At 35.6% G+C, this 72,089-nt stretch overlaps 3 protein-coding genes and 1 pseudogene across 3 annotated transcripts in view; 2 read left to right on the top strand and 2 right to left on the bottom strand.

Moving 5' to 3' along the window:
- Positions 1–14,090: 14,090 nt before the first annotated feature.
- Positions 14,091–17,071, bottom strand: LOC127102700 (uncharacterized). Its single transcript, XM_051040047.1, has 3 exons — positions 16,952–17,071; positions 14,683–15,331; positions 14,091–14,149 (listed from the first exon to the last, which is right to left on the bottom strand). The coding sequence occupies exons 2-3, from the start codon at positions 15,326–15,328 to the stop codon at positions 14,091–14,093; spliced, it is 705 nt and encodes a 234-aa protein (XP_050896004.1). The 5' UTR covers positions 15,329–15,331; positions 16,952–17,071.
- Positions 17,072–31,714: 14,643 nt separating this feature from the next.
- On the top strand, positions 31,715–44,749 carry LOC127102701 (uncharacterized; annotated as a pseudogene).
- Positions 44,750–59,104: 14,355 nt separating this feature from the next.
- LOC127102702 (uncharacterized) lies at positions 59,105–69,505 on the top strand. The gene is made up of 8 exons (XM_051040048.1): positions 59,105–59,180; positions 59,368–59,488; positions 59,563–59,665; positions 59,747–60,406; positions 60,862–61,117; positions 68,704–68,831; positions 68,914–69,117; positions 69,491–69,505. The coding sequence occupies exons 1-8, from the start codon at positions 59,105–59,107 to the stop codon at positions 69,503–69,505; spliced, it is 1,563 nt and encodes a 520-aa protein (XP_050896005.1).
- Positions 69,506–71,783: 2,278 nt separating this feature from the next.
- The window catches only part of LOC127101771 (uncharacterized), a 647-nt gene continuing 341 nt past the window's right edge, over positions 71,784–72,089 (bottom strand). Inside the window, exon 1 of the mRNA XM_051039216.1 lies at positions 71,784–72,089. This exon is cut by the window's right edge and continues 341 nt beyond it. Within this exon, the coding sequence (XP_050895173.1) occupies positions 72,014–72,089 (76 nt within the window). The 3' untranslated portion in view covers positions 71,784–72,013.

Below are 72,089 nucleotides of genomic sequence, written 5' to 3' on the forward strand. Positions count from 1 at the left end.
ATCATGATAACTCTTCTGACGACTCTGAGAAATCTTCATTTTCTCCTGAATCATCTTAACCCTTTCAGTCGTCTGCTGCACAATCTCAGGTCCGAGTACAACACTCTCACCTGATTCATACCAACACAATGGAGTTCTACACCTCCTACCATACAATGCTTCATATGGAGCTATACCGATACTAGCATGAAAACTATTATTATAAGTAAACTCCACCAACGGCAAATAACTATCCCAAGAACCACTCTGCTCCAACACACAAGCTCTCAACAAATCCTCCAAGGATTGGATAGTTCTTTCAGTCTGACCATCAGTCTGAGGATGATAAGCTGAACTCAACCTCAACTTAGTCCCCAACGCTTTCTGCAAACTTTCCCAAAATCTAGAAGTAAATCTGGGATCTCTATCAGACACAATACTGGATGGAATACCATGCAGCCTCACTATCTCCTCAATATACAACTCTGCCAACTTCTCTAAAGAGTGATTAATCTTCATCGGCAAGAAATGCGCCGACTTAGTCAATCGATCCACAATCACCCAAATAGAATCATTACCTTTCACCGTCCTCGGCAATCCCGTCACAAAATCCATGGAAATGCTATCCCACTTCCATTCAGGAATCTTCAAAGGTTGCATCATACCTGCCGGTTTCTAATGTTCAATCTTTGACTTCTGACAAGTCAAACAGGCATACACAAACTTAGCAACATCTCTTTTCATACCAGCCCACCAAAACAACTTCTTCAAATCTTGATACATTTTAGTTGCACCTGGATGGATACTCAATCCACTCCTATGGCCCTCTTCAAGAATACTCTTTTTCAATTCAGACACCTCAGGAACACAAACTCTACCTTTAAATCGCAGGATGCCATTCTCATCAATCTCAAAATTACCACCATTACCCTGGTTAACCATAGTAATATGATCAACTAGAGCGACATCAACTTGCTGACCATTCCGAATATCTTCCAGAATTCCACTAGTCAACTTCAGCATACCCAACTTTACACTATCAGCGGAAACTTCACAACCCAAACTCATATCACGGAACTGTTCAATTAACTCAAGCTCCCGAACCATCATCATAGACATATGTAGAGACTTTCTACTCAGCGCATCTGCAACTACATTAGCCTTACCGGGATGATAACTCAATTCAAAGTCAAAATCCTTCAGTAATTCTAACCACCTTCTCTGCCTCATATTTAACTCTTTCTGATCAAACAGATACTTCAGACTCTTATGATCACTGAACACTTCGAATCTGGAACCATACAGATAATGCCTCCACATTTTCAACACAAATACAACAGCTGCAAGTTCTAGATCATGCGTAGGATAATTCCTCTCATGAACTTTCAACTGTCTAGAAGCATAAGCTACAACTTTACCATTCTGCATCAAAACACCACCAAGACCCATCAAAGAAGCATCACAATAAACAACGAAGGACTCACCAGGATTAGGCAAGATCAACACTGGAGCACTGGTCAACCGCCTCTTCAACTCAACAAAACTCGCTTCACAAGCTGCATCCCACACATACACTTGACCCTTCTTAGTCAACTGCGTCAACGGCAATGCCAACTTAGAGAAGCCCTCAATAAATCTGTGATAATAACCAGCTAACCCCAGAAAACTGCGTATCTCAGTAGCAGACTTCGGAGTCTCCCACTGTAATACAGCATCAACTTTAGCAGGATCAACAGAAATCCCACCACTCGAAATCACATGGCCAAGGAAACTCACTTCCTTCAACCAGAACTCACATTTAGATAACTTTGCATATAATTTCTTTTCTCTTAACACCTGCAAAACAATTCTCAGATGTCCTGCATGCTCTTCTTCCGTCTTAGAATATATCAATATATCATCTATGAACACCACAACAAAATTATCAAGGTACGGATGAAATATACGATTCATATATTCCATAAACACACCTGGAGCATTAGACACACCGAACGGCATCACAGTGTATTCATAATGACCATACCTCGTACGGAAAGCAGTCTTCGCAATATCATCTGACTTCACTCGGATCTGATGATAACCCGACCGCAAATCAATCTTACTGAAAACATGAGCTCCAACCAACTGGTCCATCAAATCATCAATCCTCGGCAATGGATACCGATTCTTGATAGTCACCTTATTCAACTGCCGATAATCGACACACAACCTCATCGTACCTTCTTTCTTCTTCACTAACAATACTGGTGCACCTCAAGGAGAAACACTTGGACGCACAAACTTCTTCTCAAGCAATTCTTCAAGTTGCTTCTTCAATTCAACTAATTCAGTTGCCGACATTCTATAAGGAGACATCGACACTGGACTCGTACCTGGTACTAAGTCAATGGCAAATTCGACTTCACATTCTGGAGGTAAATCACTTACATCCTCCGGAAACACATCCTGAAATTCACAGACAACAGGCAAATCTACACTCACCACTTTCTTATCCGCTTGCAGAGACGCAAATAAAGCGAATATCTGAGCTTCATCTTTCACAAAATCCCCCACCTGCCTAGCAGATAGAAATCTTGCCTCATCATTCTCACCAACTTCAGAAAACCGCACCGTCTTCCTATAGCAGTTGATAAACACGCCATAGAATTCTAGCCAATTCATTCCCAGAATAATATCAATTTGGTGCAAGGGTAAGCACACCAAATCAACCACGAACTCTCTCTCAAAGATCGTCAAATGACAACCTCGACAGACAACAGAAGTCTTCACAGAACCATTAGCAGGAGTATCTATCATCATACTTCCGCCTAGGGACGACATAATCACACCAATCCTGGTCGCACACTCATACGAAATAAACGAATGAGTAGCACCAGTGTCAACAATAGCAAGCAATTCAACATTATTAATCAAGCAAGTACCTTTAATCAGATTATCTTCTTTAGGAGCTTCAGCCCCACTCAGAGCAAACACCCTACCAGTAGTATGAGCTGCAGTAGCCGCCTTCTTCGGAGATGCATAAGGACTACCATGATCCTTATTCTTCTTCTCACTAAGACTCTTGTAATGAGCAGTCCTAGCCTTGCTATCTTCATCAAATATCCTGCACTTATTAACCAGTGTAGGAAACCTACGAATCTCCTGGTAACCAATGCCTTGTTTGATCTCGGGACGCAACCCGTTCTCAAACTTGACACACTTGGATTCCTCAGCATCAGCATCATTATAATGAGGACAATACTGCACCAGCTCCTCAAACTTCGAAGCGTAATCAGCAACAGACATGTTACCCTGCTTCAGTTCTAGAAATTCCATCTCCTTCTTACATCGCACATCAGCAGGAAAATATTTCTCCAGAAAGACCGTCTTGAACCTTTCCCAAGTCATCTCAGCACTTGGTACTTCAATTCTCTGGCGAGTGTTATCCCACCAGTTTTCAGCCTCTTCAGATAACATATGCGTACCAAACTGCACCTTCTGTGCTTCAGTACACGTCATCACCCGGAAAATCTTCTCAATTTCCCTCAGCCAAATCTGAGCACCATCTGGATCATAGCGCCCTTTGAATGTAGGAGGGTTATTCTTCAGAAACCTTCCCAAATTCTTAAACTCGTCGACCGGCGGATTCTGCTGCGCCTGCATAGCCTGCGCCATAGCAGCCAAAGCCTCAGCAATCGCACGGTCATTTTCTCCAGCCATACTCTGCACAACACAACCACAACCGTTAAATATCGACAGTGTCATTTACACTAATCGACCAACAGGGAAAACATCACATTATGACTCGACTGGACTGACTATGCTCTGATACCACTAATGTAACACCCTTCTACCCAAACGACATATTTAAATAGATTATCAGAGTACAACATGTAGAAGAGTTTACATTTCTTACAACATAACACTTATCGCATCACAACATAAAACATATTATTTATTTTATTAAAACTTCGCAGCGGACAACAACACAAATATTATCATTCATCATATAACAATTCATAATAATGTTTCAACATTATCTCAACAAAGCATCTCAACATATTAGTCATCATAAACAACGTAAATAATAACCAATTATCTATCGAATCCCATATCCCCGGTGTCACATGACCAGAGCATTTGACTCGACTCTGTAGAATAACTCTACACTTATTCTTCAAACCTCAACAATAGCTACTCCTCTTTATCTGCACATTGCTCATCATAGATGAACATAAACACATGCAGAAGGGGTGAGAATTACATTATTAAATAATAATATAACGACAGAAATATAAACATAAATATATTTCACATATGCCAACACAGCTCATCATAATCATCATAATCAACATACTCATGAACATCAACAAAACAACATATCAAATGCAATGCACACACCCATGCATGACTCAACACGACTCGGTATACCCATTTTGTGACCAACTGCAGGATCACCACTCCCAGATTCATCACCATAGAATCCGAGTTCCCCGCAAGGAACCAAGCCTCTCAACAAGCCCGGAGTCAACAACATCATTGGAACTCAGTCCGTTCATCACTAGGCATCGGCCTTTCATGAATGCATGCACACCAAACATGCATCATAATCAACATAGCAACCACAGCATCATATAGTCATGTTATCATCATCATTAATAGCATGACATACAACTCAACAAAACAACAACAACATTACAACGATATCACATCGTTACATAACACATTTATAACTAAACACGTAAATTCAACATCTCATCATCATAAACACCTCATACACAATCATATAATCACTGTTAATTGTTTATAATACAATTACAGCGACTTACTAAGAGTCTCGCAACTCAACGTACTCAAAAACTCACCAACATTAGCTTCACAGCACAGTTCGCGCCGCCAACATAGGGACGCGCCGCGAACTCCTCCATTACTCCAGGACGCGCCGCGAACGAAGGATCGCGTCGCGAATAATTAATTCGCTTCAGTACGCGCCGCGCAGCAGGGTTCGCGCCGCGAACGATGCGTTACAAAACTCCTCTGAATCCTGCCCAGTTCGCGCCGCGAACTGGGCTTCGCGCCGCGAATCGCGCGCGAACAGAAGCCATCTGCTACGGAAACCAGCGCAGCTTTGCTTCTCTACTCGCCATAACTCATACCCCACAGCTAACAACCCAATATCAACATTTAATAGTCATATATACACAACATACTTCGATTATAATGCATATAACTCAACAAAACTCACAGATCGGAGAATTTCCATCAAAACCCCAACTTTCCCAATCTCCCTAAAATCCCCAAAATCCATCAACAATTCAACATATATCATGAATTTGCTCGCATATTATCGTTTAATAAGGTTCAGACCCCTTACCTCTTTGGATTGAAGGAAGTTCTGAGCAATCTTTGGCCTTTTCCTCTTCCTTCTCTTTCTCTTCAGCGTTTCTCCCTTTCTCTGACTCTGAGGCAAAAATACGTGAAAAACACTCTGAGTTCTCACTTTGGCCTCTTTTATCAAATTCCACTTTTACCCTTCCACTCTTCAGATTCCATTTATTTTATTTATTTAATTATTATTAAAATAAATAACATCTATAATAATAATAATATTCCCAATATTATTTAATAATTCATTTTACCTTCAAATAATCATATTAAAATAATATTTAAATTAATCTAACAATATTCGGGGTGTTACAGGCACTATGACATTCATATCGTCATCTACATGACAGGATTGAATAATTTGAATCATACCTTCATCCATCAACCGCTGGATGTCCCTTTTCACAATCTCACAACCCCTCGGGTTGACACTACAGATAGCACAACCATCATGGTCATGCTTACAATCACTCACCATACAAATGTCCTTATGCATCGTCACCAAGGACCTCCGGATGAAACGAGCATCAAACACTTTAAACTCTCTGGGACAATTATCCACCATATTACAGAAGAATTCTCATGAGTGGGCAGTGGATTTTCTTTCACGTTTGCCGCACGGTCCTCAAAGGATACCATTCCACTCTTCATCAGCTTTTGAACCTCATACTTGAGCGGATAACAATTCTCTATGTCATGCCCGGGTGCTCCTTGGTCAACAGCACAACGGAGTTCAGGCTTATACTGTCGCATTACGCGAAAAACCGGCGGGAAACAAGAACAACAGAGCCGCCACCGTGCGTTATTTATCCCAAAAGAGGGAAAGGAAACGCTCAGAGTAAACCTGGAAAAGACATGGTCTCGCGACCAAAGAGAATGGGATCGGGAGTCGGTTATGCGAATGGAAGGTATTAGCACCCCTACTCATCCGTCGTACTCGACGGGATCCACGCACAAAAGGAAGGAAAATGGTTGTTAAACACTGCTCACAAACAAACAAATACTGGCTGAAAGAGACACAAGAAAACAAAAGAAGACTGACTCGGCAGGATATCGCATCCTGGGCCTACTTAGTCTATCAAGCATAGACATCAGAGTCAAAGTAGTTCGGACTGGGGGAAAAAACATGCTCGCTAGGATGTCGCATCCTATGCATACGTATCTTCTTGGACTAAGAAGAATCAGAGCATCCGTAGCTCGGCTCACGCACACCAAACACAACAGACACAGGCAAACGTGGAATCCGAATGCCAATCGCTGGACTTACATCAGATTCCGAACCAAAACGCACCCACACTGGAAACCAGATGCCACTTGATGGACTTATACCGGACTCCAAGCATACAACAAGAGGATACGGAATGCCAATCGCTGGGCTTACATCCATCTCCTGACACACACAAAGACAAAACAAAACGGGCGCCCGAAGAGATCTGCTCATCTCCTGCCTACGTACCTCATCTGGTATGAGGATCAGGGCGACGTAGTTCCCCTACGCAGGGACAAAGGACTAGCCTAACCAGATAACAGAGGGAGACACAACTAGGGAGACTAACTCGAGCCTAGATGTTATCATGCAAAATCATCCCTAAGTCAAGGTTTCTAGCTAACTTGCACAGGGAGCAAGCCTATCCTAATCACAAACAGCAAAGCAAACAATCACAAGTAGCACACACTATATGCACACAAGTGGGGCTCAAACAAGGGTGAGGCTGCAAGAGCAAACCAACTGTATCAGGGTGATGTTAGCTCTTAACCCTAACATTGAGAGTTAGGGTGAAGTCGATGAAAGGTGAGTGAAGATGAGACTTCACAGCTCTTATCCCTGGCCTGGGAGAGCTTTAGACAAAGAAGTGTGGGTCCAAAAAGTGGGAACCCTTCTACACTTATGACACTGACTCAACTGTACAACTGTACAAGGATCTTGGGTTAATGTCCACAATGCATCAACACTAGTTGTATGAGCAAAGGGACGACTCAACAGAATAGCAGGAGTTGGATTGCACATCTCTTGTGTCTGCCAATTGCCTTATCAAAAGGTCTTTTCCTGCTTGGGGACAAAAATAAACAAGCACAAGCATTGCCTCTTAAGCAGGACTTCAGACAGGTGCCTGGCCAAGTAACAGGCCAGGTCTTCCAGACTACATGGAGAAGAGATCATTATACCTCAATGCTCAAGCTAACAAGAAAAGCAAAAGCAAGTTCTCAAGAGAACTATAGCAACTAATGTACCTGAAATCAATCAAATATAATCAGTACTCAGCTCAAACAAAAAAGCAAAAAGACAATTACAAGTCCACAACACAAACAGATAACAAGCATCAGTGCACAAAGGTGCAAGCCACAAGGCATAAACTCAAGTTTCAAAACCTACAAAACAAACTCCAAGTTATTCATAATCAATCAACAAGCCAACTCCAATTGGATAAGCATCATCAAGCATAAGCAATTGTGCTTTTAACCTGAAACAAAGCTCAAATGTGAGAGGACAAACCACTAGTACAAGACTAGGGTCAAAATGAGATCAAAAATCCAAAACAGAACATGAAACTTATCCAAAATCAAGATCAAACAATTGAGAATCCAATCCAAGTGGTTTCACATTCATATCATTCATCAATATCATTTCATGAAGCAAAGAGTACAAAACATGCAATTTAGAACCTCAAAGGACCAAACAGAATGGCTCAACTCAAATCAACTCACAAACATTTCAATAACTCACCAAAAAATTCATGATCAAACAGCATTCATAACATGACCTACACACCAAATTTCAACTCATTTGGACCAAGGGAAGCAAGTCAATGAAATTCATCAAGTCAACACAAGTTCAAACAAGCTCATACAAGGCATCAAAACATGCATCCACTTCAAGCAATCATAAAACAGAAACCAAACATGATAAATGAATGAGACCAAAGCTATGGTAAACATCAAGATGTCTACAATACACATGCCAAATTTCAAGTCCATCCAATTAATAACAAGAATTTCCCAAATCAAATAAAATCATGTCTCATAAGAAGTCAACAATTGGTCAAGCAGGGGAGAAAATCTCAATCAAATTGGAAATACCTTCAAAAATTCCAGAAAGATTCACATTCAAAGTTAACATCCAGAAGATTCAACATGCAAAAATTCAAGTCATTTAGAGTTCATATGGCATGGTATCGAAAATCATGAAGTTGCACATGAAATGGTGTGACACAAATTGTCACACCTCTAAAGATCATAGCATATCTCACAATCCAGAAACTCAAAAATCAAAAACCACATATCAAAATTCTCCTAAAGGTGTCTAGAATAAGCATACAAAATTTCAGCTTCATCCAATTAAGCATCATCATTTCATGATCAAAATGGTAAGCATGATGCAACAAAGGACATGTTCACATAAACCCTAGGCATTTACTTTTTTCAGCCGTGAACAAATTTATTAAAAATCATCAAAAAATTGTAGACATCCCAAGGATCATGGTGGAAAAAATCTCATATTATTTGGACAAAAATTGAATGAGTTATGATTTATTGAATGTGGAAAGAAAATAAAAAAACAAGAACTAGGCATGGTGAAACATGATGAACATAAGTGAAATAAATGCCAAGACAAAGGTGAAAAGTGCACTCAAGCGGAATCGATCCGTGCTTCAATTTAAAACCAGCGCGCGCTTCATGAAGCGCTGCGTTTAACTAAATGAGGTGGCGTATGGTGATTGGATTCATGGCTTACAAACTGTAACACCCTTCTACCCAAACGACATATTTAAAGAATTTATCAGAGTACAACATGTAGAAGAGTTTACATTTCATTCAACTTAACACTCATCACTTTACAACATAAAAATATTTCATTTATTTTAATAAAACTTCGCAGCGGACAACAACACAATTAACGATTTATAAAAATGTTTCAACAAAACATATCAATAATTTAGTCTTCATACACAACTTAAATAATAATATAATCTCTATTGAATCCCATAACCCCGGTGTCACATGACCAGAGCATTGACTCGACTCTGTAGAATAACTCTACACTTATTCTTCACCTCAACAAAAGCTACTCCTCATTATCTGCACATTGCTCATCATAGATGAACATAAACACATGCAGAAGGGGTGAGAATTACATTATTAAACAATAATATAACGACAGAATATAATATGAATAATTTGCACATATGTCAACACGGATCATCACAATCATCATTATAATCAACAAACTCATGAATATCAACAAAACAACACATCAATTGCAATGCACACACCCATGCATGACTCAACACGACTCGGTATACCCATTTTGTGACCACTACAGGATCACTACTCCCAGATTCACCACCATAGAATCCGAGTTCCCCATAAGGAACCAAGCCTCTCAACAAGCCCGGAGTCAACAACATCATTGGAACTCAGTCCGTTCATCACTAGGCATCGGCCTTTCATGAATGCATGCACATCAAACATGCATCATAATCAACATAGCAACAACAACATCATATAGTCATGTTATCATCATCATTAATAGCATGACATACAACTCAACAAAACAACAACAACATTACAACGATATCACATCTGGGAGTTTAAAACGCGAAAGCTGTCCGTCAAACTGATATGGCGAACGCCGTTAGGCTAATGGTGAACGCCATTAGCGTTAAACGCTCCTATTCTGGAAAAACTGTCTGTCAAACTGATATGGCGAACGCCGTTAGGCTAATGGTGAACGCCATTTAGCGTTAAACGCTCTTATTCTGAAAACTGTCTGTCAAACTGATATGGCGAACGCCGTTAGGCTAATGGTGAACGCCATTTAGCGTTAAACGCTCTTATTCTGAAAACTGTCTGTCAAACTGATATGGCGAACGCCGTTAGGCTAATGGTGAACGCCATTTAGCGTTAAACGCTCTTATTCTGGAAAAAGGCCCAAATGGCGAGCGCCAAAGGCATAATGGCGAACGTCATTTGGCTGTTATGTGCATAAACAAGATTTTAAGCGCAGAAACAGTGGACGCGCGGCTTCTAAGCCTACAACCCAATATCAACATTTAACAATCATACATACACAACATACTTCGATTACAATGTATATAACGCCACCATACTCACAGATCGGACAATTTCCCTCAAAAACCACAACTTTCCCAATCTCCCTAAATTCCCCAAATTTATCAACGACCCAATCCTATATCATGTAATTGCTCGCATATTATCGTTTAATAAGGTTCAGACCCCTTACCTCTTTGGATTGAAGGAAGCTCTGAGCAATCTTTGGTCTTTTCCTCTTCCTTCTCTTTCTCTTCAGCGCTTCTCCCTTTTCTGACTCTGAGGCAAAATACGTGAAAATGAAAACCTTCAGTTATCTCCTTTGGCCTCTTTTACCCAATTCCACTTTTACCCTTCCACTCTTCATATTCCAATTATATTATTTATTTAATTATTATTAAAATAAATAATATCTATAATAATAATAATAATAATAATAATCCAATAATTCAACTTTATTTAATTAAATTAATAAAATACTATTAACTCAATTAAATAATTCTCTTATTTTAATCGGGGTGTTACAACTCTCCCCCACTTTAGACGTTTTCGTCCTCGAAAACATACCTCAAGCAAATAGAGCCGGATACGACTCCTTCATCTGATCTTCACGCTCCCAAGTCAAGCTCTCACCAGCTGGACCTCCCCAAACAACTTTCACTAGAGCAATTTTCTTACCTCTCAGGGTCTTCTCTTCTCGGTCATCTATCCGAATTGGCAACACCTCAACGGTCAAATTATCCCTCACCTGGATATCATCCAACTGAACAACATGCGACGGATCCGCAATATACTTTCTTAACTGAGATACATGAAACACGTCATGCAGATTAGAAAGCGGCGGCGGTAAAGCTATCCGATACGCCACTTCCCCAACCCTCTTCAAAATCTGATACGGACCCACAAACCTCGGAGTAAGCTTTTTAGACTTTAAAGCTCTACCCACACCTGTCGTCGGAGTAACTCTCAAGAACACATGATCTCCCTCTTGGAACTCAAGTGCTTTTCTCCTCTTATCATGATAACTCTTCTGACGACTCTGAGAAATCTTCATCTTCTCCTGAATCATCTTAACCTTTTCAGTCGTCTGCTGCACAATCTCAGGTCCGAGTACAACACTCTCACCTGACTCATACCAACACAATGGAGTTCTACACCTCCTACCATACAATGCTTCATATGGAGCCATACCGATACTAGCATGAAAACTATTATTATAAGTAAACTCCACCAACGGCAAATAACTATCCCAAGAACCACTCTGCTCCAACACACAAGCTCTCAACAAATCCTCCAAGGATTGGATAGTTCTTTCAGTCTGACCGTCAGTCTGAGGATGATAAGCTGAACTCAACCTCAACTTAGTCCCCAACGCTTTCTGCAAACTTTCCCAAAATCTAGAAGTAAATCTGGGATCTCTATCAGACACAATACTGGATGGAATACCATGCAGCCTCACTATCTCCTCAATATACAACTCTGCCAACTTCTCTAAAGAGTGATTAATCTTCATCGGCAAGAAATGCGCCGACTTAGTCAATCGATCCACAATCACCCAAATAGAATCATTACCTTTCACCGTCCTCGGCAGTCCCGTCACAAAATCCATGGAAATGCTATCCCACTTCCATTCAGGAATCTTCAAAGGTTGCATCATACCTGTCGGTTTCTGATGTTCAATCTTTGACTTCTGACAAGTCAAACAGGCATACACAAACTTAGCAACATCTCTTTTCATACCCGCCCACCAAAACAACTTCTTCAAATCTTGATACATTTTAGTTGCACCTGGATGGATACTCAATCCACTCCTATGGCCCTCTTCAAGAATACTCTTTTTCAATTCAGACACCTCAGGAACACAAACTCTACCTTTAAATCGCAGGATGCCATTCCCATCAATCTCAAAATTACCACCATTACCCTGGTTAACCATAGTAACATGATCAACTAGAGCGACATCAACTTGCTGACCATTCCGAATATCTTCCAGAATTCCACTAGTCAACTTCAGCATACCCAACTTTACACTATCAGCGGAAACTTCACAACCCAAACTCATATCACGGAACTGTTCAATTAACTCAAGCTCCCGAACCATCATCATAGACATATGTAGAGACTTTCTACTCAGCGCATCTGCAACTACATTAGCCTTACCGGGATGATAACTCAATTCGAAGTCAAAATCCTTCAGTAATTCTAACCACCTTCTCTGCCTCATATTTAACTCTTTCTGATCAAACAGATACTTCAGACTCTTGTGATCACTGAACACTTCGAATCTGGAACCATACAGATAATGCCTCCACATTTTCAACACAAATACAACAGCTGCAAGCTCTAGATCATGCGTAGGATAATTCCTCTCATGAACTCTCAACTGTCTAGAAGCATAAGCTACAACTTTACCATTCTGCATCAAAACACCACCAAGACCCATCAAAGAAGCATCACAATAAACAACGAAGGACTCACCAGGATTAGGCAAGATCAACACTGGAGCACTGGTCAACCGCTTCTTCAACTCAACAAAACTCGCTTCACAAGCTGCATCCCACACATACACTTGACCCTTCTTAGTCAACTGCGTCAACGGCAATGCCAACTTAGAGAAGCCCTCAATAAATCTGCGATAATAACCAGCTAACCCCAGAAAACTGCGTATCTCAGTAGCAGACTTCGGAGTCTCCCACTGTAATACAGCATCAACTTTAGCAGGATCAACAGAGATCCCACCACTCGAAATCACATGGCCAAGGAAACTCACTTCCTTCAACCAGAACTCACATTTAGATAACTTTGCATATAATTTCTTTTCTCTTAACACCTGCAAAACAATTCTCAGATGTCCTGCATGCTCTTCTTCCGTCTTAGAATATATCAATATATCATCTATGAACACCACAACAAAATCATCAAGGTACGGATGGAATATACGATTCATATATTCCATAAACACACCTGGAGCATTAGATACACCGAACGGCATCACAGTGTATTCATAATGACCATACCTCGTACGGAAAGCAGTCTTCGCAATATCATCTGACTTCACTCGGATCTGATGATAACCCGATCGCAAATCAATCTTACTGAAAACATGAGCTCCAACCAACTGGTCCATCAAATCATCAATCCTCGGCAATGGATACCGATTCTTGATAGTCACCTTATTCAACTGCCGATAATCGACACACAACCTCATCGTACCTTCTTTCTTCTTCACTAACAATACTGGTGCACCCCAAGGAGAAACACTTGGACGCACAAACTTCTTCTCAAGCAATTCTTCAAGTTGCTTCTTCAGTTCAACTAATTCAGTTGCCGACATTCTATAAGGAGACATCGACACTGGACTCGTACCTGGTACTAAGTCAATGGCAAATTCGACTTCACGTTCTGGAGGTAAATCACTTACATCCTCCGGAAACACATCCTGAAATTCACAGACAACAGGCAAATCTACACTCACTACTTTCTTATCCGCTTGTAGAGACGCAAATAAAGCGAATACCTGAGCTTCATCTTTCACAAAATCCCCTATCTGCCTAGCAGATAGAAATCTTGCCTCATCATTCTCACCAACTTCAGAGAACCGCACCGTCTTCCTATAGCAGTCGATGAACACGCCATAGAATCCTAGCCAATTCATTCCCAGAATAATATCAATTTGGTGCAAGGGTAAGCACACCAAATCAACCACGAACTCTCTCTCGAAGATCGTCAGATGACAACCTCGACAAACAACAGAAGTCTTCACAGAACCATTAGCAGGAGTATCTATCACCATACTTCCGCCTAGGGACGACATAATCACACCAATCCTGGTCGCACACTCATACGAAATGAACGAATGAGTAGCACCAGTGTCAACAATAGCAAGCAATTCAACATTATTAATCAAGCAAGTACCTTTAATCAGATTATCTTCTTTAGGAGCTTCAGCCCCACTCAGAGCAAACACCCTACCAGTAGTATGAGCTGCAGTAGCCGCCTTCTTCGGTTTCGAGCACTGCGAACTGATATGGCCTTTCTCGCCACAATTAAAACACGTCGGACCAGCATCCTTACATTCAGTAACTCTATGACCAGTCTGACCGCATCGGAAACATCTCAGCACTCTCTTGGTACAGCTATCAGCACGGTGGCCTGGCTCGCCACACTTGAAACATTTACTAGCTATGGAAGATCCTCCCCCACTTGGCTTCTTCTCATCTACCACTTTCTGCTTACCCTTACCATTCGGAGATGCATAAGGACTACCACGATCCTTATTCTTCTTCTCACTAAGACTCCTGTAATGAGCAGTTCTAGCCTTGCTATCTTCATCAAATATCCGGCACTTATTAACCAGTGTAGGAAACCTACGAATCTCCTGGTAACCAATACCTTGTTTGATCTCGGGACGCAACCCGTTCTCAAACTTGACACACTTGGATTCCTCAGCATCAGCAGCATTATAATGAGGACAATACTGCACCAGCTCCTCAAACTTCGAAGCGTAATCAGCAACAGACATGTTACCCTGCTTCAGTTCTAGAAATTCCATCTCCTTCTTACATCGCACATCAGCAGGAAAATATTTCTCCAGAAAGGCCGTCTTGAACCTTACCCAAGTCATCTCAGCACCTGGTACTTCAATTCTCTGGCGAGTATTATCCCACCAGTTTTCAGCCTCTTCAGATAACATATGCGTACCAAACTGCACCTTCTGTGCTTCAGTACACGTCATCACCCGGAAAATCTTCTCAATTTCCCTCAGCCAAATCTGAGCACCATCTGGATCATAGCGCCCTTTGAATGTAGGAGGGTTATTCTTCAGAAACCTTCCCAAATTCTTAAACTCGTCGACCGGCGGATTCTGTTGCGCCTGCATAGCCTGCGCCATAGCAGCCAAAGCCTCAGCAATCGCACGGTCATTTTCTCCAGCCATACTCTGCACAACACAACCACCACCGTTAAATATCGACAGTGTCATTTACACTAATCGACCAACAGGGAAAACATCACATTATGACTCGACTGGACTGACTATGCTCTGATACCACTAATGTAACACCCTTCTACCCAAACGACATATTTAAAGAATTTATCAGAGTACAACATGTAGAAGAGTTTACATTTCATTCAACTTAACACTCATCACTTTACAACATAAAAATATTTCATTTATTTTAATAAAACTTCGCAGCGGACAACAACACAATTAACGATTTATAAAAATGTTTCAACAAAACATATCAATAATTTAGTCTTCATACACAACTTAAATAATAATATAATCTCTATTGAATCCCATAACCCCGGTGTCACATGACCAGAGCATTGACTCGACTCTGTAGAATAACTCTACACTTATTCTTCACCTCAACAAAAGCTACTCCTCATTATCTGCACATTGCTCATCATAGATGAACATAAACACATGCAGAAGGGGTGAGAATTACATTATTAAACAATAATATAACGACAGAATATAATATGAATAATTTGCACATATGTCAACACGGATCATCACAATCATCATTATAATCAACAAACTCATGAATATCAACAAAACAACACATCAATTGCAATGCACACACCCATGCATGACTCAACACGACTCGGTATACCCATTTTGTGACCACTACAGGATCACTACTCCCAGATTCACCACCATAGAATCCGAGTTCCCCATAAGGAACCAAGCCTCTCAACAAGCCCGGAGTCAACAACATCATTGGAACTCAGTCCGTTCATCACTAGGCATCGGCCTTTCATGAATGCATGCACATCAAACATGCATCATAATCAACATAGCAACAACAACATCATATAGTCATGTTATCATCATCATTAATAGCATGACATACAACTCAACAAAACAACAACAACATTACAACGATATCACATCTGGGAGTTTAAAACGCGAAAGCTGTCCGTCAAACTGATATGGCGAACGCCGTTAGGCTAATGGTGAACGCCATTAGCGTTAAACGCTCCTATTCTGGAAAAACTGTCTGTCAAACTGATATGGCGAACGCCGTTAGGCTAATGGTGAACGCCATTTAGCGTTAAACGCTCTTATTCTGAAAACTGTCTGTCAAACTGATATGGCGAACGCCGTTAGGCTAATGGTGAACGCCATTTAGCGTTAAACGCTCTTATTCTGAAAACTGTCTGTCAAACTGATATGGCGAACGCCGTTAGGCTAATGGTGAACGCCATTTAGCGTTAAACGCTCTTATTCTGGAAAAAGGCCCAAATGGCGAGCGCCAAAGGCATAATGGCGAACGTCATTTGGCTGTTATGTGCATAAACAAGATTTTAAGCGCAGAAACAGTGGACGCGCGGCTTCTAAGCCTACAACCCAATATCAACATTTAACAATCATACATACACAACATACTTCGATTACAATGTATATAACGCCACCATACTCACAGATCGGACAATTTCCCTCAAAAACCACAACTTTCCCAATCTCCCTAAATTCCCCAAATTTATCAACGACCCAATCCTATATCATGTAATTGCTCGCATATTATCGTTTAATAAGGTTCAGACCCCTTACCTCTTTGGATTGAAGGAAGCTCTGAGCAATCTTTGGTCTTTTCCTCTTCCTTCTCTTTCTCTTCAGCGCTTCTCCCTTTTCTGACTCTGAGGCAAAATACGTGAAAATGAAAACCTTCAGTTATCTCCTTTGGCCTCTTTTACCCAATTCCACTTTTACCCTTCCACTCTTCATATTCCAATTATATTATTTATTTAATTATTATTAAAATAAATAATATCTATAATAATAATAATAATAATAATAATCCAATAATTCAACTTTATTTAATTAAATTAATAAAATACTATTAACTCAATTAAATAATTCTCTTATTTTAATCGGGGTGTTACACAAACAGCCAAAACGCATGCAAGCACGGGCAACAGGATCTAACACTATCTGGAAAGTGTTCTTGAGCGCCTTCATCATGTTCTTCACCAGAAATCACTCAAGAACAAATGTTCATGAAAATTTACAAACTATATATCATCAGACTCGTCTTCTCAAGCACAACAATAATCTCAACATGATTTCCTCTAATTCTCACTAACAAATCCAAATCGATCAAAAGAAAATTTGAGCGTCAAACTTCAATTCACAATATCTCGATCAATACTTGATGAAATTCAAATCTACAAAGTGCAGCATGCTCTACAATAGAGGATCTACCTAAGCCATAGCCTAATTTCATGAATTGAAAGTTTCGAATTCCAACCTTTGAAGAATCGCAGAACTGGAATCTTGAGTTTCAAGGCTTGTAAGCACGAAACAGAAGCTCTATGTTGATTATGTTGATGAATGGAAGAAACCTCGAAGCTCAATTATGCTCGATCTTGCTCTAAATTCAAGCTGCCATTGATGATGCTCAATTGTGCAGTTCTTGATTCTGCATGAAATGGATGAGTTCTTGCTTACAGAAGCTCCAACAATGCTTGTGAATGATGGATCCTTGAAGAACAGCACAAGTTTCTTTGGAAAATTTGCAGAAAAAGTGAAATGAAAAGTTGAGAGAATTTGGGATTTTTTTCTAGATCTGAGATGAATGAATGCTAATGATGAATTCAGTTAGGATTAGTTATTTATATGAGCTGTTAATCATTTTTGTTAATCCCAATTAGCTGAAATGGAAGTGAATTAGTGAAATGCATGTTTATGTACAAATTAGCCAAGCCACCCTCATATGCATGAATGATTGCTACAGTGCACGAAAACCTTGCCAAACACACTCCAAATGTTGATTTAAGACCAAATGTGAAGCTTGAAAGTGTGGCAAATGCATATTTTGAAAGTCACTTTTTTAACTCTTCCTTTTCTAAATTCAAGTCACTTGAAAAATGGACTTTCTGTGTGATGATTTTTGATGAAATGTGATGATGGATTATGATAGTGCATGCCAAATGGAGATTTCTCAAAAACGAATCACTCAAATTGGCCAAATGGTTCAAGAGTTATGCCTCCTTGAAGTTCAACTTTTCTTGAAAATGATTTGATCACAACTTGCTAACCATAAATGAGAAATGAGTGTTCTTTGACTTTTTGGAAAGGTGAGAGCAAGATCTTCAACTTTCATGTTGGATAAAATTCCATTTGAAGCTTGTATGATGATGTAAATTTGAGGAGAAGACCTTTCCATTTTTGGCAGTTTGAAATTACAAGTCACTTACTATTTTTGGAAACTTTTCATCTGACCTCAAATTCTTCAATCTTGATCTTTGAAATGTCAAATGAGACTTGTATGGACATGAATGAAGCCTTTCAAACCATCTCCCACCTTCAAATCCATGAATTTAGGCACAGTTGACCACAATTGACTTTCTAGGGTTTCAGATGAACTTCAGCTTGACCGATGACTTCTGAACATCCAATCTTTGGCCGAACCACTTCAAAATGATCCCTAGGTCATGTGAACATGTTGAACCAATCATAGGGCTTTGCTTCCTTGAGAAATTCACTTGCTTGCTTGCTTGACTGATCTCCTGATCAGCTTGACCTAATTTTGTCTGATGAATTGCACTTGGGCAAAGGACAATGCAATGTTATGCAGTGGACAATGTTAATGTTATGGCCTAATATGAAAATGAGTGTAAAAAATGGTAGGTGCAAATTTGAGGTGCTACATATACCACCATGGAAGTGGTTCTGGAATTTGTGGAGGGTTTCTTGGTTGGAGTAGGTTCTTGAGAACCAAAGATGGGTATAGTTCGGCATAAGTCATAGGAATCGGGTCGAAAGAGACCTTCTTCCTCTCGAAACTTTGTTTGTGATGATTGTTGGTATTGTTGTAGTTGTTGTAAGTGTTTGTTTGTCGTTGCGGTTGTTGTTGTTGACGTTGTTGTTGAATTGGTGTTGATTGATTATTTGAGAATACTGAAATAATTGAGGATACTTGATGATGGTGTTGAAGGGGTGGTTGATTCCTTTTGATCTAAGGCCTCCTCCGCCTCCCATTATAAATTGCATTAGCTTAATTGTCCTTCTTCTTCCCAAAGCTACTGCCATACCTTTTACTTGACAATGCTTCATCTTTTGACAAACGTCCTTCTCGGACACCTTCCTCAAGCCTCATCCCCATGTTTACCATTTCGATAAAGTCACTGGGGGCACTAGCAATCATACATTCATATTAAAATGAACTCACTGTCATCAAAAAGATCTTTGTCATCTCTTTCTCCTCTAGAGGAGGAGTGATCTGAGCAGCCAATTCTCTCCATCTTTGCGCGTACTCTTTGAATGTCTCTTTATACTTCTGAGACATAGACCTCAGTTGGTCTCTATCAGGCGACATATCCATATTATATTTATATTTCTTGACAAAAGCCTCACCCAAGTCGTTGAAAGTGCGAATGCATGCACTGTCCCACCCCATATACCAACGGAGTGCAACACCGGTCAACCTGTCTTGGAAGTAGTGGATTAACAGTTGATCGTTGTCAGTTTGGGTAGACATCTTGCGGGCATACATTACTAGATGACTGAGCAGACATGTGTTCCCTTTGTACTTTTCAAAGTTAGGCACTTCGAATTTCACCGGAATCTTCACATTTGGCACCAGACATAACTCAACAACACTTTTCCCAAACAAGTCCTTACCTCTCAAAGTCTTCAATTCCTTGCACAACTCAAGAAACTGATCCTTCATTTCATCCATTTTCTCATAAAAATTTGGGACCTCAGATGGCTCGGAATGATAAATGGTGTCCTCTACACGAGGTAAGGTATGCACAACGGGAGGTGGCACAGACATGACCGGGCTAGATGTCGGCATGGAAGCAAAGGTAGGAGCAAAGCCTACAGGCATGAAGTTTGGCGGTATTCCCCACGGGAATCCGACGGACATAGCAGGCGCGAAGTGAGCAGCAGCACATGCATGGTAGAGGTAGCCACCTCTGAAATAACAGTCCTCTGAGGAGGAGGAGTTGCAGGCGTTGGAGAAGATTGGCTATGAGCAGCCAAAACTGACTCCATCATGGCAGTTAGTCGAGCGATCTCGTCCTTCAACTATTTGTTCTCTTGTTCCAAATGTTCCATGATTCTCGGATGATTGGCGCTAGTGTTGTACCAATGAGTCAGCTTGGCTGAAGCATAGAAGAAACACCAATCAGACATCTGGAGAAAGAGAAACCTACTTATGCAAATGATACATGAAATGCAATGCTTGTTTCTTTATTTTTATTTTCAATGAACTTACTATATCATTTGCAAATATATATATATATATATATATATATATATATATATATATATATATATATATATATATATATATATATATATATATATATATATATATATATATATATAACAACAATTGCAACAATTTGATATGACCAAAAATTTATTTTTATTTATATAATTGGAAGGATTACACTGAGTACAATTTCACAAACCAAATGAAAAATACAAGAGAAAAGGAGACTAGTCATCCTAAGGATCCATAACAACGATGTCAGAAGATCTGGCTGTAGGCGCCTACTTCCTCTGAATGCGTCGAATCTCGGTCTCAAAAGAAGCCTTCATCTGAGTCTTCTCGAGGACAAGCTGATCAACAATATTCTTCGAAGCAACGAAAGGCTGAGGCATGCTAGAAGACGAAACCTTCGGCTCTCTCTATCTCTTTGTCACTCGGTCTTCAAGTAGCTCAATAAGTGCATCTTTGTCCTTAGACTCCAACTGTAACTCTTCATGCTTCTTGCTCAAAGCACGGAAACGCTCTTCCCACATATCCTTCTCTTGCTTCATCTTGGTGAGCGCGTCTTCCAACTTCTCTACATCTTGGTTAGGGAGAGTTAATGGCTCAACCACAACCATAGACATAGGTCTTTCGCAAGGATAAGGCATCTTCAACTCCAAAGCTCTCTTCTTCACCCAATTAGTGTAAGCTTCCAAAGCTACACAATTGCGCGGACCAAGCTCGGATCTTCCTTCCCTATGCACATTATGCCAAGCATGCACAATCTTTTGCTTCAAATGTTGGGGATCTTTACCCTCTTGATAGAAAAGATCTTCTAACCAAGTGTTATTAGGTTTGTCTCTCAAGGGGAACCTAAGTTGATGACGAGCCAAAGCAGGGTTGTATTTAATTCCTCCTTGTGTACTAATGAGAGTCACATTTAGAGAATTCACCACAATTATCAATAATATCCAAACTGCTCAAAGAAGGATCATACCAAACTATATCATCATTAGTGAGAGACATAAGTCTCTAAGACCACCGTAGACATTGTTTGTTTTCCACAAAAGCAGGTGTCTGAGGCAAGTGCGAAATAAACCACTTGTACAGAAGAGGAATGCAACAGACAATAGTTCCTCCACCTTTAGAATTCCTTAAATGCAAAGAGAAATACATATCACCCAACAAAGTAGGCACAGGTGTTGGTGTAAGCCCTAGAGGCCAATACTTTTGGTACTTGTATCGAATTATTTAAAGGCATTTTCTTTATTATGGTTGATTAATAAAGTCCCTGGAATAGATAGTCCGTTTAATGTATTAAGTGTGACTTAATCATGAGAACACATTGAACATAAGGACACTATTCTTAAAGTATCCGTAGTCGAGCTTTAGTGTGAAGTGGGATAACATTAAAGCATTAAGACTATTATGTTTGTAGACTGATGATCACATCTCATGGATCATGGATAAAGAGTTATCAAGTCTTAAACATAGGTATGAATATTAGGAGTAATATTTATACCGGATTGACCCGCTATAAGAATACTATATAGAAAGTTATGCAAAGTGTCATAAGTTATTCTCATGGTGATAATAGTGTATACCACTCTTCGACCTGAAACCACTATGGATCCTAGATGTAGAGTCGAGTGCTTTATTGCTGATCCAACATTGTCCATAACTGGATAACCATAAAGACAATTGATGGGTACTCCACGAAGCATGCTGAGGGACATGAGTGTCCTAGATGGAATTTGCCAATCCTGCGTAACAGGATAAATGTCTATGGGCCCAATATTGAACTGGACAAGGGTGACACGGTCTATACCTTGTGTTCAATATAGACATAAGGGCAAAGGGGTAATTATACACATAATTATTATCACAGGAGGTTTTGTCAGATCACATGACATTTTCGTGACTTGGGTAGCAGTGATGTGTTGCTAGATACCGCTCACTCTTTATTATGTTAAATGCGTGATTTAATATAATTGCCAACGTCGGGAAAACCTATAGGGTCACACACAAAGGACGGATTGATGAGAGATAGAATAATTAAGGAACATCGTAAGGTACGGTGTACTTAAGTAGAATACGAAATATGGTAAGGTACCAAATACTTAAGTGATTTTGGCATTTTATGAGATATGGGCCAAAATGCACTTAAGTGGGCTTTTTGGCTTGAAGCCCACACAAGTGGTTCTATAAATAGAACCCCTTGGGTAGAAGCATTTTAACTCACTGAGACAGAAAACACAACTGAAGAGTTGGAATTTCGTATCTCTCTCTCACTCAAAGCCTTCATTCATAACAGCTAGCACTGCGATTGAAGGAATCTGTTCGTGTGGACTGAGTAGAGACGTTGTCATCGTTCAACGTTCGTGATCGCCCCGTGGATCTGTATCAAAGGTTTTGATCATTATCAGAGATCTGCACCAAAGGTTTGAATCGCCACAAGAGGTAACGATTCTATTACTGATCATGCCCATTCGTAAGGATCACTAAATGGAGAAATTTTTAAATTCCGCTGCGCCTTGGATGGTAATTCTCCTACAACAGGATTCCCAATCAAGAAAAGTCTAATGGCGTTAACATCAACAAAACCGTCAATGTTAGGGAACAAAGTTAACCCATAGATGAGCAACACAAAGATAACTTCAAAAGAGTCCATACCACTGGCTTGAGCAAAAGCAGTAGCTTCCTTGATGAGGAAATCATAAGGCAATCCAAATAAACCTCCTTTCTTCATCCAATGGGCCTCTATCTCAAACTTCTTCAAGTGGAGAGCTTCAGCAATGAGATTAGATCGGGGAATCTCCTCCAATCCACTAAAAGGTACTCTACTAGAAAAAGGTATTCCCAAGAGATGAGAATACTCCTCCAATGTAGGCACAAGCTGATAATCTGGGAAAGTGAAGCAACGGTAGAGAGGATCATAGAACTGCACTAACACACTCAAGAGTCCTTCAACCATATCAATAGACAAGATAGACAGAAGCTTCCCATGACGTTGTTTGAAGTCCAAGGGATCTAACACAAAAGATGCTAGCTTCCTTAACTCTTTCAAGTATGGTGATCTGAAAATATTTGCAAATAATACCTCAGTTCCTTGAAATTTTCATGTGATGAATGTTACGATGCACATGAATACATGAATGCAACAATCATAAATAAGGGATCACACACAAGGCAAACAAACAAAGGTCAAGGGATGAATAAAGTCATTGTCAAGATCAATCATCCATTTTGGTGGATTATGGTTTACACCTTATCAACACCCAAGTTCCATTGATATTGACAAGACTTGATTGGATCAACCAAGAATCAAGGGTTTGTTGTAAGTCACGAGCATGGAGTCTGGGTGAGAACCATCCCAAAGGAGTGAACTAAGGATAGAAACCTATAGATCATGTTCTAAAAAGTTCCCAGAGTCTTAATTCCATCTATCGAATATTGCAGGTTAAGATGATTGACTCATCGATCCATAATATTCTCAAGAGAAACTCGTCTGAGTGTAGTATCGCGTAACAACTGTTATCAAGTCTACACTTGAACAGTTTCCGCAATAAGTCCTAAATAGGCCAAGAGGGGGTAAATATTCTACAGTCCTCAACTTCTCGGACCCAAATTAGAGATAGTAATGCCTAACCAAAAATACTTGTGTGACATTTCCAAATCTAAAAGAGCCTCCACTGAGCAGATGGATCTCAAGCCAACTTGTTAATGATTACTCCACATAAGTCGAACATGACTATACCATCCTCCTATCTTAATTGCACTCAAATTCGGGTTAGAACTTATCTCACCACTCAGAGATCACCAAGCACAACAAGCATTTATATCATTCAAACAATTATACATACATCACATATATACAATTATATACACACAAAAAAGTAGGCTAAACCCACTGGAGACTACTCCACAGCAGAGTCGCCACTTAATTTCTGTAACGGTAAATTCATGATCATCAAGCTATGGATGAGCTAGATATCAATAAAACCAGAGTCGCCACCGCGCTTTTATTATTTCCAAGGGAAAATGGAAAAGTACGAACAAAACCCAAAAGTAAGAAGTTTTCAAATCAAAACTAATAAAATGTCAAAGATTTCAGGTAAGGGGGTTGGTTACACAGAGGGAAGGTGTTAGCACCGAAAGTATCCTAGGTACTCCTAGGGAGCCCTTTCTTGTGTGCATATGTATTTTATACAAAATGATGTATACAAACAAATAGAATGGGGGGATAAGAAAAGAATTTATTAATTATATTTTTGTGTTTGACAAGACCTTCGGACTTGTGCCTACATACCAACATAAAAATGAGGGATCAAAACCTCGTAGTTCGTGATACAAATGTCAAAGTGTATGCATTGCTTTTAATCAAAAAATTAAGTTTGAAAGGCACAAAGGCCTAAAAATGGTTTGAATGAATTAGTTCTTTTTGGCTTTTTGAAAGTTTAAGTCAAGTATAATTAAATCTCTTTACAAGTTTGATTAAGAAAAGAAGTTTAAAAATGCAATGGCATAAGGCCAAAGTTTCTAGTTTGCAAAGTGGTCGAAATTTAGAACAAAATGAGTTCAATCAAAGAAGAATTTTAAAAGGAGGGGGAGATTTTGAAATTAAAGAAATTGGGAAGAGATGAAGAGACTAATCCTATGCACAAAATTAAAAGTTAAGAGTTGAAAAGATCTGACCAATGGGTAGCAATCCAATAGACAAGAATGTCATATAAAAATCCAAATTCCCTTGGACATTTAGAATCAAGCAACACATAATGCACAATTATATCAATCTTGAAAAGCAAGGCATCGAATAAAGATAGCCACATCCAAGCTTAGACACTCCATGATCTTCCTCAAATTAGCCCATGTAGCAGATGAATTCCACAAGTCACAGGTTCAAAATAACAGCTTCATAATGATCATGCTGCAGATGAACTCAAAGGGATCTTCAAAGATGTATCAGATGAAGTTTTTAAATTGCAAGCACTTGGTTTCATAAAAGTTGGCATTGGCCAAGTCCTTTAGCATAGGAATGTTGCCTGAGTTCTAAGTCCAATTTGTCCAAGATCAAGTCAACAATCCACACAAAAGTTTTTTTAGGGTTTTTGTTCTTATTTTGTACATTAATTGTCAAAGACCACACAAACAAACAAAACATACACAAACAAAATATATCACACAATATGGTCCATGTGGACAAAGTGAAAATGATATTAACATGAATAGTTAGAATGGTATGGATATTGGCAAATGAATAGAACGTAAAAATTAAAGTGCATTGAAATAAAAGACTTGAAATTAAATGTTAGTTGTTAATGAGTTAGAAGTTAGTATTGTTTTGCTTTTGCTTTTCATTTTAAGTCATTCTTTAGAGAACACTCGACCCACTTATCACAAGCATGGATCCTTGAACCAAGACATCTTCCAAAGGAAGGAAAAAAGGCCAAGTTTCCACACAATACCATGAAAGAGGGGAGACTTACAATCTCACTAACTAGAATGTTATGCCTTTTGTGTCAAAAATTTAGCGCTATGTTAAGCAATTGTAATTGGACTTATGTAGAAGTCACAACTATTTGAGGTCGGGCAATAGAATTTTGGTGTTAATGCATGTTAGAGACATAGTATAATGGACTATGCTCATGAAACAAACCACACACAAAAATAATATACGAAAGGAGTGGCCTAATCTCATCCATACTTATGTTGATTTTTGCAATCAACTAGCCTTAGGATTTAGAGATATCATAGGCCAAATGAGATGAATGCATAAAGAATGGGAAATAGATTCAGAGGGAGGGGAATGAATCAAAACTCAAATTGGTCAAAGGAGTACTTTTATCAAATTAATATCATTCATTCATTTTGGGAGATGGAATATACATTCCATCAATCCCCTAAATCCAATGATATTAACTTAGCAAAGTCAAATCAACCTTGACCAAGGCCCAACAACATAAGTCAAACTTACACAAACCATCACAAGAGGTCAACACAATTATTTGGCATTTATTCTATTTAAAAATACTAAAATAATGCATTTAAATTAAATATGGTTTGTCAAATTCCTAAAACCTCATCAAAACACCAAAGAAATGGCCATGAGATTTATCATAGGTCAAACAAAGTCAAAGGACCTTGGAGAAAAAATTTCAGAACTTTTAAAGACTTAAAAGTATTTTTGAACAATTAAAAATAATCACAAAGTCAATTAAATCATAAAAAATATTAATAATGATCCAAAAAATAATTTAATTCAGAATATGAAAGAGGAATTTATTTAAAATTTTTTGGTGAAACTCTTATACTTTTTGGATCAATATTAAAATTAGTATGAATTAATGAAAATCAAATGAATTAAAACAAAAACCAGAAAATTAAAAAAACGTGAGCCACTTGATCTCCCTCGTTAATTGAGGTGGTAAATCAAGTGGACACAAACGCGCGTTCCACGATGCACTGCAGTCAACGCGTCATAGGCTTGGTATTCAAAAGCAACGCATGAGATTAAAACATTTTAAAAGAGATCAATGGCTCAGAACCTATCTAGCACACCACCGGCGTTGGACCTCTGGTCACCTTCTCAGGCGAGGTCCACCAGATTGGTTCACTCATCACCATCAAGAAAATAAAAAAGGAGGACATGATCTGAAAGAAAAAATGGCGTAGAGCACAAATCTGACCTCAATTTCAACTAACTCCAAATATATGGAAAGATATTAGGAGTTGAATTTTGAGGTGTGTCAACTGATTTGTTTCGATTTGACCTCTAAGCAACTCAATCTTCTTGCTTGCATTGGTAGGACTTCAGACAATCAAAGATCCAAGAGAATTGAGTAGAATTGAGTGAGAATCGAAGAGATGAAGTTTTCTGAAAATTACCTTCAATGTTGTGCAGAACATGATGTAGCTTGCTTCAACCTTGATCTGATCACACTTGAGAAGCTTGCAGGAGAGGTTTAGCAATGGTACAAAGCTATGGATCCTGGAGTTCTTGAATCTCCAAACAGTGAGATTCAAACTCAATTTTCAAGTTGAAAATTCTCTGGATTTCCTTTGAAATGTGAGGGTTTCAATTAGGGGGCAAAGCTGGTGTGCAAGGGGTCTTTGAAATGAGCTCAGAGGCCTTGTATTTATAGCATTTGGGATTGATAATTGCACACTTGAAAAATTGCTAAATTTGGTCATGTGATGCACAAGCTTGCATGGGCGTGTATAGGTCCATGAAGCAATCCATTTTGATCCATATCCAACTGTTCTGAAGTTCAAATGAGGCTTGAGTGGCAAGGCAATGATATATGGAGTTTTGCACATTTGATTTTCTCCAATGATGCAGCTTTGTTAAAGCCATGTGTAGACCTAGCAAACTTCATCCGAAATGCATGAACTTGGGTTCTTTGGAAAGCTTAGATCAAGGGGAACAAGTTTGATGTTGAGCACTTTTTCATTTGGAACTTGGATCATAGTGAATTTGGAGGTGGAAGTTTGGAAATTTCAACTGGTTGAAAAAATTTCTAAGTGTCAAGTCATATATCTCAATATTCCACCTTGCTTAACTTCTTATGTGAACTTCAAATGAGAAACATGTCTTCATAAAAGTTGTAGCTCTTTCGAATACCTTCAAAATGGTCACCAAATTCATGGCATTTGTATTTAGAATGATAGAGTTATGCATTTTTGAAGTTTGGAAAAATCACTTGTTCAATGGTATAGGTCAAAAATGACCTATAATGTATCCTCATATCAGATGCTCATAAAAGTTGAGTTAGCCTTCACTACAAACATCAAAGTTGAAGTAGACATCTTTAAATTGATTGTGAAACTTAGAAATCTTTCATATCATAAAAATTGAGCAAGTTATGGCCTTGGAAAGTTGACTTTCAAATTAGTTTAGACAAAATGACCTATAATGTTTCAACATAGAAAAAAAATTCCAAGAAAAAATAGCTCTAGGTCTCAACATGAAAGTTATTTTGAATGTCATTTAGAGTAACTTTGCTCTTGGAATCATTTTCATATGGTGAAAATTGTAGGATATAGGGTCTAGGGAGACCCAGTTTTGATTAGATGAATTCATCTGGCCAACCACCATCAACCAACTTGCTAACCTTCAATTCTCTTGACTTTATTGGTTCATGGTAGATCATATATGCATAAGATTATGAATTTTTAAGTGTCCCTTGAGGAATTTGATCAATTGGTGAGATAGCTTGTTGGAGAAGTTACTCAAGATACCCAGTCAAACTAGGGTTTCTAAGGCAAATCACCCTCAAACTCTTGAAGAAAACTTGATCAACATAACATGTAAGAATCATTCGGACTCATATATGATGCTTATAACCATTTGTGGATCAATCCATGGTTGTGATATTTTATCCATGAGGGTCTCAAACCCTAGATGTGAACTTGATAAATCAATGGGATCATGCCCTACCTATAAAAGAGTTAGGCAAATTCAAAGACATATTTTTCGTTTATGGGTTAGTAAAATGATAATATACAAGTATGATACAATCACATAGTGCTTGGTGATCTCTCCCAAAACAAACCCAGCGAAATAGGGGCTAAGGAGGATGCCAATGTATGATCCCAATGATAATGCATATGATGAAATTGCATGAGGGATCTTAGGGTCAAAATTGGGGTCTTACAACTCAGTGAGTCATAGGCATACTTTTCCCTTTCGAATGTGCATAGTGGAACATGCGGGGCACACCAAGTCGGTCATAAGATGAAATGGCTCTTATTTCGGCAAGGGATATATTGGCCTACCATGTTGAAAGACTGTATTGAATTTGCAAAAGGTTGCTAAGAATGTCAGATGCATGCGGGCATACAGCATGTCCTTGCAAGTGAATTACATTCTATTATCAAGTCTTGGCCATTTAGGGGTTGGGCTTTAAATTTGATTTGAGAGATTCGACCTCCATCATCTAAAAGTTAGAGATATATACTGGTAAGAATCTATTATTTTACAAAGTGGATCGAAGTTATACCCTTACCATATGTGAACCAAGAGGATGTGGTCGAATTTATCCAAAAGCATATTACTTATAGATTTGGAATCCTAGAGACGATCAAAACGGATCAAGAATCAGTTTTTACTGCTCGGAAAATGCAAGAATTTACCAAAGAAATGGGCTTCAAATTATTAACATCAACGCCCTATTATGCCCAGGCCAATGGACAAGTTGAAGTTGCTAATAAAGTGATCATTGGTTTGATTAAAAAGCATGTAGGGAAGAAGCCTAGAAATTGGCACAAAACTCTGGACCAGATTTTGTGGGCATGTCGTACAACCCCCAAAGAGGCTACTAAGTCGACCCCCTTTCGCCTAACCTTTGGCCATGATATTGTTCTACGAGGTGAAATTCACCTACAATCCATAAGGATTCAAAGGCAACATGAACTCACAATAGAATCATACTGGAGCATGATGTTGGATGAATTGGTTGATTTAGACGAGGAAAGGTTAAATGCCTTAGAACTGCTAAAGCGACAAAACAAGAGACTAGAAGTCTCTTATAATAAGAAAGTGAAAGTTAAAAGTTTTGCACTCAAAGACTTGGCCTGGAAAGTGATCCTTCCAATGGATCGAAAAGATAGAGCATTAGGGAAGTGGTCCCCAAAGTGGGAAGGCCCTTTCCAAGTTTTACAGATATTTTCTAATGGTGCCTATGAAATCGAAGAGCTTAGTGAAGGTAAAAGGATTCTAAGAGTAAACGGGAAATATTTGAAAAAATATAAACCAATAATCAAAAGAAGTAAAAATAAGAGACGAATAATCATATAAATAAAATAAAGCCAATATGGTAAGAATGCCAAAATGGTAATATAGAAGTCATAGGCCCAAAAGACCAATATTCGTTACAAATAAAATTTCATTACATTGCCAGATAAATAAAGCAACACTAAAAGGGAAGGTTGGCCTTGATCTGAAGATACTTTGCCTTAAGGAGCTCCAGCGGTTTTTCGCACAAAGATCTCTTTAATCGCAGGAGTTTAATGTCAGACTCAAGTTGTCGAGCCTTTTCGACAAATTCCATGCCAAATGATAGCTCTTGAGCAATTAAAGCTTCGTCAAACTTCAATAGTTGATTTCTGTCTTTTTCAGCATTAGAGATCTTCGCATGAAGTTCTTCTATTTGTTTCCTCCAGGAAGCAATGTTACGATTGTGAGTGTTGAACTTTTCCTTGTTCTTCTGCTTGGTCTATTCCAATCCCATTTCCCTATTGGTGGATTCGGTAGCAGCATCCCAGGCAGCAACCTCAGAACCAGACTTCTTCTTTATTTCCCCTGTGAGTTGAGGTAGTAACTTATGATCTGCAACAGCTTGGTAGATCATAGTTCCTATCTCAAAAATAACATTTTCCACTTCAGGAGAAGATTCCAATAGGTCAACTTGGTTGAGAAGAGCCTTTAGAGTCAAAGGGGCAGAAGGATCAGCCAACAGCAACAGAAATAAGTCACCCTTGAAGACTTTGTCTTTGATCTTGGAAAGGACTTCGCTTGTAGGGGTGCTCGAAGGTGGATCTTCAGAAACTGAAGTACTATGGCTTTGGTCAGAAGAATTCTCCCTGTAATTTAGCATAGCTTTCAAATACTCAAGGGGCTCACTTCATTTCAGGATAGCCAATTTTTCTGTAGAAAAGGCTCCGATATTACTCGACGAAACTCCGACCGTCGAAAAGTCAACCATAGTAGGAGTAACAGAAGTTCCAGTTCGAGCATGCTCTTCGCTTGCATTAGCCTTTGCCTCTTTTAGGCCTTCAACATCATCAGGGTTTGTGGTGGGCTTTCCTTCATCCGCATCCTCTACAACCATGTCTTCGACTTCCCAACCTTCTCCCCAGGGATCATTCGCTCCTTCGGATGCATGTAAATCAGCCCCAGGGGTTTCCTCGTCTTCAATTAGCTCATCCTCAACCATAGGGTCTGGGTTACCGTTGGCCCCATCTTCTTCGATCGAATCCGTTTCGTGACCAGAGTCACTAGTTTGAGAATGTTGACTAGCAGTTGGTTAATCTCACTTATAGACCCCTTTTCAGATGATGGTCGATAAGTAGGTTCGCCAGTGCTATTCAAAACATCGGGCGCAGAGACAGGCATGGAGGAAGTTGTTTTCTTGGTTGGAACGACAATGCCTGCATCACCCTATAATCAATACGATGAAAGGTATAAATGGCTAAAAGAGGTAGGCAAGTTAAGTGAGGCAAGGAGAAGTGTGTTGTACCTTACCACCTTCGACCCTAGGGCTAGAGTTATGGCTCTCACATTGGGCTGCCGCTACCTTCGCCATCTCCTCAGGAGTGGGCTCTTGGTTAATAAGTGCAGAAGGCCTTTTCCTTGGAAGTTTGACCAGAGGTTAGTCTGAAGCATCAATGGCTTTCGGCTGTGACTTCCTCTTCCTAGAAGTGAGATTGAAACAGGCGACAAATCAACTTCGTCATACTCTACGATGATGGGGGAAGTAGTAGGATTTTGGATTTTTAAGGGACTCACTGGAGGTTTCCGAGCAGCCTAAGCCAAAAATTGAAACACTAGTATCATCAATGTATAACAAAGACAACTGAACAAGGGAAAAATGGTACCTTTACAGGCTTGCTGCCCCCTTCGGTCTTCGACTCGATTGGTCTTTTGCTGGTGGGTTTCTTGGGTGGAATCTTGATAGCTAAAAAAGAATAATATAAAATAATCAATGTTAGATGAGAGAAAATGGCTTCCAAAGGGAATGTACTTAGAGGGAAACCTCATGTGTCACACCTTCATATATGTCCTATTCGATTCAGACATCTTCGATCCCTATATGAAGATGCCCCTTGGAATTGCCTAAAGTATTCTTAGTCGCAACCACCCGCTGAGATTTTTTCTGAGATTATTGCCGAAGTATTTTAATAGAATCTCCACAAATAAACCAATATGGAAATTGAGGGGAAAGGACCACTCCGAAGTCAGCATTAGGAAGTGGAGGAAACTTTGGGGGAAACGGTTCAAGAGCCATTTCAGAGCGTTTCTCATGAGGAACGTATGAGAGAATCTTTAAGTTTTCCATTTTCTTTGAAAATTTCTATTTAAGCATAATAGCTGCTTTGCGGATAGTTCGAATAAGATCATCAGGTCGATAGGTAGTTTCAAAATAGCTTTGAAAAGCTTGAATTTATCTTATAAGAGTATAAGTATCTTTCTTGGTCTTTTCCTGCACAAGAAGAAAAGCTTTGTCAAATAGTTGAATAAAGGAGGTGACGTCACATAATTCTTCGACGTAGTACTTAGCTCACCACTTCCCAAATTCTCGTATGTAGAGGAAGTTGGGCTCGAAATTGAATGGAGTCAGTTGGGTTCTGCCAGTATACCTGGATATTTGTTTGAGAGTAGTGGTTTCGGTATGGACTGCATTATGGAGAAGGAGGTTACTTTTCTTGTCATACAAGCAATTTGGGAGGACCTGAAGCAATCCAAATTATCGAGCAACAAGGTTGGGCTGGTAGGTTATCAAAGTAACCTGAACTTTCGAAGGTTTGAATCGAAGAGTTAGAATCCTGGGAGTCAAAAAGGCTTCCCAAATCAACAAGGATTATATCTCCTGTTTCTTAGATGGATAGGGGAAGGTCATAGTAAACCACTTGAGGCCAATTTTCCTGAAGGCGAATGGGGTCATGCTCGAAGTAAAGACATGACGCTTAGCAAACATCATGATATAACTTATGAAGGTTGGTAAGAGAGCTTGTCCTTCGTCCCTAGGGGTTAGTAGAGATAATCTTGGGCATTCGACCCTTCTGTTCTGGATTCCCTCAGCATCTTCGTCAACGAGGCCCTTGTTCGGGCATTGAGTCAAAGTTGAGTAACCAGAAGGGGCCAGACAGAAGAAGGTTCCCTTTATCCCTCAGATTCTTCAGTTGAGCCACTCCATCGCTTAAGGATTCGTAAAGGCTTTCCAGGATCATCTCACTTAGGCAGATATCGTGCCCCGCATGTAGTTGGTTGGCCAGAGTAAGATATTTTTTGGCGACTTGTAGGGATTTTGAACATAACACGGAATGTGACAACCACAAAGCCAAAAAAGCTATGTGTTCCACGTCGGAGACAACGTCAGTATCTTTATCATGGTAATGTGCAATATGTGTTGAATACGCTGCTCTAGTGGTCTAAAAGGCAATAGTATCCATAGAATCGATATCAGAATCATAGGTATGTCCAATGGGTTTCAGCCACGTGATGGCGGCCATGTTGAAGAGATTCATATACTTACAACATTTACTTTGTCATTTCTAAATCCTTTATGATTTATGTCGTTTACTTCACTCTTTTCTGTTAGTTTTCAAACGCTGATTTAAGATTTCTTTCATTTGACTCATCCTTTGTTGTTAGTGTTCTTTTAAACTCTGATTTGACGCTTAGCCTTTGAGTATTCGTTACTACCACATTTCTAAAACACTTAGCACATGTCCTAGGATCAATCTGATCGATCCTACGAGTAACCAAATTTAGAAATTTGGAAGATCAGCGGTTGTTTACCAATTTTTTAGGTAAACAGTGTCTATGTTTTTAAATTTTATTTCGCAACTGTAATTGTGGCCGTAATATTATGGATGCAGTAGTTTCCGTAACTGCATTGAATTGCAATTAACATGTGATTTAAGATCACGTGTCAAGATGCTTTAGAAACCACAATTAACATTGTATTTCAAATACCAATCAATCAAAATTTGTGCCGCAATGGCCATAATGTGCATCACAACAATGGCAATGATCACAATCGCAACACTTGCAATCACAACTGCATCTGTAACTGTAATTTAAAACCATGGAGGTGTCTACTTCTTCTAATATTCAAATCACCCTCTTGTTTCTCACTTATTATGAAATTATGAAAAGATAATAAGAATCCGAAAGTTAATTAATATAAGAAAGAAGTCATCATATTTGTATCTGAATGTGTAATTCATCATCAATTGAATAAATTCAAATAAAAAAACATAGTGCTCAACTAGTAAGAAAAAAGAGAAAAATGCAAAGACTTTTTCACACCATATACAATACAACAGAGATATTACTATCGTTATAACCTCCTACTATTTCATCATACATAATAAAGAAATCATGCAATAATATCCATATTGCAAACATTTAGCTGATTACATTATGCACCTTATACGTAAGTGTTTAAGGGCTAGAGGTTGAAGAAGGTGGTGGGAAAAGAAATGGAATGGAAGGAAAAGTGATTGGGATTGAGGTGAAAATGTTGGGAAGTGAAGTGATTGCTCGCAAAGGCGGAATGTTGAGAGATGGAGTATTTATAGGAAAGGTAGGAATTGGTGACATAGTGAGCTTAGGAACAGATGGAATGTTAGTAGGTAATGGAGGAAGACTTGCTTGAGGCAATGTTGGAATTGAAGGCAAAGGTGGAAATGTTGTTGGCTTTGGCAAAGTTGGAATGCCAAGTAAATTTGGTTGTGGGGTTGTTAGCAAATGTTGGCGAGCTTCTAGGATCATGCTTGACGTTGTTACAACAAGAAGGAAAGCAGTGATGAAAGATTTGGTTAATGCCATTGATAACTTTCTGTTGGTGACCATAATTGGAAAATTTTGAACCTACAAACATCCACCCACCAATCTATCTCTCCATACTTACAAATCCCATTGATGCATTAAATGACCATAATTGGAAAATGGACATGAAAGATGAATATGATGCTCTTATTGAAAATAAGATGTAGGAATTAGTTTCTCGTCCCTTTAATGTTAATGTTATTCAAAGTTTGTGAATTTTCAAGCACAAGAAGAAATTTGACGGTTCTTTTGAGCGATACAAACCTCTTCTTATAGGTAATAGTGATAATCAACAATCAAACATCGATTATGGTGAAACTTTCAGCCCTATAGTGAAACCGATCATTATTCGCATGGTACTTAGCATTACATTATCCAAGTCACGGTGTCTCCATCATCTACATGTCAAGAATGCCTTTTTGCATGGAAATCTTGATGAAACCATGTATATGTACCAGCCTCCTAGATTCCGTGATTCACAGCATCCTGAGCAAGTCTATATTCTAAAGAAGTCACTTTATGGTCTCAAACAAGCACCTCGAGTTTGATACCAAAGATTCACTGACTGTGTTACCATATTGGGTTTCTATCACATCATCTCTTGACTATGTTACCATATTAGGTTTCTATCACATCATCTCTGATCATTCTTTATTCATCTATCATCACAATATTGATTATGTTTATATCCTTCTATATGTGGATGATATAACTCTCATTATTTCTTCTGATTCTCTTTGTGACTATGTTATGTCTAAACTTAGATCTGAATTTTCCATGAAGTATTTTGGTCCTCTGAGTTTTTCTGGGAATATCTGTCACTAAACATACATTTGGTATTTTATTGTCTCAAAGAAAATATGCATAGGAACTTATAAAACGAGCATTCATGTCCTATACGAAGTCATCACCCACCACAATCGACACCAAGGAACAACTCAATGGATCTTCTAGTAGTCCATATCATGACCCAACTGAACATTAGAGTCTTGCAGAAGCATTGTAATATTTAGGTGTCACAAGATCTGATACCTCTTATGCAGTACAATAGGTGTGCATATTCATGCATGACTCTAAAACTGAACATATGTCAGCATTGAAGCATATCTACTTTTAATATAAAAAAGTTAATTACCACCATAATTACTTAATTACCCTAATTACAATCCCTAATACAACTAATTTCATGTTCCTATAAGTAATTTCGTACTAAACTCTATTTAATACTCTAACTAACTCTACCATTTTACAATTTAATAAATTTGCCTCGACAACATAAAAATTGATTCAACTATATATTATATAAAATATAATTAAAAAATTGATTCAAATATATCAAAATACATTAAAAGAGAGTTTTTCATTGGGTAAGGTGATGTATGATATGAGTAATTTCCAATGGGTGAATTATTTTATGGATTTGGGATAAAAAGAGAATTTTGAAATCTTGAATTATGGTGTGGATTTGGAATAAGAGGTGGATTTCCAAAATATGGGGTGTTTTGTTGATTTGGGATACAAAGAGGACTTCCATCATTTTGCATAAAATTGGAGCATGTGTTATGTTGATTGAGGTTCATTTTCAAATGAAATGTGTACACACAAAAATTAAAATTAAATTAAATAAATTGGTCAAATTTAGACTAGATGTGAGTGAAAAATGTGATAAAATAAATTACCTATTTATACTACTAAAAAATATTACCGTTATTTTATTGTTGTTGCAATCTTATCATTCCAAAATGAAATCAATATCCTGAAATCAAATTAGTTATTATTGTAGTTTTTTTTGCCAAATATTATCGTTGCTTGATTTTCTTTAAATGACAAAATGAATTTTTTTTAATAATAAATATTACCGTTATTTTATTGTTGTCGCAATCTTATCATTCCAAAATGAAATCAATATTCTGAAATCAAATTAATTATTATTGTAGTTTTTTTGCCAAATATTATCGTTACTTGATTTTCTTTAAATGACAAAATGAATTTTTTTAATAATAAACATACTGATTTTTTAAGTGGTCTTTCTGAGATGTCAAACCGAGAATATGAAAAGAGGGAGAAGTAATATGAAACGGTTTGATGAAAATTAGGGTTTTATTTAATTGAATAAATTGATATTATTATTATTATTAATATTGTTATTTATTAATATTTATTATCATCATTATTAATCCCATTTACCCACTTAATAACTCAAAATATTCCAAAACCACTATTCCAAAACCACTGACAATATTATACCATTTTAACTAACTCTACCATTTTACAATTTAATAAATTTGCCTCGACAACATAAAAAAACGTCTTTTCCTATTACTTGCACGCCGAAAATTTCCTTGGGAACACAACAGTCTTCACGCCTTCTTCTTCAAGAATGCTGCTAATCAATTCGATGTTATATATGTGTAACATCAAAGGTTGGATCCTTTTCAGCATTTTGCCACAGACCTCTATCAAATTTATATACTCTTTTTTTCCAGGTTATTAGGTTTGTAATTTTATAGTCATCTAAATTTGCAGTTACATTAATTTTTGAATTTTTTTTCAGTGAAAATGAGTAGAAAGGTTGATTCTGTGAAAGACATCAATGACTCAAAAGAAACTTGGCGTCTTGCTGTTCGAATAATGGATGTTTGGAGTGTTGTGAATAATAAGGGTATTGAACATTTGGAGATGATTGTTATGGATTCCTTGGTAAATTGCTTTTCTTTTTTTAAGTATAGATTTTTGTATGATAGTTAGTAATTATAACAAAATTCTTTTTTGTATAACATATAAAAAGAAGATTATTTTTATTTTGTTAGGGTGATCGGATTCAGGTCCTTATTCGTCATGACCATTTACTGAAATGGAAAGAGGTCATTAAGGAGAATATGACCTGCATTATAAACAATGGCAGTGTCTATAACAATGATTTTCAGTGGAAGGTATGTGATCATTCAAAAAAAATTGTGTTTCTTGGTGGTACCACAATGAAGGCAATCGAACTTCAAAATATTCCACCTAAAGGATATTTCTTTAAAGATTTTGGTGAGATACTTCAAGGCAAATGCAAAACCGATAGACTGGAAGGTAATTTAAATTCTATTATAACTTATATAACTTATATATTTGCAAACACATTCAATAATGAACCTTACTTTAATGTAGATATTATTGGTGCTGTTAGTGAGATAAACCATATCCAATCCAACACTCCGGGGAAGAAAGTGATTTGAAGCCTTTGTTAAAGAGATTGAAAATGACTACATAGTAGAAGACGTATAATATTCACTTAATTCATGTATTATTTAAACATTTAACAAGTATAATAAATATTCGATGTTTCAATGTGCAGAATCAGTCTAAAACTGAATATGCAAAGTTGGTCCCTAACAAAGAAAATTTGGAAACTTCCGCAGTAAGTATCTTCATTTGTTAACATAATAATTTTCTATGATAAATATTGTATTATTATAATTCATTTTATATCTGAGAATTAATTTTTTATATTGCAAGCAAACATTATCTGCATCTGGTGAAAATGATCCAGAATCAATCATTCTAATGACTCCGACTAAGGATGTTGTAATTGCTGACAAGGGTGAAGAAGTTGATTTTGAAGCGTCTGGCGCTACGCAATTATCAGGCACCAAACCATCCAAGAAAGTAAAGATAGAACCATCTTCTTAATTAGAATTTTCGGAAATTTGATATTGAAATATATTTTATGAACTTTTTAGCACCAGAATGAGTTTAAGTATGAAGTTGTTAAGAACATGATATGTTTTGGTTGTAGGATGTGTTCTTACTTTTTTGAAGTGTTTATTTTGTGGGATTACAATTGACATTTATATTTCATGTATGGTTTAAAGGATGATAATGAGTATTTAATTCATGTGTGTGAAATTATTCAAAATCCTATGTTGTTATGTTGAACATTGTGTTTTGTGTGTTCTTTCAACTACAAATTTTATATGAGTATCATATCTTCAAATGTTAATAAGTATTTTAGATTGATAACAAAATACGTTGTCATCTTATGAAATATGTGTATACGACTAAATTATAAATAGATTATTGCATGTCATGTTTGGTTTCAGCATGCCTAATGGTGTTAGAAATTAAAAAAACAATTACATAAAAATTTATTATGAAATCCTTCAAAACTAATTATAGAAAACACATAGAAACACATTTTTTTACAAATTTTTTTCAAAGTCTAATACATATGTTAAAATTGCAGGTAGTTCAGAAATGTTGGAGCAATGTTTGAATCTTGCATTCAACTGAATTAAGGATTTATAAAAAAACAAGGTATAATTATCATATACAGTGAATTGTCTTTTGATTGGTAATGGAAAATCTACATTGTTTGTTTGAAATGATTTACTATAATTATCATATACATCAAGCATTTTAAAATGATTTACTATAAATAATATTTTATTATTATGAAATACAACTCATTTAACATATGAATTAAATACTATTGATGATCAGGAGGGTATTATGATATAGGGGATCCTGTCATTGAATGTCAATATTGTGGTGCAAATATGTGGTATTCGGAAAGGAAAAACAAATGTCGTCATGCGTCCAATCCTAAATTTTCCATGTGTGGTGGATCAGGAAAAGTTCAGTTACCTTTGTTAAAACCCGCTCCTAAAGTTCTACAACATCTGTTGTTTGACAACGAATCATGTGAATCAAAAAATTTCCAACAACAAATTCGAATGTACAACGTTATGTTTGCATTTACATCTCTCGGTGCGAAAGTGGACAATCGATTTAACAACGGTAGATGCCCTCCCAATTTTCGTATCCAAGGTCAATCATGTCACCGAATAGGAAGCATGTTACCGATGCCAGGTCAAAATCCACGATTTGCACAACTATATGTTTATGACACTGAGAATGAAATTGAAAACAGAATGCATGGATTCAAGTTAGATATCTATTATTTTCCAAACTTTAAATTTATTTATTTAAGAAACTTGTAATAAACTGTTTCAACTCTTTTCATTATAGGTCAAAAAGTGGAGTTGATGTTAATATTGTGAGAAAACTATCTGAAATGTTATATGAACATAATGTTCATGCACAATCATTTCGCATGGCAAGGGACAGACTTTGTGAAGAAGGTGTTTCTGATTTAAAACTTCGTTTAATATCTGAACGAAGAAATGATAGAAGGATATATAATCAACCAACTGTATCCGAAGTAGCTGCTTTAATTGTTGGAGATGTCGACACTGCAGAAAAAAGAGACATTATAGTGCAAAAACAATGTGGCGAACTTCAAAGGATAGATGAGTATCATACCAGTTATTTAGGATATCAGTACCCATTATTATTTCCATATGGTGAGGATGGATATAGACCTAATGTGAGGCACCGTGATAAAGGGACAAATATTCGTCACTTCACAGACATAACACAGTCAGAACAGAACAATAAAGATATTCCTTGGGAAGAAGCAACAAAGCGAAATCGACTTACAATAAGAGAGTGGTTGGCCTTTAGAATTCAATCAAGATCTAATGAAGCACAAACATTGTTGCGATCAAGGAGACTTTATCAACAATTTTTGGTAGATGGTTTTACAATGATGGAATCAGAAAGACTTAGGTGGCTTCGAAAGAATCAGTCAAAACTGAGGGTTGGCAAGTATCACAATTTGAATGAATATAATTCAAATGGAGAAACGCACGGGTCAAACACAGGTAAGAGGGTTGTGCTACCTTCTTCATACGTTGGTAGTCGTAGATATATGGATCAACTATACTTTGACGGAATGGCAATATGCAGCTATGTCGGATTTCCAGATCTTTTCATTACATTCACATGTAACCCCAACTGGCCTGAAATTCAGCGTTTGCTTGGTTCTGTTCATCTAAAAGCATCAGATCATCCTGACATCATTTCAAGAGTCTTTAAAATGAAATTTGATGAGCTTTTGTCTGATCTCACAAAGAAAAGTCTATTGGGGAAAGTTCTTGCATGTGAGTAACTTATTCCATATTCAATTAATCGTATTCTTATTTTCAAATTTATCATTCGTGTGCTGACTATTGTATATATTTTATATATTTATTTTTATAGATATGTATACAATTGAGTTTCAAAAGAGAGGATTACCACATGCTCACATCTTAATTTTCCTCCATCCATCTAACAAATATCCAACTCCAAGTGATATTGATCGCATTATTTCAGCTGAAATACCTGACCAAGATACCAATGAAGAGTTGTATAATTTGGTTAAAACTCACATGATTCATGGCCCGTGTGGATTTGCAAATCGATCTTCACCGTGCATGAAAGATGGAAAATGTTCTAAATATTTTCCAAAACAGTTTCAGCCCGAAACAATTGTTGATCAAGATGGGTTTCCGGTATATAGAAGAAGGGACAATGAACATACAGTTCTTAAGAATGGAATTCAAGTCGATAATCGGAATGTTGTTCCATACAATGCAAAGTTGTTGACAAAGTACCAAGCTCACATAAACATGGAATGGTGCAATCAAAGTACATCGATTAAGTACTTATTCAAGTACATCAACAAAGGTTACGACAGAATCACCGCTGCCATTGTACCGAATGATGATGGAACTCCCAACCAGCCGCAGAATATTGATGAGATCAAACAGTATATTGATTGTAGGTACGTTTCTAATATATCACTTGAATTATGATGTCATGCAATTTATCTATTTCAACTAAAAGTGTGCAATTTTTCTTTACATGCATGGTGTAGAAAATTTTATATGTACACTGTTTTGACTATATGTGTTATAATAAAATTTATATATTCTGTCTACAATAATCATTCTATTAATTTTAAATCCATTGCCTTTCATTATATTATTTGTAGGTACATTTCTCCGAGTGAAGCATCTTGGAGGATATTCTCCTTTCCAATCCATGGTAGAAAACCAGTTGTTGAGAGACTGTACTTTCATTGTGAAGGTCAAAATTCGGTATATTACACTGATTTTGATCGTATCAATAAAGTTCTGGAAAAACCAAGTGTAACTGAATCGATGTTTACATCATGGTTCGAAGCAAATTGCAAGTATCCTGAAGCACAAAATTTAACTTACAGCAAATTTGTTTCAAAATTTGTTTATGTTAAGAAAAAAAGAGAATGGAAACCCCGTCAAAAGGTTACACAATTGGTAGGCTTATATGAGTTCCTCCAACAACTGGCGAATTGTACTATCTTAGATTGATGCTCACACATGTCAAAGGCCCCCGCAGTTATAATGATATAAAAACAGTGAATAACGTAAAATATGATACTTTCCGGGATGCCTGTTTTGCTATGGGTTTTATCGGCGATGATAGAGAATTCATTGCAGCTATTAAAGAGGCAAATCATTGGGGTTCAGGTCAATATTTGAGATTACTATTTGTTCACATGTTATTATCAGGCAGCATTAACAGGCCAAGACATGTATGGAGTAAAACATGTCATCTCTTAGCTGATGGAATACTATATGCTCAACAACGAATTGCAAACAATAGAGGTATTATTTTTCCTATATTGTGAATTTTTATTATATTTATTTATTTGATTCTTAAAAGTAAATTTGTTTTATAGTTTACACTTATAATTACTATTGTATAAAGGTTTGAGATTGTCGGATGAAGAGATAATGAATTTAACATTAATTGAGATTGAACGAAATCTTCAAAGTATGATTTTAAGTTTTGTCATAATTTTATAAAGTTAACTTTTAAAGTATGATTTTATCTTACATTTTTTTTTAATGTATAATTAATTTATTCACTGCATGTTTGCTATGTATTTTTTTTAAATTAGATGAGCAAAGAGGTGTATTCAAGCGAATAATGGAAGCAGTAAACAATCAACAAGGAGGCGTATTTTTTTTGTATGGATACGGTGGCACAGGGAAAACCTACATGTGGAGAACTCTAGCTTCCTACATAAGATCAAAGAAACAAATTTGTTTAACTGTTGCTTCATCGGGCATAGCTTCACTACTACTTCCAGGAGGTCGAACGGATCATTCAATGTTCAAGATTCCAATACCTACAATGGAGTCTTCTACATGGAATATCGACAAAGGTAGTGATCGTGCAAAGCTACTAAAAATGGCAAAGTTGATAATTTGGGATGAAGCTCCAATGGCACACAGATTTTGTTTTGAAGCGTTTGATAAAACCCTTAAAGACATAATGGGGCGTTCCAATTGTTCTGACAAATTATTCGGAGGGACAGTAATTGTATTTGGTGGAGATTTTCGGCAAATATTACCAGTTGTACCAAGGGGCAGCCGTTCAGATATAATACATTCTACAATAAATTCATCATACATCTGGGATCATTGTGTTGTGCTGAAGCTTACAAAGAACATGCGACTCCAACAACCCGGCAATACTTCAAGTACATCTAAATTAGAATTGTTTTCTAATTGGATATTAAAAGTTGGCGATGGGAAATTGGAAGAACCTAACGATGGTTACACGAATATTCCTATTCCAAATGATTTCTTAATTTCTAACTATGATGATTCACTAGAAGCCATTGTTAGTGAAACATATCCGAATTTTCTTAACAATTACAAGAATCCAGAATTTTTGCAATCAAGAGCTATATTGGCAGGAACAATTGAAACGGTTGACATCATAAATCAATACGTTTTGGGATTCATACCAGGTATGCGTTATCCATTGTAAACATATTTATAGATACATTCATATATTTATATGTACTAACATAGATTTATAATAATAAAATTTCAAAAAATTTCCCAAAGGTGAAGAAAAGGAATATTTAAGTTCAGATTCTGTAGACACTTTTGACGGTGAAGGAAATGAAGCTTTTGATGTTTTGACCCCGGAATTTTTGAATACACTTACAACTTCCGGTCTACCTAACCACAAGATTAAATTGAAGATTGGGACCCCTATTATGTTGCTTCGAAACATTGATCAACCTGAAGGTCTCTGCAATGGAACAAGGCTTATAGTTACAAGATTGACAAACCACGTTATCGAGGCAAAGATTATATCTGGAAAGAATATTGGAGGGGTTATCTATATTCCAAGAATGGATATGACTCCAACACAATCTCTGTGGCCATTCAAAATGACTAGAAGGCAATTTCCCATAACTATATGTTATGCTATGACAATTAACAAATCTCAAGGTCAGTGATTGGATTATGTTGGATTGTATTTGCCTAGAAGTGTATTTAGTCATGGTCAACTATATGTTGCAATATCAAGGGTCAAAAGCAAAAAAGGGCTTAAGATATTAATCCATGACAAGGATAACCATCCATTGAATTCTACAACAAACGTCGTGTTCAAAGAAGTTTTTGAAAACTTATAGAACGTAAGTTTTTCATTAGTTATATTATATCAACAAATGTCGTTCTTTATTATTAGAATTTTATTGAATGAGTTGTATAAAATATACATTATGTTTTAACATTTGTTTATATGGATGTAATTGTTTTTTTACAGGGTAATGAATCATCACTTCCTAAAAGGTTGCGGGCAGGTTTTGTATAAACCCAATTTTTTAAGGACCAAAGAATTGTACGAAGTTAAATCATTTTTGTTGCTGGACTTATTTCTCACAATTTTAACTAAAATTGTGAACCTTTTGTTTCAATATCTTTTGTTGCATTAAACCTTACTGTATCAATTGCAATTAATTTCAACATTTGGTAGTATTCATTACTATATTTTAAAACAAATGAGGTTCTAGTATTTCTTTTACATGGTTTATGTATTTTGGTTAAATAATCATTTATTATGAAGGTTAATATTTGCGCTTTTATACCTCAAATTAGTAACAGATTGGAAAATTTCATCCATTACTAAATAAATATATTTTTATTTCTTATGTCCAAAATATCAATGATAAATGGAATGTTTATTCATAACATTAACAATGGAATGTTTATTATATATCAATATACCAATAACTTGTAAAAATATTTTTGTATTATATTTTTTGATTATTTCCTCAATATAGTATACAAAAAAATTAAGCAAATTATATTACTATAAATTAATAATGTTTTACTTTATTATGTCCCAAACTGGAAAAAGTTATTTGTGGAAATTTTTTGAACTCATTTATTGATCATTTAACATCCATTACATTAAAAAAAACTCTTATGCAATAAATTTGTGTACGTTGATCCAACTATATATATATATATATATATATATATATATATATATATATATATATATATATATATATAAACAAAAAAATATATTATATTTTAATTTTTTAAAAATAAATTATTGCACTTGCGCGACCCGTGCGAACGCACGGGTCCTTTACTAGTATTTTGGTATATTCAATGCATTATTGATTTCAGCCTTCACCTATACCCTTCATCTGTCAGCAAATTGATTTCTTACATTGATGAAAATTGGGTTGCTTTCCTAGACACCAGATGATCCACCTCTGGTTATTGTGTATATCGTGGTGACAATTTAATCTCATTGTCTGCCAAACGCCATCACACCCTTTCTTGGACCAATGCAGAAGTTGGGTATCGCGGAGTCGTTAATGTAATATCTGAATCTTGTTTGTGACAGTGTGAGTGATGTCTATTTATCCGACAACCCGGTTCAACATCAGTGCACCAAACACATCGCGATTGATATGCAATTTTTGCATGGAAATGTTGTTCCCGACCAAGTATGAGTCTTACATGCCCCTTCAAGTTACCATATTGCTGACATCTTCACCAAAGGGCTTTCGTTATAACTCTTTGATAATTTTTGTTATAGTCCCGACATTCGTCAACCTCCCATTTCGACTACGGGAATGTATTAGAATATATTAATGTTATTATTAAAATATTATTATTAAAATATTATAGTAGACGTATTTATTTATAAAATAGTCATGATTGGATAACAAACTCATATAAAAATTAACAATATATATATATCTGAAATCTGTCTAAGAAGAATAATTATATTTTTCTGACATATTAAAAAACAACATACTAAAAAAAAAGGTTAAATCCACATTAAGATACTTTACAAATAATAAACAACACACTCACAAAACAAAATATTACAAATAGGCTAAGATAAACAAAATATATTTTTCCCTCAATTGTATGCATAAAACAACGGCATAATGTCATACGGTTAATTTTGTCTGAAGTGAAACTATTTTGTAAAATCTAAATATATGTTAATGTATAAATAATGTACAGGGATTAACTTCTACATATAGATTATTCTAAACTAAAATATTTGATTAATTTACTAAAGGTCTAGAAAAAGATTAATAAATTTAAATAACATATTAATCCGTTTTAGCGTATTTTTTATTTTAATCCTTAAATCTTTTAATTTTTTAATTTGTTTTCTAACACTCTCTTATAACATGGAAAATACATTATAATGGTTTTAAAAAGGATAACTAAATGCAAAATGGAAATGACTTTTTAAATTGAACTTCTTCTTCCTTTGTTGAAATTCGTCTTGTTACTAGGTGCCATCCATATATGTACAATGAATGAAGCATGACTACGTTCTCAGTTGGAAACTCTACTTCTTTTCAAATTTCAGTATGTGATTGAAATAAATCAATAAGGATATACATTTCAAATTCTAATGAAAATTATAAAAGGAGATATTGAAAATATATAAATTTAGGGGTAATGTCCATTGTTGATTTTTTTATTATTTATCTGATTTAGTTCATTGTCCAATATTCGTAGTCATCATCAAGTTGCAAATTGTTCATATGGATGATGAACTTGAACACAACATATCAAGTTATTACTCGAAAATATACCTTTGGTAACACAAAATTTTAACAGTCTAACAATTAATCGTGGTAATACCTAATTTTATGACGTGTTTTGTTTTTTTATATTTATGAAAAGACATTGCATGGTCAAAACAATTAACTGTGATTATGCATTCATGGAGTGGCAGAGTTTGATTCTCAGCTCAAAGAGTTTTCTATTTTTTCGTTACAATGAGCGTTGTCCTTAAAATATTTATAACTACAGTTGGTAATGTCAGCCGTTGTGAAAGACATTATATTTTATCACGGTTTTTGAATACGACCGTTGTAAAATATTTACAAATACACACTACAACAAACAAGACCTTAGACAGCGCTTTTTTTAGCCTTAGACAACGCTTTAAAGCGCGGTCTAAACCTCCGCTGCTAAAGGTTTAGACAGCGCTTTTTTAAATCTCAAAAGCGCTTTCTAAGACCCTCCTATTTTAATTTTTTTAGGTATACCTTAGACAACGCTTTTCAAAAAGCGCTGTCTAAGCCCCCCCCTTAGACAGCGCTTTTGCCTAAAGCGCTTTCTAATCCCCCCCTTAGACAGCGCTTTTTACAAAAGCGCTGTCTAAGGTATACGAAATTTTTTGAAGCTTTTGTTTTAAACCACATTTTTTCCAGGTTTATAAACCAGAATTTCTACCTGTTTTCAACCAGATTTTGACAGACAATTATCACATTTTATATATGCCATTTTGGCCTTTTTTCTACCAATTTTTGGCTAACAAATATATATATATATATATATATATATATATACCAATTCAAACCAATTTTGCCTTAAATGTATCAAAATATATACAAATTTATGTACACATTTACAAGTCATAACATATACTACAAATGTACACATTAATTACACGAATTTATGAACAAACATTCAGCTTTATCATGAATTGACACCACTCCTCTTTGATTTCGTCCACTTGATCCTTTGTATAAAATGCACACTTGAATTCATCAAAGTACTACATAATAATATAACATATTTTGAATTAATTCCAACTATTTAATTATATGAGATATGTGTAAATATAAAAATAACTCATAAGTTAGAAATACATACATCGGTGGGAATCTTTAATCGGCCCAAAGCAAGAGTATCTCGCATAAACCTCAACATGAAATACCCGCAATCTATTTGATTACGTTGTTGAGGACACTACATATGAAAAAAAATGGATTATAAATCCTAAGTTTTATCAAGTGTCATCACTAATATAATAAAAAATGTGGTAATTAAAAATATACCGCCACTTTAATCCATGTAATGGAGTTGGCGCCCCTCCTTGAGGTTTGGATATCTCGTTGGGCCCGAAAAGCTTGTAGGACGCTAATAAAATAAAAATGAAGCAATTAGAACAATTCACATAAACTAAGAAAATTTTTGAACATTCTCACTTACGTGTCAATTAGGACCTTCATATCCGGGTATGTTGTCCAATCATTTCCTAACGAGTCAAGATAATACACAATTTCTCGGATAGGATTGATTGCGAGCAACAACCAATGTCCACTGTAATGATTAGGCAAATGTTAGATGGTAACTTGGAAAATAATTATAATAGATGAATTTAGAATGAAATGCTAACCCGGTATTAAACGGTATAAAAAACAACTTCTCCGCATCTTTATTGTCCATGAGGATCCGAAGAACGTACTCCGTCACGGTATCCGGTCTACTTAAGATTAAACCTAAGTTGACGGTCGCGGGTGCTAAGAATCCGAATGACACGTCCAAACCATTGGGGCGCATCAATTTGTCATACAAAAACCTAATATAAAAACATCATTAACATAAAGTAAACATCATTAACATAAGTTGTTTAATTAATAAAACAAAGTAGACCGGATTTACCTAATATATGTATTGACAACGGTGACGCCGATTTCTTCATGACTAAAAACTTGCATGAAGTCTTCATTACCAATCATTTGGTCGTAATCAAAGCCGAAAATCCCTACCTCCATATGTACAGTCCGAACACCTCCGGTCGGTATATCGGTCATCTCTAGAAATGTCCTGAGGCACGACCTATACTTGGTGGTAGGTTTTTTCCTAGCTACGGTCTTCTTAGCACCAGAACTTTTTACCCGTGCGGAGGCGTTGCTAACCTCCTTTATTTGTTGTGCGGAGGCATTGCTAACCTCATTTTCTTGAAGCTACATGTCATATAAATAGTTAGATCAAATTAAGAATGTAACAACTTCCATGAATATATGTCATATAATTGTATATTACCTCTTTTCTTGAAACCGTGAACTCGGTATGCCGTGGAATCGCATTATCTTTTGATTTGGATTTTGTGGGAGTCTATTTAACATAACCAAGGAAAATATGTAAGTAAAATTTTAAGCATAAATTTTAAACTTTGAATATACACATTAAAGTTAACATAAGTTTTAAGCATACCTCATATCCTACGCATATGAGGTTTGTCGGCCATGCAACAAACGAACCTACTGCTTCGTGCACCGTTGTTGCATCCGAATCATCGCTAGGATATGGTAATGCTGCATTCGGCTCAACTGCAATATCAACTGATACCTTCAAACATCCAGCAGGGAGCTCTCTAGTGTGGAGTAATACTCCGCTAACGTTATGCACTTTTCTCTTGCCAACCATCCGATAGTATGGTGACGACAAATACAGCTGACAATGGGAAATGCCCTAAAACCAATAATAACAAGAAATCGTTAATGTGTATATATGTCAAATACATAATTTAAGCAAATAGTTCAATTTAAGACAATTATATGTAATTACCTCTGGAATGTTCGGCTGAAAGGTACAGTTGATACTGTCTTTGTCCGAAGCATCTCTGTATACTGTTGAGGCGCTAGCCTCTCTTTCTCTCCTCAATGCATCAAGCTCAGCTTGCATGGCTTCCAATCTTGCATGAAGCTCCCGATTACTAGGAGCCTTTCCTTTTTTAATACTCAGGGAGGTCGGAGTGACTCCAAATCCCTTACCCCTCACCCGACCAGAATACTCAGGGACATCTAATGCCCGACTAAGTATGCCCTTAGTATCATCGGGAGATAAAGACTGAGATAGCTCCTCCTGAAAAATCAGATGAATACCGTATACTTGTCAAATATTTGTGTATAAAAATGTTATTCAATTAATGAAAAAATGTTATACTTACACATTTCTGGTATACGTGTAAAACTTCTTCTTGAGGAACTCCAGATTTGCCCACACGGGCTTCCTTCCACAAAACATGTGCAGGAAGAGATGTTTCTGAACTTTCCTCCTTCTGCAGCTACACATTAAGTCATACAATTTGATCAGATAAAACTAATATATGATGAACAAATTTGTTATCGCAATTTATAAATACTTACCATGGATTGTTCTAAGCGTCCATATCCGACACGTCCTTTTCGGTACGGATATGCGGGACTTGATGCTCTTTCCCGATTTGTAGCACTTATTCTTTGAAAAACCGGGTCTTGTCTTTTGGATTTGAAAGCTTCCCATTCTTCAGACGATATGAAACTTTCATATTTTTTAGGAAGCTCCGCATCCACAAAATTACCATCCGCATCCTTAAGGAACTTGGATGATAAAAATGTCCGAAACCCTCTTAGAAGCTTTCCGGCCAATTTCATACAAAAACCTCTTCTTTCTTCTTCGATGTTAAAACATCGCTAAGAAAAACATACAGATTGATAGTTAGTATCAGTAATTGAAAAAACATAATTGATACCGTATAATTAAGGGCCAAATGATTGTACATTTATCTCACTCCAAATTTTTTCTTTGGACTCATTCAGCTCTTTGTTTCTCCAATCATCACATGTAATGGGAATTTCATTCCTTACTAGTGCACCGATAAAACTAGTTAAGGTATGCCCATTAGGTTCTATAAGTTGTCCCTGGTTGCTCCAATAGACATCTAGTATGATGCCTCGAGATCTTCCTTGGACCACCCTTCTCATTACTGTGATGCCTCTTCGAATTTCTTCTTCCGCGGATACTTTTTTACTAACTTCCTCATGTTGGTCATCAGCCATGTCTAACCTGTAATAAACCAAGGAAACCATCAAATATCAAATATAACTTATAATAAAAGCAATTGAAAACAAAAATATAACGAAATCATGCATTATCAGATATAACTTATAATCAAAGCAATTGAAAACAAAAAAATAAAGAAATCATGCATTATCAGATATAACTTATAATCAAAGCAATTGAAAACAAAAATATAATGAAATCATGCATTATCACATATAACTTATAATCAAAACAATTGAAAAAAAAAATAAAGAAACCATGGATAATTTACCTAAGTCACTAACATCTCTTTCTTTTCTTTGTTGGAATATTAATCACTTGTTTCTTAGCAATGCGTACGGATGAATTGATCCAAATTCCCTCATTATGATCGTTTCTTATATATGACTCATCCGGTATAAGATCCTCAACTTCATCATTTCTATTCAACTCATTCCGTCTAATGCATGACTCATTCTCAACATCAATATCACATTGATCGACACCGCTATCATCAGTCACTTTGTTAGAGAAAAGCACTATAGACCATTTTGTACTCTTCGGGTCATTCACATAGAACACTTGTTTAGCTTGAGATGCTAGAATAAAAGGTTCATCTTTGTACCCCACCCTAGTAAGATCAACTTGCAAAAATCCAGACTTATCCATTCGTATGCCACTACTATTCACCCACTTGCAACCAAAGATGGGAATCTGAAACTTCTCGTAATCAAACACCCAAATGTGCTCAATAACTCCAAAATATGACAAATTTGCATATTTGGGGTTTAAGTCCTTCATACTTGATATATGCATTGCTTCAGCTAGCACGGTGACACCACTATTTTGCATAGTACTCTTATCATCTTGTTCTTTGGTATAAAATGTGTATCCATTAATTGAATATGCGCTATGAGAAAACACATGCAAACTTGGACCATATGCCAAACATCTCAACATTTCTGTTACCGAAGAAGGATCTGAAGAGCGCTTCAAATAAATATGATCCTTCAACCATTGTATGAAACTTTGATTGTGCTCTATAACTATCCAATTTTCATTTCTGTTTTCGGATTTAACCTTCGGAGTACATCCTTGTGCATTTCAACATATGGCTCAACCTCATTATTATTGTGCAGAACATACAAATGAACTTGATCCCGTTCATCCCTTGATATTGTCACAATTTTATTCCCAATTAATTTTTTACCTTCCATTTTGTCGAAAATCTGAGCTCTGGGAGTCCAATCGATTGAACGTTAGACAAATATTCAGTACAAAACTCAACAGCTTCTTCAACAATGTATCGTTCAACAATACAACCCTCTGGTCGACTTCGGGATTTCACGTACCCTTTTAATATTTTCATATACCGTTCAGCAGGGTACATCCATCTCATATAAGCTGGTCCACACAACTGTGTCTCTTTCACAAGATGAACAACTAAATGAACCATTATGTCAAAAAAAGACGGAGGAAAATACATTTCAAGCTCACACAAGGTAATTACAATCTCTTTTTGTAGTGTTGGTAAGATCTCGGGATCGATCACCTTACTACAAATTGACCTAAAGAAAAAACACAATTTAGTTATGGCACTTCTTACTTTTTCTGGCAAAATAGAACGTATACCTATCGGTAGAAAATGTTCCATTATAACATGGCAATCATGTGTCTTCAAATTCTTCAACTTGAGGTCTTTCATAGAAACAAGTCTTCTGATATCAGATGAGTATCCTTCTGGAACCTTAACTTCACTCAGAGACTTACACAAATTTTTTTTCTCCTTTCTAGATAAAGTAAAAGCAGCAGGTGGTAGATATGTTCGTCTTCCTTTCTTCACGGGTGCTAATTCAGTTCTCATTCCCATTTTTAACATGTCCTCCCTTGCTTTAAGGCCATCCTTAGACTTGCCTTTTATATTGAGTAATGTACCGATAACACTTTCAAATACGTTTTTTTCAATATGCATAACATCGAGAAAATGTCTCACGTACAAAGACTTCCAATATGGCAATTCAAAAAATATCGACCTTTTCTTCCACCCACCTTTCACAATCTTATGTGCAAAAGGCTTGCCAAACTCAGTACGCACATCTTTCACCTTTTCAAAAACTTGTTCACCTGACAATGCGGGTGGAGCTCTACGATGTTCGGTGTCTCCATTGAATGCTTTTCTCCACCCACGGTAGTGATGTTTAGAATGTAAGAATCTACGATGACCGAGAAACACATTCTTCTGGCAAAGTTCCAATCGAATCGTATCGGTTCCGTCTTCACAAACAGGACACGCACGTTGACCTTTAATGCTATACCCAGATAGATTCCCGTATGCTGGAAAATCATTAATTGTGCCAAACAACATCGCCCTCAAATTGAAACTTTCTTTCCTATATCCATCATAAACCTCCACACCGTTCTCCCACAAAATCTTTAAATCTTCGATCAGAGGTGTCAAGTATACGTCTATGTCATTCCCTGGTTGTTTAGGCCCAGAGATTAACATAGATAACATCATGTACTTACGCTTCATACATAGCCACGGAGGTAGGTTATAAATCATAAGAATCACAGGCCATGTGGTATGTGAGATACTTTGAAGACCATGTGGGTTCATTCCATCAGTAGATAATGCCAATCGAAGGTTTCTTGCTTCTGATCCAAACTCAGGATAATCATTATCAATCTTCGACCACTGTGGTGAATCAGCCGGATGCCGATACTTTCCATCAATAATTCTTTCATCTGCATGCCAAGTAAGATGTCTTGCATCGGTTTCACTACGAAACATGCGCCTAAATCTCGGAATTATCGGAAAATACCATAAGACTTTTGCGGGAGATAATCTTTTCTTATATCGAGACAAACCGCATTTAGGGCACTCAGTTAACATTGCATATTCGTTACGAAACAAAATGAAATCGTTAGGACAAGCATGTATCTTATCATAGCTCATGCCAATAGAGCACAACATTTTTTTTGCCTCATAGGTTCGATTAGGAAGAACATTATCATCCGGTAGCATTTCTCTCATAAGGGCCAACAACTCTGTGAAACTTTTATCCGACCATCCATTGCCCGCCTTTAAGTTGTACAACTTTAATACCGCAGAAAGTCTTGAGAATTTAGTGCAACCTTTGTACAACGGTTTCTCTGCATCGCTTACCATCCTCTCAAACATTTCAGGACAATCATGAAGATCTTCTTCCAGTGCTTCTACAATCTCTTCAACTCGATCACAATCGTATGTTTCCGTGTCTTTGTCGTATGAAGCATAGGTCGTATTACTTTTTCCACTCGATTCAACATTCTCGTTAATTTTCTCACCATGAAATATCCAACACTGATAACTTTGATCAATTCCATGCCTCAGCAAATGCGATTTCAATCCATGTGCGTCAACCTTACCAATATAACAACAACGCAAGCAAGGACAATGCATTCGTCTGGGGTTTTCAGCGTGTTGAACAGCATACTTAACGAATTCCAAAACCCCACTCTCGTACTCTTTGGTCATTCGATCGGCACAGATCCATGTTTTATCCATGGTTTTCCTACTTATTAAAGTAAACAATTAATCCAGACGAAAATACATAACTAAGGTAGTATCTTTGAATATCCTAACAATTATAAAGTTCAATTCATTTTAAACTTCAAAAACCTATACATAACCAATGTTAATATAAACTTCAATAACGTATCCGATACGCCAATATACCAACTTTAATTACCTCATCACTTTCATTTTTTATATTACAAGAATCAAACTTTTTCTATTACAATATACCTATAACTATACCTATAACTATATTAGAGTTCATTCAATCATTTTATGGGAGAAATCTTGTTCCTTTAGAATGAAAGTGAGATGAACAACACTTTCACAGTTAAAAAGAAAAAAAACTACCTATTCAATCTTCAAGTATAATCACTAAGGAAACATGAAGTTTGAACAATATTGAACATCTAAATCCAAAATGATATTTAGAGTTTAAAGTCAAGTAGACACAGACACTGTAACAAAACAATGTATGAAATTTAATACTACCTACCTACCTTTTTATGTGGGAAAACCATGTTTCATGTCCAAAATCTTATGTGTTCAATCTAAAAGTCTATAAATGGACCCCATTACTCGCCTAAACTTTATATTCAAATATTTGGACAAAATACTTGATGTACATGTAGAATAATGCAACAAAAATAGTACTCATAATTAATGTGATATTGTTAGGTATTCATATTTGCATATTAGATGATAAAGAAAGATGCTTGCACTTACATAAAGACAAGAACAAGAATTTTTATTTCTCATTCAGTTAGGGTTGGCAATTGAGCATCAACAGTGTATTTTACAAACAAAAAGAGCAAGCATTGAACCAAACAAAATAACAGAGCATGAAAAATACTGATGAAGTTATTTACAAATAGTGATATTTCCCTAAATGAAGAACATACCGAAATGAAGGATTCTTCAAACACTTTCAGAAATGAAATATTCTTCAAACACTTGCAATGCCTGAAACCAAATGAATGAAAATGTTAAGAAATGACGAACAAAACGCAGTAGAAATGACGAACTGAATCAGAAATGAAAAAATGCAGAAATGAAGAACATACCGCAGTAGAAATGACGTTCTGAAACCGATTCTTCAATCACTTTCTGGTATTGAAACCGAATGATTACAATGTATTCTCGTTCGCTGTTAGGGTTCGCTGGAGGGGTTTAATCGCAGGAGGGAAAACAAAAAGAACTGAGAACGAAAATAGAAGTCTGAAATTTAATTTTAATTAGACCTTAGACAGCGCTTTTGTGGAAAGCGCTTTCTAAGATATGCCTTAGACAGCGCTTTCAAAAAGCGCTTTCTAAACCCTCACCTTAGACAGCGCTTTTGGTTTTAATTTTTTTTTTAATTGAAAGACTTTAAACAGCGCTTTCTCAAAAGCGCTGACTAAGGTCTATATTTAAAAGCGCTTTCTAAAAGCGCTGTCTAAGGGGGGGTCTTAGACAGCGCTTTCTAAAAGCGCTGTCTAAGACCCCCCCTTAGACAGCGCTTTCATTATTTTTTTAGAACATTTTCCGTGTTTTATTTTTATTTTAACCTTAGACAGCGCTTTCTTTTAAAAGCGCTGTCTAAGATGCGCTGTTAAAAAACCTTTTTGGCGTAGTGACATAAAAGAATTAACACTCGTTTCTTGACAGTATTTTCGTATCTCTAACAGCAAAATCCTGTCATGCATTTTTTCTCTTATTCTTCATCATTATCTTTCATATTCTATAGTACATCCTCAATCTTGTTCGTCATACATAAAGGTATACTTCTTCTTCCTTATCATTTTCGTGTATGTTGTTATGTTTCACATGATTTTCACATGATTTTCATCTTGTTTGAGAATTTATGGCTTTTTGGTTGTTGTATGTTGTTATTGTTGTTGATAAATGTAGATAAATGTTAGTTGACATGATTTTCATATTATTTACTTCGGTTTCACATATTTTGTTTTTTGTTGTTGTTGACAAATCTTTTTCCATCTTCTCTCTTATTTGTGTATGTTGTTGTTATGTTGATGTTATTGTTATGTATGTTGGTAATTTTTGTTGGATTACAATGTACTACTAGTTTTTGTTAACATGTTGTTTTTTTCATGGTGTTTATAGGATTATAATTGATTTGTGTTGATATGAAGAAAAAATACAAGAGAGGATGAAACTGAAGTGAAAGATGCAAACTTGTGTGATAGACCTAAAATGGCATCCATTCAAATTTAACACAAGTTTGCAGCCTTTTCCTCAGTTTCATCCTTCTTCCATTTTACAAGTTTGCATACTATAGGTGTGGTTCACATGATGGTTTGTCTTAATTTTTCACGAATTTTTTCAATTAAAGGTATGTATGTTTGCATATTAAAGGTTTGCATACTATATATCAATTCTATCTTCAAAAGATAAGGGACCAAAAATATAAGGGGATTACGCAGCAAATCGAGTCAGTTGCATAAAAAAAAGTATAAACACAATTATATGATATTTATGCATAGAAAATGTTAATTCTTGATCTTATACTTCACCTAACTAATTTTATGATATTTTAGGTTCATGCTATTGATATTGAACAAAAAGAGGTTGTTGCTAAGAAGACTGCGGCTAGCAAAAAAAACATACATCTCAGAGATGCTTTTGCTACTTAGTTTTATTTCTTTTTAAGTTATGAATTGGTTGTATATTTAGAATCTTTAGAAGTTAAACGATTATATATCAGTGGATTGTTGTATATGTATGGATTGTTGTATATAAAGCTTGTTGAATGCAATGTGTGAAAAAGGGCTTCAAATTATACAGTTTTGGGTGTACTGCTTCAATATACAGGTTGTCTAAAATAAATAAAAAAATATAGCGCTTTTTAAAAAAAAAATTTAAATAACCACCCACTTTAGAGGGCGCTTTCCAAAATAAGCGCCCTCTAAACCCTTTAAATTTCCACTTTAGAGGGCGCTTTCCAGTAAAAGCGCCCTCTAAACCCTTAAAAGTTTCCACTTTAGAGGGCGCTTTCTTTAAAAAGCGCCCTCTAAAGTGGCCCTTAAAGGGCTTAAAGAGCCACTTTAGAGAGCGCTTTCACCAGGAAAAAAAGCGTTGTCTTTACCTATGCCAGCGCTAGATTAGAGGGCGCTTTAAAGCGCTGTTATAGGCCAAAAAAAGCGCCCTCTTTTCCCTTATTTGGCGTAGTGTATATGTGTGTTGTTGATAAATGTTGTTGTTAATGTTGTTTTGTGTTGTTTGTTAATAAATGGTTTTTTATGTGCAACTAGCAAGTGGTTATGGTTCTTAACTTATTACTGATGCAACTGTTGTGTGAACATGGATATAAGAGAGTTGCGAACATGTGTTCGTTGTGGAAATATTATATGAGTCTTTCATATAATATTCCCATAGTGAACACATGTTTTCTATTTTCCCTTATGTGAGTGCATCTTCTGTTAAATTCTGTTATGAGTGTTTTGTATGATGTCGAAACAAGGATTCTTTAGCGTTTATGTACATTGAACGATATTCTCCTTTTCTCTATGTGCATTCAACATTATGAAGCATACAAGTCTTTGGAAACATCTTTGAAAAGGTCTCATGCATTAAACATGCATGAAGAATCAAGTTTCATAAAAATATTGTAGGACAGGTCGACACATTCTAAGAAAGGTCGACCTATAGTGAAACTTTACGGACTATTGGTCGAGACATTTGTGCCATAGGTCGGTACATATACTACAGTGTTAAAGACTACAACTTTTATTTCACGTGTTGACTCCATATGTCGACACATAAGAGTCACATGACATTTATAGGTCGACATATGACCTTCAACAGGTCGACATATGCCCCGTATAGGTCGACACACGACTTCAACAAGTCGACCTATACGATGACTATTTTTTTCATATTTTCATATTTTCTCAAAGTTCATTGCATTCCTTTTTGCTCTCATTCACCCATACATATATATACTTCATACATACATCATTCTCTAACAAAGTTTCTAGAGTGAGTCAAACCTACATGAATCTAGGATTTCAAAGCATCTCATTATATTTAATTAAATTTATGCATACACACAATCAAACTACACATAATCATTTTTTTATTGGATGCCATCTAGATTATGAATGATAACGTTCAATTAGGTTTGTTGTACCGAGAATATTGGGTTGAGATATTTGAGGGATTCAAATCAGAAAACCGAGGTGAGGTTTTCCTTCAAGATCTTTAGGGTTTGAAGGTTTTGGACAAGATTGTGCAATTCGGACCGATCAAGTGAAAGCTTTTGGACTAGGTGTGTCATGAAAGGGAGTAGCGTGAAACGGTGGATCGTGTTGACAAATCTTGGGATTAATCTAGTCTGGTGAAAGCCTTGAGACAAGGAGGTTGTGAAAGGAAGTAGCAACAACAGGTGAATTGAAGCAACATTATTGGTGTCTTGATCAATCTTTGATCAAGGTTTTTGGTTGTGTTAGAGTCAAGCGCAAACTTAGGGTTTGTGGGATTTGATCTCTCATCTCTTGTATACATACATTTGCAAAGTAAGATTTTCTATAACAAGTGGTATCACGAGCTCCGGTTGATTCCGGTCTTAAGATTTTCTTATTAGATAATGGCTACCGAACCTAAAGGGGCTTATAATAGAGAACCTATTTTCACCGGAGGAAATTATGGCCATTGGAAAGCTTGTATGTGTATACATGTCAACTCTGTTGACAAGGTTGTATAGAATGCAATCATCATTGGTCCAAATGAAATTACTATGACCAATGGTGGAGGTGTCACCATACTAAAACCGGAAATTCAATGGAATGATAATGATAGGAATTTATGTCTCATTATTAGAAAGAAAAAATATTCTAATATCTGCATTAGGTGTTGATAATTCTTATCGTGTTTCTCATTGTGAAACTGCCAAAGCTATGTGGGATGCATTAGAAGTTTCCCATGAGGCAACTAATAAGGTCAAAGCTAGAATTAACACATTAAACCAAGAGTTTGAACTCTTTCGTATGAAGCATGGTAAAACCATTCTGACATGTAAATGAGATTCACACATGTTATTTATAGATTAAGTGCTCTAGGTAAAACTATCTTCAATGTTATTGCTACTAACAAGGTTTTAAGATGTCTTAATAGGGAATGGAAACCCAAGGTCACCGTGATTAAAGAGGTGAATGATCTTAAAGCACTTGATTTCACTACCTTGTTTGGCAAATTGGAAGAACATGATCAAGAATTCACTTACTTGTAGAAACATGAAAAAGAGTATGAAAAGAAGATGAAGAAAGAGAAAGGTAAAGGCAAGGAAGAGGTGAATAAGTCCATTGCTCTAAAGCCTTATAGTTTCAAGTCCTCAAAGAATGAGGCTAGTGAGTGTGAAGAAAGGGATGACAACAACTCTGGTGATGATGATGTTGGGCTATTTGCCAAGAGATACCAAAGATATATTCAGAAGAATAAAGTCAAGCACTCCGAAGGAAACTTATCCAAATTTAGAAGGGAGTCCAAGTCCTCACAGTATGCTGAAAATATAAAAGATAAATTTATAAGCTCTTGTTATAATTTTGGTGAAATTGATCACTATAGAACAAAATGTACCATTATTAAGAAAGACAAAGAAAGAGGGCATCATAAGAAGTCTAGTACATCTAGAAGATCTTATGTAGCTTGTGCGAGTGTAAGTGATTCCTCCAGCGATGAAAGCTTCACTTCAAGTGTAGAATCGTCCCGAATTTGTCTTATGGCTAGTGGAAGAAAGAAGAAACAAGTAAGTCCTTCTAAACATGATCTTACTAGTGATTTATCTTATTCAAAATTACAAGATGCTTTTTATAATCTTCATAGAGAAGCATTAAATGCTTTTAAGAAATTAGCTTCACATGAAAAGATATTTTTGAAATTAGAGGCTAAGGTCTTAGAGTCAGAAAGAAAGTTGGAAGCAATTAAGTTATTCATGCTATATGTTCAAAGAGACGAGATTTAGGATGAAAAGTATTCTAGAATAGGTTGTGAATCTTGTCATTATTTGCAAGAAGAAATAAATGCTCTTCGAGTAAAATTAGACAATAGCTTACCATCTAAGAGTGCATTTTCTATTGATCCTTTTAAGTATGAAAGGTTTTTAAATCATTCATACAAAAAACATAAAAATCTCAAAAAGGATTCGAATGGTAAAATCATATCTCATCGTAATCTAACTTGTCATTGTTGTTACAAAAAGGGTCATACGATTGAAAAATATAAATTTAGGAAGATATTAGTTCATAAAGGAGTCTCTCAATGGTTGCCTAAATGAATCCTTGAATTCACTCACTTCCAAGGATCCAATGAAAATTGGGTACCTAATTCCTTTGTTTAAATCTATAGGTTGAATGTCTTGAATCTACGAAAAAGATGTGGTATCTTGATAGCGGATGTTCAAGGCATATGACGGGTGACATACCGCTTTTCATTGACTTTGTGCCAAAGAAAAAGGGGTTCTTCACTTATGGAGATAACAATAAACGAGCTATTCTTGGAAAAGGTAGTGTAGGTAATCCTTCATCTACTACTATCTCCGATGTAATGCTTGTTGATGGTCTTAAACACAACCTTCTTAGCATTAGCCAACTTTGTGACAAAGGTTTTAAAGTCACTTTAATTAATACTTGTTTTTTATTTGAGAATAATGAGAAGAAGGATTGTTCATTTAAGGGATTGAGAGTCAATAATACTTATATGCTAAATTTAGATGATGTATCCTTAGTGGGTACTAAATTCCTTGCTACCATGAGTGAAAACTCTTGGTTGTGGCATGGGCGCTTAGCTCATATTAACTTTGGTTTACTAAAAAAGGAAACCTCAAAGGATATAGTAATTGGTCTTCCTAAAATCAAGTTCACGAAAGACCACCTATGTGAAGCATGTCAAATGGGGAAGCAAACAAAGGTCTATTTTAAATAGAAAAATATAGTTTTAACATCTAGACCTCTTGAAATTCTTCATATGGCCCTTTTTGGTCCTTCTAGAACCAAAAGCATAGGTAACTATTATGTATTTGTTATAGTTGATGATTATTCTAGATTTTGTTGGGTTATGTTTTTGTCTAGTAAGAATCAAACCTACTCGTATTTCAAACAATTTGCTAGATTGTTCCAAAATAAAATGAACTTAAAAATCATTTCCATCCGAAGTGATCATGGGGGAGAGTTTGAAAATCTATTCTTTGAAAAGTATTGTGAAAAACATGGTATTGAGAATAGCTTCTCAGCTCCTAGAACTCAACAATAAAATGGGGTTGTGGAGCGTAAAAACCGAGTTTTAAAGGAGTTAGCGAGGATGATTCTTAATGAAGGTAATTTAACAAAGTACTTCTGGGCCGATGCTATTAGCATGATGTCATGTGTTTTGAATAGGATTTTGATGTGTCCCATTCTAAACAAACCCCCTTATGAATTACTTAGAGGTAGAAACCCTAATGTCTCTCACAACTTCATGTCTTTGGATGTAAATGCTTTATTTTGAATAATGGAAATGACAATCTAGGTAAATTAGATGCTAAATCCGATGAGGGTATTTTCCCCGGATACTCATAACCTAGTAAGGCATATAGGGTCTATAACAAGAGGCTATTTATTGTTTAGGAGTCTGTTCATGTATCTTTTGATAAGTCTTTTCCGAAAAGTGTTGGGAAAGGTATGTCTTTTCATAATATAGGCATGTCTTTATATGACAATCTCAAGGAAGCCGATAAATGGATTGATCAACCTCAAACGAATGAAAATGAGAAAGTAGAAGATGATAATCAAGAAGAGGAAAAGGAGGAAAGTCTGGCTACAACGGAAAACCTTCCTTTGACTTGGAGAACATCCAAATATCACCCTATTGATAATATTCTTTGAGATATCCCAAGAGGAATGACAACACGCTTTAAGATAAGTAACTTTTGTTATCACTTCGCTTTTGTTGTCACATAATTTAAAATTCCTTAGTTATTTGGCAAAGAAAGAAACAAGTTTTGGTTGCGTTGTCAACTGCCGAGGCGAAATACGTAGCGGTCGGTAGTTGTTGCTCAAATTTTATGGCTTAAACAAATATTACTTAATTTTGATATAAAACTAAGTCGTATTCCAATTATGTGCGACGACACTAGTTCCATTAACCTAACTAAGAACCCAATGCTACATTCTCGTACTAAGCATATTGAGATTCTTCATCATTTCCTATGCGATCATGTTGAGAAAGGTGACGTCGTTTTTAAGCATGTTGATAGTAAAAATCAACTTGCTGATATTTTTATGAAACCACTTGCGACTGATCCCTTCTTTAGCATTCAACGGGAATTAGAGATTCTTGACATCTCAAACTTGCCTAAATTTTATGTTAATGTAATTTGAATATACCTTGTCCATCTAACCTTCCTTAAAAGGCATACTTCATAAGAATGCCTTCCTCATCATTTCACAAGCAAGGTACTATCGTTTTATTTTCTGCTTTTTTATGTAAGCGTTTCGTTTTGCATGTTGTTTATGATCCATATAATTGTGTTATTGATGTATTAGATAGTTCATGTATGTTCACTTACAAAAATGGCCAATTGATGTATGTAAATTTATACACTTATAGTGACTTTAGACTATCTTCATTTTCGGTGAAATAAAGTGATTGGTGTGTCGGTTTGTTATTTATTTCTCTCATGAATTGTGATTAAATATGTTACATCGGTAGAAATATTCTTGATTATGTGTTAGTGTTATGTTTTCATCCCTGATTTTGGTTCATGTGGTGGTACTTTGTTTATCACCTTGCTTGAGCACATGTGTGTGCAGCATTTCGGGAGCACCAAAGGCATATGTCACGTAATCGTTTCGCTTTGGTAGCATGTCAAGTATTTTATGTTCACTTTGTATTATTGATTATTCATGCTTGTGTTTTTTTTAAGCACTTGATGTAGCGATTATATTCTATTCTTGCCTTATTTTCTTTTATTTATGTTTAGGCATTCTTATTCAACATGAAAATAATTCTCTGTGAGTTCTATCGTATTGTTTCTCTTATCTTTGCATTTCGCCTCTGTGTGTTTTATATTTGTTTATGTGTGCTTTAACATTTTCTTCGTTTCTTTTTTATGTTGTCAAAGGGGGAGAAAAAGCAAGATGAAGTTTGAGAATGGATATATTCAAAGGGAGAAGGTATTTATTACTTACGCATTGTCTCAAGTTTTTCCATCATAAAAAATGGGGAGTATCTGAGTGCATCTTCCGTTAATTTATGTTAGGAGTGTTTTGTATGATGTCAAAACTAGGACTCTTTAGCGTTTATGTAAATTGTACAGTATTCTTTTATTCTCTGTGTCCATTTAAGCATTATGAAGCATACAAGTATTTGGAAACATCATTTAAAAGGTCTCATGCATTAAACATGCATGAAAAATCAAGTTTTATAAAAATATTGCAGGACAGTTCGACACATTCCAAGACAGGTCGACTTATAATGAAAGTTTTTAGACTATAGGTCGACACATCCATGAAATAGGTCAACACGTATAGTGTAGTATTAAATCCTATATATTTTGTTTCATGTGATGACTACACAGATCGACACATAGGAGGCACATGACATTATTAGGTCGACATATGACCTACATGAATTCAGGATTTCAAAGCATCTCATCATCTTCAATTCAATCTATTCATACACATAATCATTTTTTGAATGGGTGTCATCTAGATTAAGATTGATAACGTCCAATTAGTTTTGTTGTACCGAGAATATTAGATTTAAATCTTTGAGGGATTCAAATAAAAAATCGAGGTGGAATTTTCCTTCAAGATCTTTAGGGTTTAAAGATTTTGCACAAGATTGTAGAATTTGGATTCGATCGAGTGAAAGCCTTAGGACTAGGTGTGTCGTGCAAGGGACTCGCGTGAAACGGTGGATTGTGTTGACAAATTTTAGGTTTAACAAGTGTGCACGTGGGATTAATTCAGTCGGGTGAAATCCTTGAGACAAGAAGGTCATGCAAGGAAGTAGTAATAACATGTGAATTGAAGCGACATTGTTGGTGTCTTGAACAATCTTTGATCAAGGGTTTTGAAGGTGTTAGAGTCAAGAAACAACCTTGGGTTTGTGGGATTTGATCTCTTATCTCTTGTATACATACATTTGCAAAGTAAGATTTATTATAATAACATATGTTGGATCCTAATTTTGATTATATTTTGAATCTTGTGTTTGTTCTCTTGATCACTAACCATTTGGTTGTGATTGAATTTCTTAGAACAAAAAACACAATATAAAATTCTAAACTTTGTTTTTCGCACATCAAGTGTTTGATAAATTATTTGACTTAGTTTTTTTGTGTGGATACCATTGGAGATAAAGTTTTACTATTGTAGAGTATGCAATTAGTTGTGATTAATTGTTGTTGATTGACTAATGAATTATTATCATAACATTGACACCTTTACGCATATTTGGGCTATTCATTACTAGGTTCGGTTAGACGATTTTGATATGAGAAATATTTGAAACTTGCTTTCATGCCATAAACTTTTCTAAGTCAAATTTTAGAATAAATTTTTAACTTGGGATCTATTCACCCCCTCTAGATCTAGGTCTATCGTCTAACACTTTCTACTTTATCCTCTTCATAGTTTACATGAATGATTAGTAATTAAGTTCTCCTAATCTATGTTAATTAATTGATTTTTTTGTTTATAAATGTTGTTAGTGAGTTTGTTATATCATATGTGACTGCTTGTTTTACTAACCCCTGATTGAACTTGCATTCATTTAAATAGATTTTTGAGATAATGATTAGAAAAATAAATTATCATCCAACGTTCATCGAATTACATTCATCTTATAATTCATGATTTCCTCTTTAGCTTATAAAATTTGATCCAATCCAATAAATTCTTCAAAACAATGATGATAAATGGATGACATTCTGAGTCTTTCACACAAAATTTAATGTTTGCAAAATAAAGTAAAAAAAAAAGAGGGAATCAAATTTTGTGTGAAAGACTTAGAAGACATTCATTCATCATCATTATTTTGTAGAATTTGGGATTGAATCAAATTATATGGGTTAATGAGGAAAACATAAATTACAAGATGCATGAAATTAGAATATATTTGACCGTTTAAGTTGTTTATTAAGAATAATTTAATTTTTCTGATTATCAAAAATCTATTTGAATGGTTGTATATGGTTCATGAGGGGAAGGGAAAACAAGAAATCTCATATTTTATAATAAACTCTTACACATATCACTACTGTTGGAAAATATAACCGTGGTGAAATGTTATTTTTTATGCGCTTTAATTTGGTTGAAGTTGAGTATCGAACCCATAACTTTATATTTATGACAATAATTGTTTAAGTCAACCGATGTTATAGGTATCACGATACATAGTTTACCATAACGGTTGGACGTCCATGGTTGAAAGTAGGAAATTTACAACCACACCCTACTTTACCATAATTGATCGGGCGTGATGGTATCCCTTTTCCAACCATGGTGATTTTTTTTTTCTGTAGTAGTGAGTCAACCCAAAAATTCAAGGAGATGCAAGTGCTCAAAGGTTGTGAAAGATTTAGGTTGAATGAATAAAGACCCTGAGTCTTGGAAAAAAGAGAACATGAATATCAAGTTGGAAAACAAAGGAAAAAAAACCAACTTGTTTAAGTTTTTGTTAATTATTTAATGGAGTTGTTCATTGCTTACCAGAAATGGTGTTGAATGTCATTTTAATGATTCCGTAAAAAAGTTATTTTCATCCCTCTAACAATAACAATTCACTACGACATTTTATACTTTAGGCAATGGAAGAATAGGCAACGATTGAAAAACCGTCACCTAAAGGTATCATAGACCGCACTTTTTTATGCGTGGACGAGTTTCTTGGCAAAGCGTGAAAAATCGTCCCTTATTTACTTTATGCTACGGTTCGTAAAATGCGGGCATAACATAAACGTCGTCTATTTACTATAAGCGACGCTTATGAAATCGTAGATATAACATAACCGTAGTTTATTCCTTTTATGCCACGGTTAAGATATGTGGTTGTTTCTTATTTTAAAACAACAACTATAAAGCATGGCCTATTGTTAAAAGGCTACGGTTTTTATTATTATTTTGAACTTCAGTTATTTTTCTTAAAATATAAAAATAAAATAAAAACAATATTTTTTAAAAAATGAAACAAAAGTTTCGAACCGAAGTGTGCAACTAAAATGGTTAAAGATCATTACCACTGGATTCCTGACATTTAATCAACATATTTTGATCCTTAAAAGATTTTTAAATTAGACTTAATTTATTATGTTATATTTAAATGGAAAAAGGTAAATTTATTAAAACATAACAATCAAGGAATCAAACTCAGGTCCTTACTTTCAAAGAAAACATATATTACCACTATGCCACTTTCATTTCATTTGAACATTTTTCTTTGAAAATTTATTTATAATTTAATGTTCGTATTTTTTTTCTTATAATTTCCTAAAAGCTGATTCATTACAATTGAACCCTAAATTATATTTTCTACTTTCTCTCTACATAACTTTCTGCCGTTTCTTCTTTCTCTCTACAGAACCTTCTGTCTTTTCTTCTTTCTTTCTACTCAAAGAAAGATTTTCTCTACAACTCACATACTCTCACGTCGCCCACCGCACATTTTCTGTTGCAACTCACCTTCGCTGTATTGTTGCATCATTTGTTACAAACACTTCTCAAGAGTAAGTTTCTCATTCTCATTCTATTTCTCATAAATACCTCTTACCACCAAAATCTTTTGTTGTTCACCTTTTTCATTTACTTCTCTGTTTTGAATACCTTCGTTTTTCCTTTCTGTTTATGAAATTAGAAATCGCTCGAGCTGGACCACCGCCTCAAATTATCTGCCATATTTGTCTCCAAGGGTGAGTCTCATTCTTCCTAAAATTACTCCAATACTTAAATTATCCTAAAACTCTAACCTTCCTATTTCTCCAAACCTGAATTGAAAAATATTACTTTAAATATTTTTTGTTACAAAAGTTATTCTGTAAGGATGTCATATGGTTATTAGGGTTTATTACATAAGGGCGTTATAATACTTTAGTGAGATTGTATTTGCTTTCATAGGCTTAGCGTGAAAGTTGTTTCAAATTATAACATCAATTGCTTTAAGTTTTTGGCTTTTAGTAACTCATATTATAGTAACCTTTTGGTACAAGAATAACTTAACAGAGGGACATACTTTTCAAAATAGAAGAAACTAGGAAGAATATAATATTATTGTACATTGTTATATCTAATCAACCAAAAATATACAGTTATTTTAATCCTGGTTTAATTTCATAAAACCAAAATGATCTCACATAAAATTAGTTAGTAACCAAATATGAGAGTATATGTCCTTGACTATTGATAGCAACCATTTAACTTAATGATAGCAACCATTTAACTTAATGAATTGATTATTGATAGCAACCAATTATTAGAGTACTGTTAACACTAATTGCCGATACAATTAATAATCAAATATAGTTTAATTTGATTTCCTGTTGATCAGACATGTTGCACTACTCTTGAGAGTAATAATATTTTTCATTATTTTAATAGTAAACAAGAATTATTTATTCATGTCAAATATGTGTTAAGATATGAGAGGAATTTGGAACTCGAGGAGAAAGTCCAGGAGGAAATATATCATATTACATTTTATTACTATTAGCAAATAACCTCACAAAAGATGTAAACATATTATTATTATTAGCAAACAATGGTAGATCTATTATAAGGGGATGATAGGTGCCATGGCCACAGTGGTAGATCTATTGTCCAAATTATGAAGATGATTCTGATTTTGACAATACTGTGTTATGATAGTAGTTTCTATTTTATGATCTAACCTTATTATTTCTTGATTTGTTTCTTAATTTTCACATTTTCTCCATCGATACCTTTTTATGGTTTGATGAGCATTCTTATTTATTTCTTTGTTTCTCTAAAAAAAATTGTGTTTATATATTTTGCGGAACAAATGAGAAAGGAAGAAAACAACAAGAAAAATATGAAATGTCATGTGAAGGGTCAAATGGGTGCTTCCAGTTTTGAGCTACCGCAAGTCAAATCAAGCTTTGAATTGGCAAGGAATTTCAATATCAAACTGGAGGAAAGAAAGACCAAACATGGAAAATCACGTGATGACCTGATGACCAAACTGTTTCTGACTTAGGCTATTTCCTTGGAACTATAGCGAAGAATGCAGATTTTTGTCCATTGATCTATACAAATTTCAAAGAATTGCTTAAAGATGAAGCAGATCCTAAGTGTCATAATGATCGTATTTGGAAATATATTAATGTATGAAAAGTAAAATTTCATATTTTTTAAATGATCAAATATTTATCTACAATTGATGACAAATATTGTTTTATTTTTGCAGACGAAGTTCAACATTCCCGAGAGAGGAAAAAAAGCAGTATTTTCTCGAATAAATGATGCTTGGAGACGGAACAAATACTCTATCAAGAGAGATCATTTCCTAAAGTACTCTAGTATGAAGGAAAGATTAAAGAACCGTCCAAAAAGTATATCTGAATATCATTTCAAGAAATTATTAGTGTATTGGAAAGATAATCATGTTCAGGTAAGTTATTTATTTTGCATTCAATATAGTAAGAAAAATGTTCAATTAAAATATTGGAATGGAAAAACAAAAGGGATAAATCAAAGATGCACCATAGTTATACAATATCATAACATATCAATTTTCATCTTTTGGTTGGTTGGTTGCTCCATTATTTTCTTCTTTTTAAGCAAAATGATTTGAAAATCATACACTATCTATAATTAACATTGATGTGCTGATTAATATCTATGTGTGTGTGTATACTTGTTGGATAAAGTTTTGCTTCATTTCAACTAATATGGAATAAGATGCATGCCTTTTTCTTATGTGCATAGTTTCGAACAGTATGAAACACAGTTAAATTTCTTTGTATATTTAACATATTTTCTAGTTTGACAATTTCTAATTATTTTTAGTAGTAAAGACAATATAGACATAATGAAACACAATTGCAGCCCCATATTAGCATAATTTCTGCTTAGACATTATTGTGCACATTTTCATACTATCTTTATTAAATACTTACTACTCAATGAACTAATTCAATTTCTTTGCATGTAACATTGATTCTACTCAGTGATTAAGTAACCATGACAAGGAAGGAAGTCATAAATATTTATGACTTCCTTCCTTGTCATGGTTACTTAATCAATGAAGATGAAGTTTTGAATTTAATGATTTTCATCCCGGTAAGTTTGTGATTTTTGTTTTGTTTGTATCTATGTGTCTTAATGAACTAAAATCGAGATTTACACAAACTGATAACGTATTACATAACCAAAATACATATAGCCCAAAAGGCATATGAACTAGTCTTAAAATACAACTTTGTTATGTGTAAAAATACAACAAAAATACATCATAACTAAATCAATATGTTGGTTCATGTCTACAAATCCAAAAGGCATAACAAAGTCTCAAAATACATCATAACTAAACCATTAGGAAAATTCACTAGGATGTTTAATGTCTAAAAATCCAAAGGTTGTGTTGGATCAATTCCTTCTCCCTTGAGGTTTTTGCATTTGAGGACCATTGTTCTATCACTCTCCTTAAATTCAATTCCCAAGCAACTTTTGGTTTGGTTTTCTTTTTCTGCATAACACAGACACCAAAATATTAGAGGAACATTTTGATATAATAATTGAAAGAGCTTAACTGGTTTAAGAAACTCAAATGGTTTAAGAGTTGGAGGAGTTAAAGAAATAACTACCTCAGGTACATTATGTTCAATAGTTGGAACAGGTGCGGATAACATATAATCAAGTGCATAACGAGTTATACCAGAGTCATGTGCACCAGTAGAAACATATTCAAATTGAGCAATTAGAACAAATGTAGTTTGAGTAGTTGGAACAAGTGTAGTTTGAGCAGTTTGGGATGTAACATCATTCACATTTGGTTGAGGTTGTGTTGTCTCATATGCTGCTACAAGATTTGCAACAAGCATTTCAAACTCAGGATCAATATCAGTTTGATATTCAATAGGTTGAGGTTGTTCTTGCATTGTGTCGCATCTCAAAAAATACAACCTCGCGAGCATTCACGATATCGCGGAATGATTGAACAGAGGTGTCACCGAACTTTATTTATTCTAAAGAAGTAAAGGAAAAATATCAATAAAACTCTTAAAAGAAATAGAAGATGGTCAGACCGGTTAGAAGATGGTCAAACTTTATTAATGTCAAAATTAATTTTTCAATTTACAAAAAACGAATATAAAAAAACTTATAATATTTTGAATACAATTTTATAAAATTCATTTTTAAAAATACAAAGAAAAAGTTCATTTTTTAAAAAATTGAAACAAATAGAATCTTAATGTTCCAAAATGTAGAAAATAGTATTTTGCAGTGTTTTAAAACTCGATCTTAATCGTTTGTCAGACCGGTTATAAGAGGGTAGAGTCGTCTGAGAAGATCATTTCATCATAATTGAAATTCACTTTGAGAAAATTTATGTGCCGCATCCAATTTAAAACTAAAAAATGAATAAAAAATAATTGTTGGTAAATTTTAAACAAAGATTATTATTATTTTGAGAAAATATTTGTATTTATTTTATAAAAAAATTGTTTTATTTTAAAATAAAAAATATTATTTTATTTTTATATATAAGAAAAACCGTAGATAAGTTTCATGCGGTATTTTCTTAGATTTCATAACCGAGATTAGTTATGTTGAAAATGTGATTTATGTAGCAACATCTGCAGATTGAAAATGTGATTTCTACTGCAACATCTGCAAGTTGAAAATATGATTTCTGTAGCAAAATCTGCAGGTATTTCTATCGAGTTTTTTCTTAACACTATAATCATTTTAAGAAATGCTAGGAAAATACGCACATATACTTGCGAAATTTACTGCAAATTTAGGAAAAGGTTCAATCTGAGGTTTTGGATGAAACCCAGGCCAAACAACAAAATGTTAGTCTAACCATATGGTAAAGATCGACCTCCATAGGTCGGATCCTCATGTGATCCATTTCTAAAAGTCGAATAGGATTTGTTGGGCAAAACCGTAGAGAATAAACAAGTTTATTAACGTTTTTCTTTAGGATTAACATTAAACATCACTCTTTCTTAACTAAAATACTTTTATCATTTATTATGAAATTATGAAAAGTTAATTAGAATCTGAACGATAATAGATATAAGAAAGAAGTCATCATAGTTGTATCTAAATGTGTGGTCCAACATCAATTAAATTCAAAAATACAAAACATATATAGTGCTAAACTGGTAAAAAAAAGAGAAAATACAAAGACTTTTTCACACCATACAATACAATACAACAAAGATATTACTATAATTATAACCTCCTACTATTTCATCACGCACAATAAAGAAATGAAGCAATAATGTCCATATTGCAAACATTTAGCTGATTACATTATGCAACTTGTAATAAAGTGTTTAAGGGCTAGAGGTTGAAGAAGGTGGTGGGGTGAGAAATGGGATGGAGGGGAAAGTGGTCGGGATTGAGGTGGGA

This window comes from Lathyrus oleraceus, chromosome 7 (assembly GCF_024323335.1).
Source record: "Lathyrus oleraceus cultivar Zhongwan6 chromosome 7, CAAS_Psat_ZW6_1.0, whole genome shotgun sequence".
NCBI classification, from domain to species: domain Eukaryota; kingdom Viridiplantae; phylum Streptophyta; class Magnoliopsida; order Fabales; family Fabaceae; genus Lathyrus; species Lathyrus oleraceus.

What these genes read in the sequence shown, in the direction of transcription:
- LOC127102702 (XM_051040048.1), top strand. Translation starts at nt 59,105, where the DNA reads ATGGCTACCGAACCTAAAGGGGCTTATAATAGAGAACCTATTTTCACC. An exon ending in TTATGGCCATTGGAAAGCTT is followed by an intron (nt 59,181 to 59,367) that starts GTATGTGTATAC and finishes TATCTGCATTAG; the next exon opens with GTGTTGATAATTCTTATCGT. An exon ending in ATTAACACATTAAACCAAGA is followed by an intron (nt 59,489 to 59,562) that starts GTTTGAACTCTT and finishes TGTTATTTATAG; the next exon opens with ATTAAGTGCTCTAGGTAAAA.
- LOC127102700 (XM_051040047.1), bottom strand. Translation starts at nt 15,328, where the DNA reads ATGGCTGGAGAAAATGACCGTGCGATTGCTGAGGCTTTGGCTGCTATG. An exon ending in TGCTCATTACAGGAGTCTTA is followed by an intron (nt 14,150 to 14,682) that starts GTGAGAAGAAGA and finishes GGTTCTGTGAAG; the next exon opens with ACTTCTGTTGTTTGTCGAGG.